The sequence below is a fragment of the Equus caballus genome, chromosome 2, assembly GCF_041296265.1.
Source record: "Equus caballus isolate H_3958 breed thoroughbred chromosome 2, TB-T2T, whole genome shotgun sequence".
Lineage (NCBI taxonomy): Eukaryota > Metazoa > Chordata > Mammalia > Perissodactyla > Equidae > Equus > Equus caballus.
In genome coordinates, this window is record NC_091685.1 from 17,628,582 (window position 1) to 17,687,519 (window position 58,938).

At 40.9% G+C, this 58,938-nt stretch overlaps 2 protein-coding genes and 1 non-coding gene across 6 annotated transcripts; 1 reads left to right on the forward strand and 2 right to left on the reverse strand.

Annotated features, from left to right (window-relative positions):
- Positions 1-4,076: 4,076 nt before the first annotated feature.
- ZFP69 (ZFP69 zinc finger protein) lies at positions 4,077-18,958 on the reverse strand. 2 transcript variants are annotated; one of them, NM_001309186.2, is given in 6 exon segments: positions 4,077-6,906; positions 10,173-10,268; positions 10,595-10,721; positions 15,438-15,523; positions 16,876-17,360; positions 18,510-18,657. In NM_001309186.2, coding segments are annotated over 5 exon segments (1,572 nt in total). In that variant the 5' UTR covers positions 17,003-17,360; positions 18,510-18,657; the 3' UTR covers positions 4,077-5,770.
- On the forward strand, positions 14,855-14,958 carry LOC111772635 (U6 spliceosomal RNA). Its single transcript, XR_002806639.2, has one exon. It is a non-coding gene; the product is annotated as a U6 spliceosomal RNA (small nuclear RNA).
- Positions 18,959-29,326: 10,368 nt separating the features above from the next.
- Positions 29,327-40,609, reverse strand: ZFP69B (ZFP69 zinc finger protein B). Of its 3 annotated transcripts, none has more exons than XM_005607172.4 (6): positions 40,305-40,609; positions 39,358-39,636; positions 36,841-36,926; positions 34,979-35,105; positions 34,623-34,718; positions 29,327-31,436 (listed from the first exon to the last, which is right to left on the reverse strand). In XM_005607172.4, exons 2-6 carry the CDS (start codon positions 39,482-39,484, stop codon positions 30,268-30,270), a joined length of 1,605 nt encoding a protein of 534 aa, XP_005607229.2. In that variant the 5' UTR covers positions 39,485-39,636; positions 40,305-40,609; the 3' UTR covers positions 29,327-30,267. The 3 variants fall into 3 exon arrangements, with proteins under 3 accessions (XP_005607229.2, XP_005607227.2, XP_070104937.1); XM_005607170.4 differs by having other exon boundaries at positions 39,358-39,790; positions 40,305-40,433; XM_070248836.1 differs by having other exon boundaries at positions 39,358-39,790; positions 40,316-40,400.
- Positions 40,610-58,938: the final 18,329 nt, after the last annotated feature.

The window sequence follows — 58,938 nt, forward strand, 5'->3', positions numbered from 1 at the left end:
GAAAACCTTGCGATTGACAGTTAGTTTTGGGTTTCAGGAAAGTTAGGACACCATGAAACCTATTTGGATCTGGGTGTAGCCCTTGTTCTGATACCAGATGCCCTAAATATCACATCCGGAGGTGGGCAAACTGCAATTTCTCTTTGGAGACCTTATGTCTACTTAAGGCTAAAAGTTTTAGCAAGTGGATGCTGTCTTCCTGCGAGGAGACTCGGGAGGGAGAGCAAAGAAGCAAATCATCCACCTACTGCAACAAAGTAGAACCCCTAGGGACCTTTATTCCCCAGATCAGTCTTCAGGATTTGTGAGAAATAAGAAAGACTCGGTAAAACCCTGAGACATTACTGTCAGGGGAATCGTTTTCCTTCCCAGGTGAAGGCAAAGGGGCTAGCTTCATCAACTGGAATACAAAGGAATGCACTGCTCCAATCAATTATAGTAAAGAATTCACTTCCAGTAGGATGGCTGTTAGTCATGTGTGAGAGTTGGGAACAACAGGGTGTTGAAGGAGAACAGTATTGCTCAGAGGTCCTGGACCAACCTCCACCCTCAGCCCTTGTGTTTTCTCACGGGTGAAACAGTATTATAGGGACTAGTACAAGGGGTAATGAGGCCTCGAGCCTGGTGATCTTCTGTTGTGGGCTTTCCACCTTGAAGGGCTTCTTTACTTATAGGGGATTGATTAATTCTGGGGAGAGCTTTTGAGGGATATGTTTGAATCTCAATAGATGCACTGTCAATTTTACCAATACCTGTTGGAGATTTTGCCATAAAGAGGCTGGTAGCTGATTCAATAGGGACAAAGGAGCAATGTTTCAAGAATCATCTCTAGTACCATCAGAGACAGAGCAAATAAAAGATGTTTAAGGGTCATTTAGTTCATTTGGTTGGCTGTTTTGATGACCACTGTCAAATTCTAGGATTATTTTCCCCTTTTGGGAGAAAGAAATGCTGGCATGGTACTTTTCCAAGAAGTCTTGGACTAATGAATGGGGTGGAGGAACTAAGGAGAAAAGGGTGTGTATCTCTGAAAGGGCCTAAACAAAAGGGAATAGGTTCAGAGACAGGAACCTGTCGAGATTTGTTAATAATCCCCACTATGTGAGCTGTGTTTGGTGCTCTGTGGCAGTGGCTGCTTTATAGTCATGGGGTTGAGCACCAAGAGTGTGGCTCCAGTGTCAATTAGGACAGAAAAAGATTCATTCCCAATATGCAGAAAGGTTTCTCCAAGCCAATTAAGAAGGACGATTGGGAAGAGCCCCTGTGGTTCCTCAGAGTCCCATCACTGAGAATTTGGAGGACGTTGGAAAGTCTGGTTAGAGGGCTGAAGGCACCTGAAACACTTAAATTTGTAACAATCCTGTTTCCGATGTCCTGGCTCTTTGCAATAATAACTAGAAACTAGAGGAATTTTGGTTTCTTTTAGGGGCCTTCATTTTCTGGAGTTGAAGATTAATTTTGGTGGTCTTTCCTTCAGGCAACGCATCTAGGGTACAAGAGAGCTGGTTTGCCAGATTAACTAAGTCTGGAGTGGACATAGTTTCCCATTCCATCCTGGTCCTTTTCACTAGAAGGAGGAGGCCTTGGTTCAGCCCATTAATAAACACAGAATTAAAAGCTACCCAAGTGGAACCAACATCTGAAGGGAGACCAGAATTTTCTTTAAAAATAATCTGTGGTTCATTGTAATAGTCATGAACAGGCTCACCAGGTTTTTGTGCAAAAGCCTGAATTTTGCTCCAATCAACAGGCTTGGGAAAGGCCTAGGAATTGCCCAGTGAAGTCGCCTAGCAATTGCCTGAGCCTGATCATATAGCAGGTCAGTGGGTTGGACTCCCAGTTTTAATTCTAGAGACCTTTCAGGATTTTCCCAATTTGTGGTTTTCATCCAATGCTGGGCTGGCCTTTAAGTCAGAAAAACCAGGTTGATGGGTTTGAATGACTATATTAAATTCCCCAGCAAATCTGTGAGGATCTTTGGTTACTTTGGGAAAATCTTTGACAATGGCTCACAGTTCAGCTTTGGTCTGAGGAATATAAGAAATTAAGGTTTTAGCCTTTGGAACCTCAGAAGGCTTAATTTTAAAGGGACAGGTTCTGATAGGTTCAGAGGAAGAGGGAGTGGGGAGAGGTTCAGGGAAAAGGGGAAGTTCGGTGAGAGAGTTAGTTTGGAGGAACTGAGGGTATAGAGGGAGTTTAGATGGTATGGAAAGGAAGAAGGAAGATAATGCTGGAGGTGCAGCCTGAGCACAAGGAGCTGGGGGAGAGCAACACGAGGCTATGGAAGCTATCTTATCTTTATTTAATTGTTTGTTTGCCTCAATTAGTCTTAAAATTTTATTTTGTGAAGAGACAATTTTAGACTCCTGGTAAACTTTGGAAATACCAATCAAATACCAATCAAAATAGGCACTCTGTTCAGTTTTGGAAATTTCAGAGTCATGGTTGTTCAATTCAGTTTTAAGAAAAATAAGTTTGGGGAGTTCAAAAGTTCCCTGTAATGGCCATTGATGTTCTAAATGACATTTGCTTACATCATTCCACTTAGTTAGAAAGGCATATAAGGAAGGACTGTGGTTTTAAAACATAAAATCAGCCACAGTCCTGTAGTGGGGGTGCCCTTAAAATATTTAGATAACTGGGATCCCATTCCTCAGAGGTTTTTCTCTAGCATAAAAGAATAGTTTTCAAACAGCCTAAACAGCTTGTAACGCAAATGGTTCGAACAGCTCAAAGAGCCTGCAGGCTTAATATCAGCACAGTTCTAATAGAACAGCCTAATCCTGAAGGAGTCAGGTCGAAAGCTAAACAGCACAATTCCAATAGAACAGCCTGGCTGCAAAGGAATCAGGCGGAAGGCTGAATGGCACAGTTCCAATGAAACAGTCTGACCCCAGAGCAACAGAACAGAAGGCTGAGCAGAAGAGTCAGGCCAAAGAGCCAACCAAGTGCTCACAGACAAAACAAGTCCTAAACCAAAAAAGGATGAAGCCTTAAAATAGATCCTGAGTAAAGCCTGGAGAGCTTCAAAATGCAAAGAGAGTGGAAGCTTGGATGCAGGAGAAAGATTTACCAACCTTCAGGGTCAGTGAGAAAAGCAAGTGAGCTCAATGTGGGCACCAACACCTGTTTGCCCACCAGCCTCAAAGTTGTTGGGGATCTTCTCTAGATCCCCATACAGGCCACCAAATGTTGACATTAAACAAATAGCCAATTATTTCTCCAGCAGAATAGGTTTATTTGGGATCAACAAAGAATTGCAATTTGAGTCCTGCAACCATGGCAAGCCATGTCCATGTTCTGAGCAATAAGGGGAAGAGAAACTCTTTCATAGGGGGAAAGAAGTTGAGAGGGCTATTATAAACAGAGTCCATCGGAGAAACTGAGAGTTCAAAGTATAGTGACCTTTCATTAGCTGAGTTGCAGTCTCTCATTGACTGAGCTCTTGCTGGGCAAGAAGAGGAAGTCTTTCTCCTTCCTCTTGGGCTCTGCCACCATGGTAGGACATGAGAGCTCCCCCTTCTGGCCTCCAAATTCCATTTTAGAAAAGGTTTTTGTTTATTTTTCACAGGACATACTGACTTTGAGGTGACTATGTGATATCCAACTGGAGATATTCAGTGAGAAGTTGAATATAATGTTTTGGAGCTGAGGAGAGATTTCTAAGACATAGATCTAGATGTAAGGAATGTTGGGATGTTAATAAGATCAACTTCTTGTAGCTTGAGGATAGATGGTAACCATGATAGGCAATTAAATGTTAAGAAAAAAAAAAAAAGCCAGAATGAAGACGACACAAGAAGCAGAGGGGAGTGGTGGAGAGAAAACTGCCTGGATTTTCCAAAGTGCTTCAGATTCTGGTCCCAGTCCACTGTTAGAATGTATCACACCTCCTGAATTACAGGAGCTAGCCCAATATCACTCTAATAACACCCCTCTTTGAGACCTAAATAGCCCTAGTTGATTTCTGTTACTTGCAACTTTATGAATATATTGAATGTAGTCAGAGCCCATATGGGAAGGAGAAAAGTAACTGGGAGATGAAGCTATAAGGTAGGACTAGATATAATGGGGGCTCTTAAGTGCCAGGCTTTGGTTTCTAACTGGAGTAGTGGTTGTGGGGTAGAGATGAGAGGAAACCATCAACATTCCACAGAATCACTAAAACTTTAATAAAACTTTACCAGAATGAAAAATGAAGATGTACAAAATCACTGTGGTCCTGACCTTGGTGCTCAGTTTTCACAACATAATAAACAATGTTAGCTAATTAATTAATGCTCTCATTCACTAACTAATGTTTATTAATTAGAAAGTCATGTCCTACCTCTTTTCCATCTCCCGCCATGTGTTAACTATAACTCACTAACATAATCATCCCGGAAAATGCTACATATGGTCAGTTGATCATCCACAATAGATCCTGCCATCTTAAGTACCATGACTTAACTGTCAGTTTTCCTCCATTCCAAACAAAAGGGTTGCAGCCAAGATTATATTTGCTAAGGCAGGTGGATCAGTCTCTTTAAGGGAACTCTCATTCTTCAGAGGGTTCCAGCCTCAGAAATCAGGGACTGGAACAGTTGGTGGAGAGATGTCTTCTCCTTTTCCAGCTGAGGCTTTGGTGGCTTGGCTGCTATTTGGTAAAATGCAGACCTCTCTTTGGTTTCAGAGACAGCAAGTCCTGCTCTTTTTGGGACACAGCTCAGCTGGTACTTCTAGACTATGTTATTAGGATAAAAAGCTGATACTTCTTTGACGGCTGATATGGCTGTTGGTCCAGGAGATGCTTCAGCACCAGATATGGCTCCTACAGTTCTGTATCTTGCTGAGGGAAAATAAATTGGTCCAACCTCTATGAAGGTCAATTTGGCAGTATCCATCATACATATGCACATACTCTCTAACACAGAAATTCCAGTTCTAGGAATTTACCCTGCATGTATGCCTACACGTGAGAAATGAAAATGTACAAGACTATTCACTGCAACATTATATAAACAAAAAGTTGAAAATCCAAAGTCCATCCACTGTGAACGGGCTAAATAAATTACATTCAAGTCATGGAATACTACGCAGCTATAAAAAACAATAAGTAGGCACTTTATCTACAGATGTGGAATGACCTCCATGATATATGGTTAAGTAATAAAAGTAATGTGCAGATGTGTTTGTATAGGAGGCTGCCATTTATGCTTAAAAAGAAAAACTGTATATTTGTATTGTCTTGGATTTAAATAGAAAAATCTCTGGAAGAGTACACCAAAAAATCAGTTATAAAAAATGGTTGCCTCTAGGGAGAAATTTGTGGTGAGCGAAGGAACAAGGAGGCTTTTCACTTATATAGCTGTCTGTGCCTTTTGAACTTTATACCATGTGAAAGTTTTCCCCATTAAAAAAAAAATAAAATTTTAATTAAAAAAATAGGGGTGGTGATATTTTAAACAGTAGTTCCCAAATGCTGGTCTGTAAATCAGTGAACGCCCAGGAAGAATAACTTATTAATCTACCATGAAATCAGAAAAATAATAATAATGTGTGAATTTTCCATATTGCTGAATTTAATTCGAAGGACCATCCTTTATTTGTAAGCACTTTGTATGGAGGTGTTAGTAGATAGCAGCTATCAACATACTGTTTGTTTACACGATAGGCAAAATGAAAAGTTGGCATCATAATAGTAATTCTGCAAATTTAGAGTCCTGAAATTTAAAAGTGTAGAATCATTGATTTAGACTTGACTTTTGTTTTTATGTTGAATAATCTGCTTTTACACACTATTTCGGAAGGCATTCCTCCTGTGTATTTCATGGTGTCGGGTAAGTGATGAGTTATAGCTGAAGGCTTTTCCACATTCATTACATTCATAAGGTTTTTCTCCTGTGTGATGTCTCTGATGTTTCTTGAAGGATGAATCATGCCTGTAGGCTTTCCCACAGCGGCTGCATTCATATGCCTTCACTCCTGTATGAACAGTTTTATGGTTGCTGAGGTGTATCCTCTGCCTAAAGGCTTTCCCACATTCCTTACATTTGTAGGGTCTCTCCCCGGTGTGGATTCTCTGGTGATGCGTTAGATACGCTCTATGACTAAAGGTTTTACAACATGCAGTGCATGCATAGGGCTTCTCCCCAGTATGAATTCTTATATGTTCACTAAGGTGTCTAACCTGTCGAAAGGTTTTCCCACATTCATGGCACGTAAAGGGTTTCTCTCCAGAATGAGTTCTCAAATGTTGGATCAAGCTAATGTTCTGGCTGAAAGCTTTCTGACATTTATCACATACATAGGGTTTCTCCCCAGTGTGAGTTCTGTGATGCTGATTGAGAGATGAGCGATGTCTGAAGGTTTTGCCACATTCTTCACATTCAAAGGGTTTCTCACCAGTATGGATTCTCTGGTGTGTCGTAAGGGATGCACTTTGACTAAAGGCCCTTCCACATTCCTTACATCTGAAAGGTTTCTCACCAGTATGAATTCTCATGTGTTCAGTGAGGTGAATGGGTTGTTTGAAGATTTTTTCACATATAGTACATTCATAAGTTTTTGTTCTTATGTAACTTGTTGGATGATTAATCATATCTAATTTGAATCTGTTCCTCTTTCTAAGTGTGTCACATTTACGGTGCCTCTGTTTTATGACAACATTTGAACTCACAACGTTTTCCCCAAATTTGTTAGTTTCTTGGCCTCTCTTCTTGTGGATTGAGATGGCTTGACTCACGTCTCTTCTATGAGTTTCCTGGTGCCTTTCTAACTCATCATCACATTTGGAGACTTTTCTCAATGTAGAATAAATGACATCATCCCTCATGAGCCTTTCCATCATAATGCCATGACATAACTCTTCCTGTAAAATGTCATTCTTTGCAGTTGATATATTGGTTTCTGGTTTACTCTTCAAGTCTGGAGGAAATGGAAAAAATGCAAATAACTCATATTCATTATGCTTTGAAAAATCAATTATTGTAGTGGGTGTGGAATAGAGATATAGATTCTAATACATATAAAGTACAGGAGATTTTTATTATATTTAAATATGGCTAGGCAACCCAGAGAGGTAGTGGGAAATTAAGAAACAGTGAACATGGTAAAAGTGTGATTTTATATGTAGAGAAAATGTGAGCATTTTAGTCCTGCTCTTTCTCATAATACTAAATAATGAAATTTCAGAGCTATGTCTTAATAATACATCTCTTTAATCGACAACTACTTTTGGAAAACAATTTCAGAAAGATAAAAAGATGTCCTTCTCCTCACTCCAGCAGTAGAAAGAGAGACACTAGTACAAAAAATAACGTTCAAAATAAGAACATTCACAAGAACGTTAAGCTGTCTTTCATTGAAACTTGTATTACTATTTACACATTGCTGTTTCCTATGGTCATTAATCTGTCCCTGGAAGTGTTATTTATGTAAAGGAGACCAAAAAAACCCAGACTGCTATGTTGCTACTGGTGCTATGTTCTATGAAAACATCCTTTAACCTTCAAAATTCTGACTGTTTTTCTCACTTGCTAATTTGTTGTACCCATCACTAGTATTTCAACTGACAGCTCCATATTCCTGAAAGGTATAACTTCTTTAGGAGTTTTTGGTCAACACAAAAGGATCATTAGCACTTCCAAATTCCAAATGAACAGAGGCAATAATAGAGTCTGTGTTCTCCTGGCCCCTCATTCTGGTCCTGAGTAGGGGAGGAGGGAGAGAAGACAGGGAAAGAGAGAGGAAGCATCAGTGTCCCCCTCCCCAGTTCAATATCCAAGCTGAATCAGGCCCAAGTTCGAGCAGAAGAGAAGATTTGACTTTGAACAAAGTTGGCAGTTTTTACTATTGCATTGAACTAAACATTTTACTAAAATCAGACTGTCTTATTATTTAAAAGGACTAGGCCATCTATGGGATCTCATCAAGATTTCATCCAGAGACAGGCAAAGAACATTCAGGGTAGCTTTTGTTATTACTTTCATTATTATAAGTTGAAGAAGAAAAAACCCAGGAGGAGAGACAAAAAAAATTACTGGAATTAATAACAGAGTGAAACAAGGTGGCTGGCTATAAGAGCATACACAAAATCAACTGTGTTATTACATACCAGCAACAAGCAGAAAATGTAATTTAAAAAAATACACCATCTACAATAGCAACAAACTATAAGGTCTGCAAGATCAATCTAGCAAAAAAGATGTAATATGTACAAGACCTTTATGGGGAAAATCCTAAAACTTTTTTGGAAAAAAAATTAGGAAATTATCAATAAATGGAGCAATATAACCTGTTCTGGGATAGAAGGACTCAATACCATAATAGTAATTCCCCCAAAAATTGATCTATAAATTTGATTCTATTCCAATCAAAATACCACCAGAGTACTTGTGTGTGTGTGTAATTTGATGCACTCATTACACAATTTGTATGGAAAAACAAGGGGCTAGGAACAGCCAGGACAATTCTGAAGAACAAGGTAGGAGAACCACCTCTACCAGATATTGAGTTCCACTATGAAATACAGTAATTAAGATAGCCCGGCATTAGAGTGGGGATAAAAAAATAGAAAAGTGGAACAGAATAGAGAGAGCCCAGAAACAGACCCAAGCATAGAAGGAAACTTGACAGGTGACAGTGGCATTAACTATTAAACAAAGGGTTCCTGGACTGACTATCCACATGGAAAAAGTTAAATTAGATCCTCAGCTCACACTACATACAAAATAAATTCCAGGTGAATCAAACCTAATTAAACATAAATATGAAAAGCAAAATTTTAAAAATACAGGATAATATATCATATATATATATATATTTCTATAAATCAATAAGAAGAAAAGATAAGCAATAATAGAACAACTGACAAAGGATATAAACAAGTAATTTACAGAAGAGGAATCCTAGATGGATGGTCAATAAACACGAAAAATATGCTCCCCCTCATTAGTATTCAGGAAAAGAAAAGAAACAAGATACGATATTCACCTCCTGCCTTTACAAAACTTTTAAAGTTTTGCAATGCCAAGTCTCAACAACGATGCTGAGTTCTGGAAACTCCTAAAACCTGCTGTTGGGAGTTCAAACTGGTGCAACTGCTTTGAAGAGAAATTTGGTAACAGCCAGCAAAACAAAGCTGCAGAGACTCCATGAGCCAACTATCTTGCTTCTACCAAATCTCTCCAGGAAACACTTACATAGGTACACAAGAAGATATATACATGAAGATTTACTGCAGCATCTCTGTAACCCCCAAATTTGGTAACAGTACCATTGTCTATCAACAGAAAAACGGAGAAATAAATTGTGGTTTATTAATTCAATGGAAATGAATGAACTAGAACAACACGGATAAACATCAACAGTGTTGAATGAGAAAAGCAAGTGGAAGAAGTGTATATACCAAGTTTTAAAGAATAAAAACATGTAAAACCATGCTATATATTGTTTAGGGATATACACATGTAATAAAAGTAGGAAGACACATGGAATGGTGATATTTCAAATCAGAAGAGTTGGTTATTTCAAAAGGTCGGGGCGGGGCGACAGCAGGGTGAACTCTGTTTTATTTCTTAATCCAGGTGGAAACTACATAGGAATTTGTTATAATGTTCTCTATGCCTTTATGAATGTCTAAAATATTTCATAATAAAAGCAAAGTGTAAGGAGATTGTTAAAGACCACTGATTTGGTGAGAAGGAATCCTGTAATTTCTCTTGCAGGAGTTTTCGTAAAGTAGTTGTTACAAAAAATTAACATGTGTGAGTTAAAATGAGTGAAAGAATTGAAAATGGGATTGTAAAATGAAATTGGTGAGAAGTGGAAATAGAATCCAAGAAAGAAAATTAAAGCTTTGTAGAATGCGAGGACAGTCCTGAAAAGAGATCTGTCTTCTGTGGGAAAAGACCATGGACATGTGACTGCTTAGAGAAAGGAGCTTCTGAGTGGCAGACTTTAGGACACTGAAGAAAGAGGGGAAATCAAGTTTAACCTTAAAAAGATAAGACTTCTCTTCCCTCCAACTCCAGAGAGACTTTTGCAAGGGTAAGTGAGGAAAGGGGTGACAGAGGGAGGGGTGAAATTGGGTTTAGGACATGCCCTGTCCAGTCTCAGCCTTCCCCACGGCCTAGGAAGGCTTGGAGCACTCAGGCCTATATATTAAAAGGTACCATTTCCCCTGGTCTCACCTGAACTGGGATCTCCTGAGCCTTCTTTCTCTGTTATCCATGGCTCTTCTCCTTTCTCCAACAGGGAAATCACACTAGGTTTGGAAAGTTGATATCCTGCTTATGGAGTTAAAAAAGAACATGAATCCTTATGTTTCAGTCTAAGAACCATCCCCAGAATTTAGTTCCAGTCCTCTGGTATTCAGGGTCTCTGAAATGGAAAGGGCAACACAGCATGTCTCTCTATTCTAGCTCTACAAAGTAAAACTGTTCCCCAAGGAAGGAGAATCAGCTATGCCCCGGCTTGATCGTCAATGGAATGAGACATCTCTAATATAGAACCCAAAGCCAAGCTCCAGGGAATCCACAACACTTAATGATGTAGAAATAATGACTCTTCTGTAATGGGCAGGTTTCTGGATGTATGTTTCACCCATCCTTACCCACTGAGACCAGATTCCCATAGTTCTCCAGCATCACCTCCCGGTACAGATTCCGGTGACCAGGGGCCAGCTGCCCCCACTCCTCTTGGGTGAAGTCCACAGATATGTCCTTGAAGGTCAACAATTCCTAGAACATCAAATATGATCCTTTTCAGCTGGAGACCACCTCCATCAAGGTCCAAGGAGTTCTGACGGTATTCTAAGTTCTGGGAGATGCTAAACCAGTTTTACTGGGAGCCTCCTCTGGATCTGTTTGGAGATTACTATCAATAATTAAATAAGTAGAAGGACAGATGGTCATAAGCGCCTTAGAAAAAAATTAAGCAGGATAAGGGGAAGGGAGAGTCATAGTGAGGGGAAGGATGATCTTTTATGTAGGGTAGCTGGGAAGACCTCTCTAAAAGGGGTCCAGAGATATGAATTCAGTGAGGGAGAGTCATATGGAAATGTGAGGGGAGAGTGTTCCAGGCAGGTACAAAGGACCTAAGGTGAGAGCATCCTTGGCTTGTCTGGGGAACAGGAAGGCCTGAGGCAGGTTAATGAAGCGGAGAGTGGAAGAAAATGAGATCAGAGAGGTTGGGGCAGGAGAGAGAGAGAGATTTTTAACATTTATTGTATGTATTATAGAATTACAAGACCATTGCATCCTTGCTGAGCTTAAATTCTGGGGCCCTGCTGGAGTTTAATGCAAAGATGAACAAAACTGCCTGGAACTAACCCCTTCCTGGCTCAGATACTGAAAAGATAAAAAAGGTCAGCTCCTCGGCAGTGGTGGCATGGGGCACTGTTACCTGGGTTAATCCCAGAAGTAAAGGGAATCATATTAAAGCTGTATTTTACCCAGAGCTCAGCCCCAGCTCTAGGAAGAATACGAGTAATCAGACTTTCACCTGAACCACCAAACAGAGGAAAGGGCTTAGAGTGTCTAGGAAATAAACAGAACAAAACAATGTATATATATATCTATATATATATACACACTTCATCCTCCACTGTTCTTTTATACACAATATTGGAACTATGCTAAAAAAATATTACACATGTGAAGAAGGAAGAAAATCTGACCTGTAATCAAGAAAATAAAAATCCACAGAAGCCGATCTACAGGTGACCAAATCTTTGGAATTAGCAGACAAGAAATTTAAAGTAACTATTAAAATAGGTTAAATAATTTACAATGAAATATGGAGAGAATAGGTGAAGACATGGGGAATTGAGGAGAGAAAGAACTAAATAAAAATTCTACAATTGAAAAACACAATATCTGAAAGATCCATTGGATGGGCTTCACGGTAGATTGGACTCCGATGAAGACAAAATCAGTGGAACTTGAGGCCAGTCCATAGATATTATTCAAACTGAAGCAGAAAGAGAAAAAAAACCTGAGATAATATCAAATAGTCTAATATACATGTAATTAGAATCTTAGAAGGAGATGAGAGAATGGCCAGAAAAAATTTTCGAAGAAATAAAGGCTGAAAAACTTCCAAATTTGATGGAAAAAAACTCAACCCACAGATCCAAGAAGCTCAGAAAACCCCAAAAAGAATAAATTCAAAGAAAACCACACAACGCACATCATAGTAAAAATGCTGAAGAGCAAAGATAAAAGGGAAGATCGTAAAAGTAGTCAAAAGAAGATAGGAAAGGACAAACAAAAAAACCAAGAAAGAATAGTTGGTAGTAAAAAAAAAAAAACCAAGCAGACACATCACACGTAAGGAAAGAGTAAGAACAGCAGCTGACTTATCCAAAATAACATGAGTTAAAAGATAATGGACCATCTTTAAAGTGCTTAAAAGAACAAGTGGGGTCAACCTAGAATTCCATATGCGGTAAAAGATTCTCCGTTAGGAATAGAATCTAGAGACATCTGTAGATCCACAAAAGCTGTGAGAATCTAACATCAGAACACTGACACTACAAGAAATGCTAAACGACCTTGTTAAGCTGAAGGGAAATGATACCAGATAGAACGTGGAACTAAAGGAAAAGTGCCTGAATTGGCAAATAGTTGGGCAAATATGAAACACTCATTTTTTTCCTTCTCTTAATTTTTTTTTTTTGAGGAAGATTAGCCCTGAGCTAACATCTGCTGCCAATCCTCCTCTTTTTGCTGAGGAAGACTGGCCCTGAGCTAACATCCGTGCCCATTTTCCTCTGCTTTATATGTGGGACGCCTACCACAGTGTGGCTTTTGCCAAGGGCACCATGTCCACACCCGGGATCCGAACCGGCGAACCCCAGGCCACCGAAGCGGAACGTGTGCACTTAACCACTGCACCACCGGGCCAGCCCCTCCTTCTCTTAATTTTTTTATGAAACAATTTACTGTTAAAAGCAAAAATAAAAACAATGTATTGTGGGGTTTATAACATGCAAAGTGAAATGTATGATCGCAATACACAAGGACAGGAAAGAGTGAATGGAAATATAAGGAATTCATATATATGTGAAACAGTATGATAATTCAACTGTGATATGTCAAAAATGCCTATGTTAATGGCTAGGGAAACCACTAAAAACAAATCAAGGAAGTATAGCTAAAAAGTCCTTAGAGGACATAAAACGGAATACTAAAAAACTACGCAATCCAAAAGAAGGCAGAGGAGGAGGAATGAAGAATAGATGGGACAAACAGCAAACGAGAACAAGAATATACGCTTAAATCCCACCCTATCAACGATCATGTTAACTGTTACTGTTTGTTGTATCCCCTTACACGGACAAAACATGTTAGGACTAAACATGTTTGTTTAGTCCATTTACCTGGGCTAAACAAGCAAGACCCAGCTATGTTTAAGAAGGTCACACTTTAAATCTAAAGATGCAGATAGGTAAAAGCAAAAGAATGAAAAAGGCTATATCATACAAGCAATAACGAAGAGAACACTGGAGGAGCAATATTAAATCAGACAAAGAAGACTTAGGAAAAGCAGCATTACTAGGCATAAAGAGAGACATTTCATTACGATAAAGGTCAGTTCATCAAGAAGACAACAACCCTATGCATTTATGCATCTGATAACAGAGCTTTACAACAAATAAAACAGAACTGACAGAACTACCGAGAGATACAGACAAAACCACAATGATTTAGACATTTTAACATTCCTCTCTCAGTAACTGATACAACATGTAGACAAAAACTCATCAAGGATATAGATCTGAACAACCTATCGACCAACCTGACCTAATTGACATTTAAAGAACAATATACCTTACAACTGCAGAATATACATTTTTTTAACTAAACATTTTATTTTGCGATAATTGTAGATTTACATGAAGTTGTAAGAAATAACAGAGCTCCTAGGTACTCTCTACTGGGGGTGAAGCAGAGTTTTAATTGGAAAGGGGCCTGAGGGAACTTTCCGAGATGGTGGAAATATTCCATGACTTGATTTGGGTACCTGGGGTAAACAGATGTCAAAATAGAACTGCATACATTCTTAAGTGTATTTTCCTATATGCAAATTATACCTTAATTTAAAAAAATTTAATCTTTTCCCAGTGCTAAGAATCCCATTAGTTTTTGATAAATGCCAGGAAAGTGAGAAATTCCAGGTAAGTGGAATGCAGAAACAAGGTAACTCTTTAAATAATGAGACCATTATTATTTCTTCCATATTACTATAAATAACTCTGGAATGCATTTCAATCCTAGAAGGCATTAGCATCTGAATTAGCTGAGGAAACCAAGATTGTAAATGGCTAAAAAAATTGCCCCAGATCACCAAGCAAGTAAACAAAAGAGAGAATTGAAATCGTGTACTGTCTAATTTCAGAACCCAAGTTCTTTTGATTTAAAACTCTTCTGTCCTCGAATAACGTCTCCTCTTTAATAAGAGTCTTTCTTTCTCATTTACTCTACAATTTTCCTTCTATTTCACTTCTGCTTCCACCAGGCAGTGAGGACACCATTTTCAAAAGTGTGTTGTACCCGCCTCGCCTGTCTAACGCGTGCGCCATGTGGCCTGCCCAATTCTTCTCCACTCACTTCTCTGTTGGTTGCAGTATGACTTCTGCTCCCAATACCACACTAAGGGGCACCTCAAGAAGTTCACCAGTGATCTGTGTACATCACTAAGAATGTCAGAACTTCCTTCTCATTTACAAAGTTTGCTTTTGAGTAAAAAATACTCCCCCAAATTGAAGTTTATCTTTGATCCCCAATGTATCTGTTGGTTTTGAGGGGTTAGAATTCTATCACTCAGTTTATTTTCTCTACAGAAATTGGCACAATGTTAGATGCAGATGTTGGTCAGAAACAAGAGTTACAACAACTGGAATGATACAGAGAAGGTTAGCACGGCACCTGGCCTAAGGATGACATGCAAATCTGTGAAGCATTCCATATTTTTGATAATGTTATATGTCACTTTTATCTCAATTAAAAAAAAAGAAAGAAACAAGAGTTACACAGAGGGAGGCCACGTGAGTAGGGAAATTGCCACCACTGTGGCTCGCTTTTCTGTATGAGAACATCTTGCACTGAGCTCCCTAGGTTGAATTTGTTAGGCTCAACACCCTCTTCTTCTTCAAAAAAGGCAAGTTATAGCCTTAAAAACCAAGAAGCGGGGCCTGGCCCCGTGGCCAAGTGGTTAGGTTTGTGCACTCTGCTTCAGTGGTCCAGGGTTTCACTGGTTCGGATCCTGGTCACAGACCTAGCACCACTCGTCAAGCCATGGCGTCCCACATGCCACAACTACAAGGACCCACAACTAAAAGAATCACACAACTATGTACCAGGGGCCTTTGGGGAGAAGAAGGAAAAATAAAAATCTTTTAAAAAACAAAACCAAGAAGCATGTCAAGAAAATGAGAGGGAACTCCAACCCACCTGGGATTTTGCTGTCAGGGGCCCAGAGGTCACTTCATCCTTTAAACTTTCTCCCTGGGTCTCATCAGCATCTGGAGACAGCAGAGCTGGGGAAGGAGAAGAGCCATGAGGTTTGCATCTCGCCAAAACCCCCAAACAGAAAAAGTGTCCTGCTTTTCTATTTCTATGCAGGTCTGTTCAAGAGACTTGCTGAACGTGGCTCCTCTCTCAACACATTCACAAAGAGGGACATTTGGAGCAACACAAGATCAGCCCAAAGCCTCCTTAATGAGCACCTGCCGTGCACTGCTTCAGGCATCAACGTCTCCCAGCGGTCAGTGCTGGTCCAAAAGCACACATCTACCAGGCCTCTCCTTTGACTAAAGGTTTGAGACAAGAAGGAGAAATCCAAACACTCTCCTGTGGACTAAAAGACATTGGTTTCCTCTAACCACTGTCCCCTTCATATGTGGGACACATACACCCATCACATTCTTAACTCTGTTAGACTAGTGTGCTGTGAACGACTCTTCAAGGTACCCACTTTTGTATCCATTCCCCAAATCTTCTATAAAAAACTTAGCCATCCTTCAAGGCCCAATTCAGTGCCATCTGCTTTGTGACAATTTCTCAGATAAGTACAGTCAGAAGAACGTTTCTTGTCTCGTGTATTCCCAAAGAACGTCACCATAGCGTTGTCTTAGGCTACCTTCCATTATTGTGATCTGGGTACATGCCTATCTCCATCAATTAGGAATTAGCATTAGAGATCATCATCCATTTTTCCAGCTCTCAAGATGCTTAGCAAAGTCCCTGCCTGACACAGCTAGAACACAATAAATGTGGCTGAATTTGAAGTGTTAAAGGTATTTACCAAGAGACCACACGAGACACATGAATTCCTGTCCATCCATCCTCACCAGACCACTAAATAACATGTAATCTTCAACATGTTTCCCCAGTGAACCCATATATTTCAAGGTAAAATGAGAGTAATCAAGTGTCATTTCTTCCTCTCAGCAAAAGATGAAAAGAAAGAACTGATACTTGTGAAAAAGACTGGTTTAGGGCTAAAATGACTGCAACTTGTGAAGAAAAACCACTGGAGGGCGTAAGAGGGAAGAAACCTTTGACCCCACTGTTGGTGAATCCCATTCACACACCAGGAGCCGCTGGTGGGGAACACACCAGCATGCTGTCTTCCTGCTGTGTGTTGTAATTGAGGACAGGAGATGGGAACAGCACGGTACACATGTCGCAAGGAGCTTGTGCTGAGAGCCCAACAACATTTCCCTCACAGCTATCCTCTTCCCAAAAGCCACAAGCATGCACCCCAAAGACCCGCTTTCCCCCAATTTTCTCCCCAAGAGACCACCTCAAGGAAGTGTGTACTGACCTTTTCACACACAAATGAGACCTCCCTCCACCCTCTCCGTTCCCTCCATCAGTCTATTCTCACCTTCTCCTTCAAACATCTTAGTCACGTCCTCCCACAGGGGCGCCCCCTCCTTGGCCATCTTTGGATGGTGCAACTTCACCCAGGTGCTGGCCTCGGCGGGCAGGGTGATCAGGAGCCGCTGCAGCATGATGACACCCAAGCGATTGGGCTGGTCCACTTCCGGTGAGGAAACTGCTAGAACCTCTCCTGAGAGGCTTCACAGCTGTGTGGTCCTCCTCTGATCACAATCCCCTGCCCTCAGGACTTTGGTGTGTCCCTGTAGCACCAGAACCCGGGGGCTCCTACAGGCTGATGTGACTTCAACAACTCTGAAAAACTGACTCCCCTCTTAAACTAAGTACCGCCTCCGTGGGAGGCAGCCAGCCAAGCAGGTTTGAGGGCATGCCTCTATATTCTTCTGGAGGAGCAAAAGGCAGGAGAGGAGGGATCCAGAAGGGTCGGTCAGACAGCGGGAACTCCAGAACTTGCAGAGATAATATTTAAAACTGCAAAAGATCCAAAAACAAAGATTTGGCATCAATGTGGGAATAAACATAATCAATGCTCTTGGATGTGGCTCATTCTCCCAGTCCCACACATCCATACACAAATAGCCAAAGATACACAAACATGCACAGACCGTGCCTTGACTCCCCTCTTTGTATGCTGCAGGCAACTTCTGCCTAGATACAGACTTGGGATTTAAGAGCGCAGGCTTTGAAATCAGACAGCCTGGGTTAGAATCCTGACCCTTGCACTTAAAAGCTCTAAGCCATTTCATCTTTCTGAGCTTCAGTTTCTTCATCTATAAAATGGGGATAATAATTGCACTTCATGGGGTTGCAACGTTGACTAATTGAGACAATGTCGAGCATACAGTAAACCCCTAATAGACATTATAAACTTTTTGCTTTAACACTGTATCATAGTGCTATCTTTTTAAGTTATTTTTAAAAGCAATTAGAGATCTAAATTTAAAGTTCATTTCAAGTATCTCAACTGACAGAATAATCACACAGCTGCATTTTCACATGGGCGAGCGGTGACAGACACGTCACCAGCCACGCAGATGCCCAGCAGCTGGTGAGTCCTTCTGACCCCTCTGTTAAGATGCATCCTGGTTTCAGAAATGTTAAAATAGGGGGAGAGAGGTATGTCTTCAAATGGAGGAAACATAGGACTTCCAATCCAACGAGGACTACACAGAACGGTTTGAACAGGCAAATCTGGAAACAGCCCAAATCCATCCTCTCGTCCAAGCCTCCGGCATCTGAGCAGCTGCCTCCCAGTGACCAGGTCCAGTGTAGGCGGGGCCCGAAGCACAGTCCTAGCTCCGTGGAAAGGGAGCCGGCCCAACTTTTTTAAGTTTGTGAGGAAAGGCTTATGGGCTCCTTTTTTTTTTTTTTCTTCCCAGCTGTGACTGATCCAGAGAAAGGAGCTGCATCCTACACTGGATTGGAGCAGTGGAAAATACCCTGCCCCTGAATATATAAAAAGTCAATGTCCTGTTACAAAGTGAAGAAACTTTCGCATCTTGCTTATGGAACGGCTAATGCCCCAGAAGCTTCCTTTCGCAGATGCCCCTTCTCACTGCTCCCAGCCGCGCCTCCCTCGGACATGGAGACTGCAGACACACAGCGTGGCCTCCTACTCACCGGATCGGCCTCGAACGCTGCTAGGACCAGAGATGGGGGCGTGAGAGCGCCCTTTCTTGAAGCTTTCAGCTCCAGACGGTGTCTCTTTAGAGAAGAACTGGGTGGTAACTGATTTTGCTCTCTCCCAGCCTTTCAGAGACAGACCACATCCCCGACTCAACACAATGATGCTTCAAAAAACGCCCACCGTTCACGTAGGCTTGCTTCGGGAGCCCAGAGGACCCTCAGCCTGAGAAGTGGACGTGGGTGTTTTCCAAATTCCCAACGAGAGGCGGCCTCGGGCGGGGGCTGCGGCACCAGATCCACGCACCCCCCCCCCAGGTGGCCTTTCCCAGCAGCACCCCCGGGAGTGGAGCTCGGGGGGCCGCCCCGGGAGGGATGCCCTGACCCCGCTCCCCGCAGACCCAGGCGAGGATGCAGCCGGCCGGCGGCGGCCAGGCCCCCCGGGCGCCCCGCCTCCTGGGCCGCAGCCCGGCGTCTCCGGGCGCCTCAGTCCTCCCGACGCGCGTGGCCGCTGCCGCGCTGCCGGTCGTCCTCGCGCCGGCCCCCGTGGGCCTCGGGGTGCGGCCCACCCCCGCGGCCCCGCGGCTCCCGGCCCAGCGGCCGCGCGTCTTCCGGCGGGCTCGGCGCCCCGCGGCCCGCTCCGCCCCCGGCGGCCGCCCCAGCCCGCCCTCGCCGGGATGCAGGGCGCTGCCGAAAACCCGGCACCGGACGCGGCGGAACGCGCCCCTGGGCACGCGCACCCCCGGGGCTGCCCAGACCCAGGGGCCGCGGCCACCGGGGCGGACCGCCCTGTTTGCTGACTGGGGTCCCGGGGGACCACGTGGCCGGCCAGCGCTTCCGGTGGGGAAGCCCTTTCTCTGTCATTCATTCATTCATTCATTCACTGACAACTATCTTCCCAGTGCCTACCTCTGCACTCATTGTTACAGGCTCTGAGGATACAGCAGTGTTCAAAACGCAGGCCCGGCTTTCTGGGATCGTAATTCTGGCAAAATTAAATACTCGATAATTATAAACAGAAAATTAGATAGGTGATACCCCAGGTGACGGTAAGAGCTATGAGGAAAAAGGAAGCAGCCTGTGGAGATGGGGATAGAGGATGACTGGAGTTCCTCTTTCTGATCATAGTAGGCTGGGATATTTATATGAACCCATTTCAAAAAACAACAATAAAATTTAAAAATAAAAGTCTGGAATATCTATTTTTAATGTTCTCAAAGGAGTGTATTAGTTTGCTAGGGCTGCCATAACAAAACACCACCGACTCGGGGACTTAAACAAGAGAAATTTATTTTCTCACAGTTCTGGAGGCTAGAAGGCCAGGATCCGGGTCTCAGCAGGGTTAGTTTCTCCTGAGGCCTCTCTCCTTGCCTTGCAAATGACTACCTTTTCCTTGTGTCCTCACGTGGTTTTTCCCCTGTGTATTTGCATGACCCTGGTGTCTCTGTGTCCAAACTTCCTCTTCTTGGAAGGTCAGATTGGATTAGAGCATACCCTAATGCCTCGTTCTAACTTAATCAGCTCTTCAAAGTGATTTAAGTTTGTGAAAATTAATAAACAGAAACCTCATTTAAAATGGAGTCCGGAGGCCAGAAGAGGGAGCTTTCATGCCCTACGACAGGGCAGAGCTCAAGAGAAAGAAGAAAGACTTCGTTTTCTTGCCTGGCGAGAGCTTAGCCAATGAGACAGTCACACTCGGCCAGTGAAAGCTACTACACTTCAAACTTCCAGTCTCCTCCAATGGACTCTTCCTTTACTGTAGCCCTCCTGACTTCCTCTTCCCCTTAATAGAAGTTTCCCCTCCCCTCGTGTCTCAGAACTTGAGGTGGCTGGTCAAGTTGCAGATCTTGAGTTGCAATTCTTTATTGATCCCAAACAAACCCATTTTTGCTGGGGAAATAACTGGCTGCATATTTGTTTAAGGTCAACAAGTTTAATCACTTAAATACAGTCACATTCTGAGATACTAGGGGTTAGGGTTTTGACATATGAATTTGGGGGTAAGGGGACTGGACACAATTCAGCCATAACAATCGAGAGATGGCAGGATAGTAGGGAACTAACAGGCCAAACACTGGAAAGCCGAGATCCAAGATAGTAATCCAACTTGGAAAGAACTTTTGCCCTGAGGTCATTTACCTCGCTGAAAAATTATAATCTTCCTTTTGCACTTCAAAAAGAAAAAATAAATAAAACACAATGTGTGGGAATGAAATAGAAAGCCCTCTGTACAATAATTGGGACTCAAAAGGGCTACACCCTTAGGATGAGGATGAATTAGTGGAACGGCAGAGGAATTTACAGGCTGGGGTCAAAATACCTGTCTCAAGGGGCTGGCCCTGTGGCCGAGTGGTTAAGTTCACGCGCTCCGCTGCAGGCGGCCCAGTGTTTCGTTAGTTCGAATCCTGGGCGTGGACATGGCACTGCTCATCAGACCACGCTGAGGCAGTGTCCCACATGCCACAACTAGAAGAACCCACAACGAAGAATACACAACTATGTACCGGGGGGGCTTTGGGGAGAAAAAGGAAAAAAATAAAATCTTTAAAAAAAAAAATACCTGTCTCAAGTCTCAATCTTGGTTTAAGGTGGTCTCTGACTGTGATGCCATCAGATGCCTGGCAAAAGCAAATACAAATCCTCTCTGGAGAAAAGCACTATAACCGTAGGCCTTAAGTTGTTCCTACACATAAGTTTTCATAGAAATATTAAGTACAGAATTAAAGATAACCATGTACACAAGGAAATTAGACTCTTTTAGTGAGTTTTTCAGCAGAAACACAAACAACAGAAATAGACCTGTGAAGATAATTGCTTTTGGAATTATCAGATGTAAACTATAAAACAATTTATGTTTTCTTTGGTCAAAGAAATGAAAAATAACTCAGTTTTGGCAGGTACCTGGAAACTATAAAAAGTAACAGAAAAGATATAATAAACTAAATAGAAATTCTATGACTGAGAAATATAGTAACAAAATGAAGAATTCAGTGGATGCATGTAACAGCAGATTAGATATAGTTGAATAGAGAATAAATGAAATGGAAGGTAGGTCAGAAGAGATTATCTAGAATGAAGCATTGAGAAACAAAAGGATGGAATATACAGAAGAGAGAATAAGAGACATCGATGATACTGTGGGAAGATCTAGCATAAGTTTAAGAGGAGAGAAGGTAGGGGCAACAACAGTATTTGAAGAAATAATGGCTGAACATTTTTCAGTACCTATGAAAGCCACCAAAAGACAGATTTAAGAAGCCAAATAACTCTCTAACAGGATAAATAAAAAGAAATCCACACCTAGACGAGTCATAGTGAAACTTCAAAAAACTAAAGACAAAAAAAGAAAATCTTAAGGGTTGTTGTGGTGGCCTTAAAACACGCCCACACCTTCCTCCAATAGGTGGAGACTAATTCCTCTCCCCTTGAATGTGAGGCAGACTCAGTTCTGAAGAAAAGAATGCGGTGGAAGTGATAATGTGTGATTTCAGAAGCTAAGTCTTAAAGGAGGTTGCCACTTCTGCCTTGAACACTCTTTAATTGCTTGCTCTGAGGAAAGCCAGCTGGATAACCAGCATCAGTTTGCCAGCCACATGAGTGAGCCATCTTGGAATTGTACCCTCTAGCTCCAGTCAAGCCTTCAGATAACTCCAACCTTGGCCAACGTCTTGACTCCAACCTCATATTGACTGCATCTTGAGCCAGAACCTTCCATCTAAGCAGCTTCTGAATTATTGACTCGTGAAAAATGTAAGATTAAAAATGTCTATTTTTAGGCCATTAAGTTGCAGTGTTATTTGTTACGCACCAATCACTAACTAATAACAGTGGCAAAATTTGATAACTAACACAAGTGGCATTGTGACAGCTAACTTACTATCAGCAATAATGGAAGTCAGTAGACAGTGCAATGAAATCTTCAATGTGTCGTGAGGAAATAGTTGACAGCCGAGAATTCAATGCAGAGTTAAAAAAAAAAATACTTCGGCCGGCCCAGTGGCACAGCAGTTAAGTTCACATGTTCTGCTTCAGCAGCCCAGGGTTCACCGGTTCGGATCCCAGCTGCAGACCTACGCACTGCTTGTCAGGCCATGCTGTGGCAGGCATCCCACATATAACATAGAGGAAGATGGGCACGGATGTTAGCTCAGGGCCAGTCTTCTTCAGCAAAAAGAGGAGGATTGGCAGCAGATGTTAGCTCAGGGCTAATCTTCCTCAAAAAAAAAAAAAAAAGAAAGAAAGAAAAGAAACAGACTATAACTACAGACAATGATATCGATGAATCTCACATAGTGTTGAGCAAAAGAAACCAGACACAAAAGAAATACACACCGTGTGATTCCATTTATATAAAGTTCAAAAACAAGTGAAATTAATCTATAGTGCTAGAAGTTACCCTTTGGAAGATAGTGACTGGAAGGGGAGCACAGGAGTGCTTCTGGAACGCTATAATTTCTAATTGTAATCTATGAGCTCGTTACATAGATGTGTTTAATTTTGAAGATTCATCAAAATATTTGTCTACATGAATGTACTTTTCTGTTATAACTTTCAGGGCAACCATGAAAAGAACAGAAGTATAATATCTAACTTCAAACTAGGAAAGAGGAAGAAAGGAAGATAAAATATAATCAACCCCGAAGAGAATAGCAATAAGAAGTGTGGAGTTGTTTTATAGAGGATAATCAAGGGATGTCCCTCTGATGAGATGCTATTTTAATAGAGACCTGAAAGAGCTCAGGAAGTGAGCCACTTTGATAACTGGAGAAAGAGCATCTTCGCAGAAGGTAAAGGCCCTGAGGTGGGAGCATGTGTGGGCATATCACAAACCAGCAAGGAACATTGGATCTATTCTGAGAGAAATGGGAAACCCTTGAGGGTTTTGAACTTAGAAACAGGATGGTCTGACTTACATTTTAACAGAATGATTTGGGTGCTAGCTGGAGAATGAACTGTGGGGGATACAAGTGCGCAATAATCCAAGTGAGGGAAAATAGTGAACTGGACCAGGTAGTAGCAGTGGAGGTGATGAAAAAGGTACCTTTTGAAGATAGAACCACAGAATTTTCTGATGTATTGAATATAGTTTAGAGAAAGAGGAGTCAAGAATGATTCTGATTGCTAACATTGGTAATACCTGTATTCTCTCGTTTGTTTTCTTTATACCTTGCTGTTTCTCCATAAATGAGCATTTACTTTTTTGTAGCAAGTTAAAAAACCATAAATTGCAATATTGATAGTTTCTATTTTTGAGTGGTTACGGGTACCTAGCATAACAAACCTGTTGTTTAGTGCCTATAAAAATGCCTCTTTACAGGTGGAAAAATAAGATTAAGAAAAATGAAGTAATTTGACTAATATCACACAATTAGGGAGCTGTTGAGCTGGAATCTGAATATAGACTTTTATGACTCCCGAGTGCAAGCTCTTTACCACTCTGCTATGAAGGCTTAGGACCTGAGCACCATCTAATATTCAGTGAAAAACAATTGCAATTCCAAAAGCATCTACAACATGAGCCTAATGATGTAAAAGCACAAACAGACAAGAGGACTCGAGAGAACAAAAATGATCTTCTATGTTATTGTTATCCCTGTAATAAAGGATACCAAAGCATTATTTTAGCCCTAGTGGACTGTGTACTGAATTGTCCAGGTTGGCTTTCCCCATGAAACAACACCTATGAATAAGTATTGCATTTTTGGAAAATTAAAATGAGAGAGGAAGAGAGAAAGTGGAGTGAAAGGGGAGAGGACACACATCCCATAGAGTTGGGAGAAGTAGTGTAGAATATTAAAGTTCATCCAGAAATTTAAGTAGGTATGATATTGTATTAGTCTGCTCAGGCTCCCATAACAAAATAACATAGCCTGGGTGGCTTAAACAATACAAATTTATTTTCCACAGTTCTAGAGGCTGAGAAGTCCAATGTCAAGGTGCCAGCAAGGTAGGTTTCATTCTGAGGGCTCTTCTTTTGGCTTATAGGCAGCGGCCATCTCACTGTGTGCTCATGTGACCTCTTCTTTGAGCTCCACAGGGGAGAAAGAGAGAGAGAGAGCCCTCTGGTGTCTCTTCTTATAAGGGCACTAATCCCATCACAAGGGTCCCACTCTCATGACTCATCTAACTCTATTTATGTCCCAGAGGCCCCATCTCCAAATACCACCACATTGGGGCATTAGGGCTTCAACCTACAAATTTGGGGAAGAAACTTATAGAAAAATAAAAGTAAATAGAGGAGATTTACCTGTTTTGAAATCTATTACATATGTTTCTGTCATCAAAACCATGTTTCATTGGAGAATGTAAAGACACAGATGGATGTCACACACAGCCCAGCCTCCCATCTCAGCAGTTTAACCCAGTAGCTGAGGTATAGTTCCTATCCAGCTCTGGGACTGCTTAGCTGTGCAACCTTGGGCATACCACTTATCCTCTCAAATCTTTAGGTCTTCATTTATAAAATGGGGGTAAATAATAGTACCCACTTCACAGGGATGATGTAGTTCTAAATAAGGTCATCTATGTAGCTGTCCATAGTTTATTTGGCACATACAATCAGTTGAGAAAGGATAACATAGAATGAGGGGCATCTGGATAGTTGACTAGAAATTTGGAAAGCACAAATGTTTGGATCCTCAACTGCGTCGGATGTAAAAACACAAACTCAAAATATAGGAAATAACCTTCTCAGTGATAAGATTCTCAAAAGTCACAAAAATAAATTCTATATAGAGTGATGAGCTACGTATAAAAAATGTAAAAATGGAATACATACACGCACAAAGAAAACTGGAAGATAATTTGGATGTTTGTGTATCTGAGGGAAATTTTTCTATATGGATCCCAGACACCATTTATTAATTATCTCAATTTACAAATGGAAAAATTGAGTTTCTTTTCTGCCCTCTCTGTGGGGGACCCCTGTTCCCTGGATCCTTTGCCTCTTTTTTGTTTACTTACTTGTTTTGGTGAAGCCCATCCTCCTATACCTTTCTAAGAAAGGGTGCATGGAAGGTAAATTTTGACACTTGGCATATCTAAAAATGTCTTTATTTTGCCCTCACTCTTGTTTGTAGTTGGCTGGGCAAAGAACTCTAGACTGAAGGTCATTTTTCTGAAAAATTAGAAGACATTATTTGATTGTAACTGTGAGAAGTCTAAAGCTGACACCGAACCTGAAGTGAGTTCTCTCACCTGTTGTGCAGCAAGCCAATCTCTGACACGGGCTGTAGTGGAAGAAAGTAGGAATTTTATTATTGCACAGCGCTGAGCAAGGAGAGAGGGCAGCTAATTCTGAAATTCCACACTCCCCAAAAAGCTAAAAGGGTTTTTATTTGGGGTTTTAGGTAGGGGAGGGGGAGCGTATGGCCTTGCTGGTCGGAGCTTTCCCACCAGCCTGTCTTTGGCCTTGAGACACTTGCAGAGAGGAGGGAGCCCATGAGCTTGCTGCTCAGCAGCTTTCCCACCAACCTGTATCTCTTTGCAGAGAGGAGATCACGAATCCAGGTGCTTGTCCTTGGCTGTGTCTGTCTCCATGGAGGATAGTGGATTCTGGAGCCAGGAAGCCAGAGAGTAAGCAGGGAATGAGTGTTTTGGTTTCAATCCCATATATGCTGGGTTTAATGTAGGGAAACTTATATCAGGGTTGGTATCAAAGCTTTTCTGATTTCCATATAGGTGAATAACCTATTATCTTGCTCCAGAAACTTTTAGGACATTCTCCTTTCCTTTGGAATTGTGATATTTCATAATGACGTTCCTTGGTACGGGTTCTTTTTGGAAGCAGATTGCCTGGGTTCAAACCCAAGCTCTGCCATTTACTCTCTGGGTACCCTTACTGAGCCTCTCTGTGTCTCTATTTCCTCACCTGTAAAATGAGAATAACAGTATTACCCACTTCAGATGATTTTTCTGAGAATTAAATGAGTTAATATCATAAAGTACTTAGAAGAGTACCTCATACATTGCAAGTGTGTGATAAATGGTAGCTATTGGTATTTACTGTGCTGAGTACATGGATCCTTTTAATCTGAAGATTCATGTCGTTCAATTCTGAAAAATTGTGTATATGCACGTATTTCCTATCATTCAGTTTCTCTTTGCTTTCTGGAGTTTGGGAGCTCAGTCTACATGTGCAGGGGGTTTGGGTCATTGACCTTGATTTTTCACTGCGGTATCCATAATTGTCAGTGCTTTTGGGGAGGGAGGGGCAAATAGTTTCTCCAGAGAAGACTCCTCCAACCTCCTGCCAGGGTGAAGGTGTGGACTGTTGAAGTGGGGGATCCTGGCTTTCACTGACACAGGGGGCTGAGGGTCTCACAGTTCAGTACGGTGACTTACATTAGTCTCCATTAGCCCTGCTTCTTACGCCTCATCTCTACCGTGTCTGCTGTCCCCAATTCCAGATCAACTCCAGTCCTTCTCCAGAGAACAAACTTCTAGTCTCCTTTGGGATGAGGGAAGGTGGTAATGGAATGGAGAAAGGCATGAGAGGGAGGGATGTGCGTTCAGCAGCCCACAGTGTAGGGTAGATGAGAGGACCTCAGGATCTAACCACAGAATTTCAACCAATCCTGATTTTCAGCCCCTTGTCTTCCATGATGCCCGGTGTCTCCAAGGCCTCAGCCTTCCTGGGGACCTCCTCTGGCCTGTATACTTTTCAGTAGGCACTGATGAATCAGTAACTTCTCTTCTGTTTTCTCACTACCAAAAATGTCTTGACATTTGTCTACTGCTGTATTCTCCCCCTGCTCCTGTATTGTCTTTTATCTTCCCCCAATTTTTTTCTTTCAAATTGATTTTTCTTTCTTTCTTTCTTTTTTTTTTTTTGAGGAAGATTAGCCCTGAGCCAACATCTGCCACCAATCCTCCTCTTTTTGCTGAGGAAGACTGGCCCTGAGCTAACATCCATGCCCATATTCCTCTACTTTATATGTGGGATGCCTCCCACAGCACGGCCTGACAAGTGGTGCACAGGTCCACACCCGGGATTCAAACCCGTGAATCCTGGGCCACCAAAGCAGAATGTGTGAACTCTGGGCCAACCCCTTCCCCCAATTTTTTATAAACTCACATTTACAAGACAAAGATAAACTCATGTGGTTAATCAGCCATATTTAGCTGCATTTTTAGCAAATTAATTTAAAAATACTCTTCGATCTTAAAAGTGTGTCATTTATGACTTGCAGTTCTTACAGGCCTATCAATTCTGATCTATTTGCGAAGAAAAAAATAAAAAAGATTTCCTCACCTACACAATCTAGGTATGCAAGTATAGAGATCGCCTTTCTCTATCGTCATCATGGATACATAATTCAACTCAGTTCAAATCAAAACAACCCAACAAATATTTATTGAGTCCCTACTGTGTGCCAGGCACTTTTCTAGGCACTTGTGATCCATCAGTGAACAAAACAGATCCCTGCCCTCATGAAGCTTACATACCAGCAAGGGAAGACAACAGTAAACAATAAGCATAAGAGGTCTGTAAAGTATCTAGAATGTTAGGCGATGCGTGATGGAATAAGAAACAATAGGGCAAGTTAAGGGGGCTTGGGAATGTTGGAGTAGGGCATAAGGGACAGGGTGCGGTATTAAGTAGCATGATCAGGATAGGCTTCAGTGAAAAGGCAACAGCTGAGCAAAGATGAGAAGGTGAGGCTGCAGGATATCTGAAGAACAGCTAGTGCAAAGGCCGATGGCAGGAAGAAGACTGGGGTTCAGGAGGGAGGTCTGGGTGGACATGTGAATTTGGCAGTTAAATAGAGATGGTATTTTAAGCCATAAGACTATATGAGGTCATTGAGGCAGGGACTGTAAAGAAAAGTGATAGTCAGGACTTCCACTTAAAGAAGCAATCAGAGAAACCCAAATTCTTGGGAAATCTAAAACCATAGAAACATGGTAGAACATACAGAAGGAACAGTGTGTATCCCCTCTGTCCTTTGACCCATCAAAGTCACACAAGGACTTAAGAGTTAGAGGCCAGTAAAAAAAAAAAAAAGTAAATGTAGTAATGGGAAAAAAATCTAGAAATAATGGCATATATTATAAATTCTGGATTTACAGCTTTACTTTTGATAGTTTATACTGACAATGTTCAGTCAACTGAATTGTTCTGCCACATAAGAGTAAGAAGTTGAGACTGACCTACCTCCAATTATGTTGGGACGGATGCAGTATCTATTAAGTGTAGTGAAGTACTATGAGTCAATTCCTCCACTTTCTCCCTCATACTTCCCTGCCTCAACATGGCCCCTGCAGTCACCTGCTCCCTGGTCCTCTTTGGTGGGCCCCTAGATGTCTTGTTCTGGGGGCTATCTCAAAACACCCTCTCAATCAACAGAAAGCACATTTTCAAATCTGCTTGTCAAAGGGCAAGTTAAAAACAATTAAAATGCAAGCCACCAATCTCAGTATAGCTATCTTCAAAAGGCATCACTATGTACTACGGAATTATGGCCCAATATTTTTAGGTGTAGGTTGTTTTTAAAGAGTGCTTATCTTTTAGAGATACATCCAGAAGTACTTATGGATAAATTAAAAAAGCACCATTATGGACTGAAGTCTGCATAAACATTGCCATAAATAATTCCTAGGCTTCTTCAACAGCATTACAAATGCGACTTTTAAAAAATTCTTGCAACAAAATACCAAAGGCATTGACAAGGAGATGAGACTTATGGCATAGATATGCACAAACATACTAATTTGACATTACATAAGAGTCTCTTGCCATTATTAATCATTTGCATTCTCTACAGCAGGAGAGGCAAACTACGGCCCTTGCGTTAAGTGCAACCCGACACCTGTTTTTAAAATAAAATTTAATGGAACACAGCTACATCCATTCATTTATGCCAGTGTTTCTCGAGTAGGGACAATCTTGAACCCCAGGGGACATCTAGAAATGTCTGGAGGCATTTTTGGCTGTCACAAGGGATGTGGGGACTACTGGCATCAAGTACTGGCATCTTGTGGCCAGAGATATTACTAAACCTACCAGAGCTGCCCATAACAAAGCATCCGGCCCAAAATATCAGCAGTGCCAAGGTCGAGATACCCTGGCTTACAAACTGTCTCTGGATGCTTCTGCACTAAAACAGCAGAGTTGAGCAGTTCTGACAGAGATCCTAAGGCCACAACACCTAACATATTTACTATCTGGTCCTTACAGAAAAAGTTTGCAAATTCTTCTCTATACAAAAATCATAAAACATACATAAGTATCTCATGTATAGTAGGTTATCTATCAATTCTAGAAAGCTTCATTTAACATTATTTCTTTGAGAAATGAGCCAACCAACATTTTTATTTATACCTTTTCTAGCCATACAAAGGCCAGTAAAAGGTTATACTATATTTTATTCTGATTCATTAAACGGATATGTAACACAGTGATTCTCAGAAGCCAGTCCACAGATCACCGATCTGCCTTGATGAAGTTTTCACTGGCCCATACTGAAATGAGAAAAATAATTTGGGAGATTTTCATAAAGCTGACTTAACTCAATGTAAAGCTCATTCTTTATGATTATATCCTTCTTGCCCACATTTTTAAATATTAAAATGCCCTTTCTTTTCTTAAACAATGCTGATAATAGGTGGGTTTTTAATATGGCAAAACTAATAGTTATAACATTGGGTCAAACCATTTTAAAAAACGTATTGGTTCTTGAAATCCAAAAGTCAAAAACCCATTAACTTAGAGGCTTTTGCTCCAATATGAGGGTGCTTTGATGTTGAACATATTTCACATATCATTGCTAAAAGTATTTCTTAAATGTGTTTTGCAATGTCTAATAAGTGACGAACTGCAGCTGAAGGCTTTTCCACATTCATTACAGTCATAAGGTTTTTCTCCAGTATGAATTCTCTGATGTTTAGCAAAGGATGAATCATGCCTAAAGGCTTTCCCACAATGACTGCATTCATAAGGTTTCACTCCAGTGTGGACTCTCTGATGGATAGAAAGATGTATTCTCTGGCTGAAGGCTTTCCCACATTCCTTACATTTATATGGTCTTTCCCCAGTATGAGTTCTCTGGTGTTGAGTTAGGTACGTGCTATGGCTGAAGGTTTTACTGCATACCTTACAAATATAAGGTTTCACACCAGTGTGAATAATTTCATGTTGCCTAAGGTGTCTAATCTGGAAAAATGCTTTTCCACAGTTTTTGCATGTAAAAGGTTTCTCTCTAACGTGAGTTCTCAAATGCTGGATCAGCCCAATGCTCTGGCTGAATGCTTTCTCACATACACCACATTCATAGGGCTTCTCCCCAGTATGAATTCTAACATGTTGAGTAAGAGATGACGGATGTCTGAAGGTTTTCCCACATTCCTTACATTCATAGGGTTTCTCGCCAGTGTGGATTCTCTGATGTGGAATAAGGGATGAACTTTGGCTAAAGGCTTTTCCACATTCTTTACATCTGAACGGTTTCTCTCCAGTATGAATTCTCATGTGTTCTGTAAGGTGAATGAGCTGTTTGAAGATTTTTTCACAAATATTACATTCAAAGGTTTTCATTCTTGTATGACTCTTTGAATGATTAATTAAATCTAAACTGTATCTAGTTCTCTTTCCAGATATGTCATATTCATGGTTTCTTTTTCTTGGAGGACCTACTGGTCCTGGAATAACTTCTGAGCTCACATTAATACTTCTCTCAAATCTGTTAGATTCTCGGTCTCTCTCCTGAGTGGGTGTGTTCTTGTGGGTCAAGGGGATCTGCCCTTCACCCATTCCTTGATTTTCCTGGTGGCTTTTTAACTTATCACATTTTGAGACTCTTCCCAATGGAGAATACAACATGCTTCCTCTTGTGGACCTTTCCATCATCAGGCCATGGTGTAATTCTTCCCATGACACGTCATTCTTTAAGGGTGACTCTTTGGTTTCTGTTTTACTCTCCAAGTCTGAAAGAATTCCAAAATTACAAATGACCCATATTATTCACTGCACTTTAAGAAATAAATGGCCATAGTGAGAACAGGAAGGAAAAAATATAACATATACGAGGTAAAGGAAGCTTGGACTGTCTTCAAATGCGATCTTGCCACTAGACAGCTAATACGAAAGGAAGTGAAGAAGTGGTCAAAGAAGCTGTTAGAAGTATGTGACGTGACTTTAAGAAACTGGAAGGAGTTCATTTATGTGAATTGCAAGAGGAAATGGAATAAGAAGAGAGCATTATTGTAAGGGCAAATATCAAGAGTCAAGATTAAAGAAGACAGGATTCAAATACCATATCATCTCCAGCCCATATTTCTATGACAAAAATTTCTTTATTAAAAAAAAATTTAAGTATTTATCTCATACTTTTTACACATTAAAATAAAACATTAAATAATATACAGATACATTCACCAAAAAAGAATAGCCTCTCTCAATCTCATCCTCATTTCCTCTGGTCTCTTAGGATTTTGGAATACATGCATTCAGACATTTCCCAACAATCTGTATATGTGAATGTGTGCATTTATATATATATGGCCATAAATGTACATATGCACTAAAAAAAGGGATCACGGTGTTCATATAGTTCTGTAACTGTTTTGTTTTGCTTTTTAACTCAACTATACCTTATGGGCCCCCTTCCATGTCTGTACATTTAGATTTATCTCATTCTTTTTAACAACTGCATTGCATTCTACTTTGTGGACATATCGTAATTTGACTTTTCCCTCCTGAAAAATATTTAGGTGGTCTCCAAATTTTCACTTTATCATTATACATACATTTGTATACACTCCTGTCAGTATTTCATAAGATTTACTAAAGAGGAATTCTTGGGTTGTGCTCTCAGTATATGTGGGCGCCTTTCCCTGCAAACTCACTGGATTTTTATCAACCTTCATGATTTTTGCCTATATATTAATTAATGGTTTCTAAATTTGTGACAAAATATTAACTATGCTGTAAAATCTTAAAGGATAGAGAATAGATATTCTATTCATAGTATACATGGCACAATATTTTTGGATGAGGGCATTTCCCTGATTTTTACTCTTCCTATTCCTATCCATCCATTCTAGACCCTGCCATCCTAAAGCACCAATATTTCCTGTTCAGAGCAAAATCTTACTCCTCAGGATTTCTAATCTCACTTCAGTAACAGCACATACAAAGCGCTCAGTGATAGCTAGACACATTTTGGAGTGGACTTAAAAAGCAAATAGAGATGTTTATATTACTTACTATCCATAATAGGGAGTCACTTAACTTTTCTTTTTATGGTAAGAACAAGATAAATGTTACATTTCAAGTGGTCAAATGTAGTGGTAGCATTCAAAACAATTCAGAAAAAGAAAATAAGACATCAACAAATGCAACGAGAAATGACAGTCCTAGGCATGAGGTGATGGGAACGTGGCTCAGCACATCATCAAGAGAGATGAAAAGAAGTGCATCTAGCAGTAACATCAAAGAAGAAGCCATGGGGAATGAGGGAAAAACTGACAGTAGAAAACATGATACAGTCTTGCTGGCAAATGATTTCTAGTATTTGAGACTGAAAGGAATGAGGAGTCAGGATGAGAAGTTCGTTTGGGAGAGAAGATGGCTTCTGATTTTGGACATACTGGGGTTGAAGTGACACAGTAGCTCTATGCAGAGATGCCCTAAACACCAGGGATATGTGGGAATAGAGTTCATACGGACGTGTAAGGCAAAGATGAAAATATGGAGAATACAGGTGTCAAAGGGCTAGCTGAAACCCTCACAATGCATCTGTGGGAGTTTCTACAGAAATAGAAAAGCAGAGTAAAAGGCTCCTCGGGGATTGTGGCAGAGACTGCTGGCTGTTCACTGAAATCTGCTCTCCCCATTTCTGGACACACAACTACCCTGTACTTCCCAATCTTCCTTGAATTGATTGAGTGAAGTCCCCCATTAAACAAATGAATGTAAGTGATGTGGACCACTCCAGGCTGGCCCATAAAAACCTCCCGAAGGAGCTCCTCTGTGCTCTTATTCTACTGCTGGCTGAATTTAGAAGATGCGGAGGCCCTAGGGGATGCTGGAGCCACCGTGTGGAAGGAATCTTGGTCCCAGATTCGCCAGGTGGAGAAGAACTGTCCATTGAACTAACAGTTCCCCCAGACCAGGACACGAGCAAGAAACCCCTATTGTGTTTGAGCCAAGTTTTAAAGTCTATTTGCTGCCGTAGTTTAACCTATTCTAACGAAGGCAGAAATGATACATCTGCATTAAAAAAGATGTTGATGAGAAGCACTGAAAAAACAATAAGAGAGAGAGACAAGACAGAAAGTACTAAATTAGTTGGTGGAGGAAATGATACCAAGGAGGTGGCGAGGTCTCTGGACCTGAATTCTGCATGTAGGACAGCAACATAAGAACATAAACTGGAGACAGAATGATTAGAATTCAAACACTGACTCCACCACGTAGTAGATAAGTGACCCCATACAAATTTCTTAGCCTATGAGGCCTCTTTCCCTCATTTGTGAGATGGGGCTGAGGGAGGCACAGGACTCACAGAGGCCAGCTAGGCAAACAGCTGTCATTATTCCTGATCTTACAAGTTGAAGAACACTGTTAAAAGCCATTGGATTTGGTAAGAAGGAATGCAGTGGCGATTTCTCAAAGAGTCATAAATTATCTGAAATAAAATGTTAAATTACACAGGTTAGAATCAGAGTTGAAGCTATGATCACAGAATAAAATTGAGGAAAAAATATTAAATGGAATCATGAGAGAAAGTGAAACCCCTGATAAATGACATGAGAATCTGGGGAAGGGCGGTGCGTTTAATGAGGAGAGATCCATGAATAGCTGAATGGACAGGAGAAGGAAATTATGATCAGGGTAAGGTGTGGAATGCTGGAAAAAGCAAGAAAATCATGAAAGTCAGGTCAGGAGAAATGGTGCAGAAGGCTAACGCTGATGAGAAAGGCATCTCTTTTCCTCTGACTCCAAAGAAACTAAAGAGAAGAGGCAAGTGCAGGAAAGGGTAACAGAGTGGCAACCAGGTTTCTCGTGGGTCCCATGCAGATGGCTTTTGCCTTCCCCACAGCCTGGAGAAGCCATTGAGTGGAACTCTCTCGCGAAGCTGACCAAGGCCCCATCTGTCTTGCTCTTACCTGAAGTTGGACCGTCTGAAATCTCTCTCTCGATCAGCCATGGTTCTTCTCCTTTCTCCAGCTGGGAAATCACACCAGGTTTGGAAAGCTGATATCCTGCTCACGAAGAAATAAAAACTACATGTGCTGAGGTCAAAGAGTCATCCCAAGAATTTAAAAATAGTTCTTTGGGATTCAGGCCTTCTGAAGGGTATAGGGGAAAGACCAGCGCAGAAAAGACCAAAGCAATCCTGAATTGCTGTTCGGAATGAACTAGAAACCTCTGATACAGAACTCAAAACCCAAGCATAGCACTCAACTTAGAAATAAAGACTTTCTTCCAATAGGTAGGTTCTAGTCACAGAACCCATCCTTACCCACTGAGACCAGGTTCCCATAGTTCTCCAGCATCACCTCCCGGTACAGAGTCCGGTGACCAGGGGCCAGCTGCCCCCACTCCTCCTGGGTGAAGTCCACAGATATGTCCTTGAAGGTCAACAGTTCCTAGAATAACAAGTATGTTCCTTTTCAGCCAGAGTTCAGGAAAGTTGTTCTGACCTTGTCCGGATGCTAAGAGATTCTAGCCAAGTTTTCCTGGAGACTCTCTTGAAAACTGATTGCCTGACACTCTGCTGGAGGTTACAAAACAAGGCAGAGAGCGTGTAAGTTGTCTTTTGCAACTTATGACTTGGCTGAAGGCAAAATGCTCATGCAATACTAAAGAACGCCACAGAAAAGCATATAGTATTTTAGATTAAAAACAATAAATACCAGGAATATTTGAGAAAGGGGAGAGTTCAAAAGGGGCTAAGGCCACAGGAGAAGACGGACCTTTGTTGGGCTGAAAGAATTGGTTAAAATGAGAACATTTCAGCATAGGTAAATACCCTTAGCTGGGCATTTCTTTTAGTAAGGAAAATATGCAAGAACAACACGTTTGTGGAGGGAGCATGAATTCTGCCTAGTAAGGAAGATCCCTTGACCAAAGCAGACACTGTGTTGTGCAGTACCAAAGCCTGTTAGGTATCATCTACGTAAATTAAACCATCATTTGATAGTTTTTCTTTTGTGAGGAAGATTGGCCCTGAGTGAACATCTGTTGCCAGTCTTCCTCTTTTTGCTTGAGGAAGATTGCCGCTGAGCTAACATCTGTGCCAATCTTCCTTTGTTTTATCTGGGATGCCACCATAGCACGGCTTGACACGTGGTGCCAGGTCTGTGCCTGGGATCCGAACCTGCAAACCCCGGGCCGCCAAAGTGGAATGCTCAAACTTAGCCAGTATGCCACCGGGCCGGCCCCTGATAGTTATTTTTTTAAAAAACTATCAAATGCAAAGAGAACCCAGAAGCCAGAAAGCTGAGATAATAAAAAATTCCTTAAGTATGGATTTAATGCTTTTTATGTATTGTAAATAATTCTGGAATGCATTTCAGGCCTATTAGGCTGACATTAGCATCCACCTTTAACCAATGAGAAAACTGAACTTGAAGGTTAAAGACGTGGGATTGAACCCTGTACCATGCGACTCTGGAAGCTGAGATCCACTTTAAAACTCTTCTGTTCTCTAATAATATCTCCTTCTATATCGGTTTTCTCTTGAGTACTCCAGAATTTTCTGAGTTTCCCTATGCTTCCAGGGCTTGGCAACATAGAGCTTTGCCAGTTGCCAGTGGGCTTTCTGAATAGCTCATTTATGATACACAGACAGTGCTGAACTGCTCTTGGAAGTCTGCTTTCCTTTTCCGCTCAGCTTATTTAGTTTGTGCCCTTTGTGACCTGCCAGTAGGTTCCCTACTCACTTCTGTTTTCATCTACACTTCTGCCCCAGGACGTGACCAAAAATCCCCTCTTACTGGTCATTAATAAAGCGTATACATCTGCAAGAACATCAGAACCTAAAATTAACCTCCTGTTAATTTTTAACTGTTGCTAAAAAGGTTTTACAGTGTTTGCCTTTCCCCCAGATGACATCAATGAGGTTTAAGGACAAGAACTACATGACACCCTGGCACGATTTTTAAATTTGTTGGATAAAGGACTAGAGGTTTGCTAGAAACAAGAGGGTTCCTGAGGAAGGTTACTACTCGTGGGGAATTATCTGTGAAATCAGTTGATGCAGCCTGGTTTCAAAGAGGCTAAGAAAATCCAATCCAGGAAGTTGAGGCAAAGAAAATCAAAGTCCAAGGCTCTTAAATTCTGAGAAACAATTTCAAAGAGTGACAGGAAACTCCAACCCACCTGGAATTCTGCTGTTGAGGGCCCAGAGGCCACGTCATCCTCGAAACGTTCTCCCTGAGTCTCATCAGCATCCTGAGACAGCAGAGCTGGGGAAGGAAAAGAGCCAGGAGGTCTGCATCTCCCCAAATCCCCCAAACAGAAACAATGCCTGCAGGCCAGCCGAATGTGGCTCCTCTCTCAATACCTTCACAAACAGGGACATTCAGAGCGACTCAAGAACAGCCTGAGGGCTCCTTAATGAGGAGGACCTGCAGTGTGTTGTTTGGGGATTAACGTCTCCCAATGTTCCACGCTGGTCCAAAAGCACACATCTACCAGGCCTCTCCTCTGTTCAAAGATCCCCAAAGCTTCCCCACCGACAGGAGGAAAACTCCAAACACTTTACCAGGGTCTTCAAGATCCTCCGCAACCAGGCCAAAGCAGCTTCTCCAAACACCATCCTTCATCCCCTGGACACACCCACCCACATAATCCTACTCACCCTTCTTTGAACGTACCCGGATAGCACCCACCTCAGTCCTTTTACCAGGGGCCTACTCAGTGAAAAACTGAGTTAAGCTTCTGGACCAGTTCAAGTGAAGTTTTCTCAGACACCCTTAATGAGAAGAAAAGTTTCCTCTCCCCTCTTCTCCCCAAAACCTTGGTTTTGGTCCCTACTCTAGCATCTATCTCAGGCCGTCTCCTATTATATTTATTTGTATAAATAAATATACAAATTTATTTATATAGCATATAAATGTATACATAAATATATAAATATATAAATTTATACATATATAAAATATAAAATGTATTTATATAATAAATTATCGAGGGGATAATTATCTCCCTTGATTGAATATTAGTATGAGTATATGGGTAGAAACTGTATCTGATTCATTCTTCTTCCATCTGCTCAAGTGTTAAGCACAACATCCTGCCAGGTGGCTAGAATTCAAGAAATCCTGGCTGAATTTAAGGTATTAAAAATATAAACCAGGAATTAAGGCACACAAATTATTGTCCTCGTGTTTTTTCCCAGCTTTTTATCATGAATATTGAACATTCTTATATCCGCCACCAACATGCAACAATAGTTCGCATTTGCCATATTCGCTTCATCTACCTAGATTTTTTTCCTGAACCATTTCAAAGCTGCAGAATCATGATACTTCATCCCTACATACCTCAAACACGGATCTTCTCCTACACAACCACAGCACCGTTCACCACCCCCAAGAAAGTTAACAGTAATTCCATAGTATCTAAACATTCAGTCAATATTCATGTTTTCTCAACTGTTCCCAAACTGTCTTTTATTCTGGATTTTTTCCAAACCAGGAGGCAATCAGGGTTCACACATTCAAAGTGGTTGTCACCTCCAGGCTCTTACTCTAGAATAAAACTTTCCCTTTTTTCATGACATTGGCTTTTTAAGAGACCAGAGCAATGTGACTATCCTCACAGTGGGGTTTACCCTATTTCTCCATCCCATCTTTTCTCTAAACCAGAAGTTCAGCCTTTAAGCTTAATCTAGGATCCGGTAAAACATTTTTGGCAGGAATACTCCATGGGTGACACCACATGTTTTATATTACATTACCCAGAAGGCACAAAATGTCAAGTTATCCCATCTTTGGGACACTTGGTTAAGATAGTGACCACCAGATGTCACCATTGGAAAAGTATGTTCTCTCCTTGGCATTTAGCAAGTAACCTGTGGGGGTGATACTTTGTCACCATGTGAATATCCTGTTCCCCATCAGCCTTATTTCATTTACAGTAAAATCTTCTATCATTCCTTCTACATTTATTACTGGCAGGTATTGTCTATAAAGAGCTTTCCCTCAACAACCTAAATGATTGTTGATCTAAATGATCTAAAATGATCTAAATGATCTGAAATGATCTAAAAAGCAACTCCATTCCCATAATAGTCTATTTTCAACATAAGAAATCAGTGTATTAATCACCTCCAATGTAGACAAATGAGTCCCCCCACTTCTTTCTCTATTTTAAGTGTCATCATGAACTTGTGGAATTTTATTTATTCAAGGTGTTACAACTGTCTCAAATTTGTCCAGTGGAAGCCCCTCACACCTGGCTGTTCCATCCTTCCGAAACACATCCATTAGTCTTTGTGCTCTTTCTTGCTTTCTAACCCAAGTTGCCCAGGTTCACCAGGACATCCCCTGCTGCCTCTGCTCTTGACCCAGCCACCGAGCACCCGGACAGGGCCCACATTTGATTCACATTTCCTCACCACAAAATAAGGAAAGTCGGGCAAGTCTTCCCTGCCCCATGCGCCCATGGGTGAAAAGAAAGACTATATATACAGCCATGACACTGAAATATTGGTTTTAGGTTGAACTGACCACTCCTGCTCAGGAAAACCCCAGGCCAGGAGCCATAATCAAGAACTCCAGAGACCTTTTACCCATTGTCTCCCCAAGAGATGCTTCTGTTCAGGTGTCTCCCTTCCTTCTCACACTAGAGGATGCTGCTTTTCCTCCATCCCACCCATCAGTCTATTCTCACCTTCTCCTTCAAACATCTTAGTCACCCCCTCCCACAGGGGCACCGCCTCCTTGGCCTTCTTCGGATGGTGCAACTTCACCCAGGTGCTGGCCTCGGTGGGCAGGGTGATCAGAAGCCGCTGCAGCATGATGACTCCGGCACTCCTTTCCGGGGGCCTCTCGAGCCTCAGGCCACAAGGCAGAGTGTCCAGGTTGGGCTTGTCCACTTTTGATGAGGAAACTGCCCGAGACTCTGACGGGGAGCTTCACAGTTGTACAGGTGTCCGCCACTCTCAGGCACCTGGGGAACACAGGGTAGCAAAATCCAGAGTCTGGACCTTTTAATGTCTAGGCTTTCAAGGAACACCTCCCATCTCGAGCTCCATCTCTCAGCAGGTAGCTGAAGGCTCCAGGTATGGATTCTAAGCAGCCACCTCTGCAGTCTCCTGGCAATGCTGGGCAGAAAAGATCAGAGTCAACAAAAGGATCTAGAAGGCTCAGCTACAGGGTTAGAATTCCACAACTTGCCCCAATCACTGAAAGATTTTTACAAAAGATACACGGAGACCGCGGATATACACAGCCCACACGGTCCAAAACACTGTGCTGGTGTCAGGAAGCAGAGAGATGACTAAAATCCAATTCTTTGTTTTAGGCAGTAGTACTATGTTTAAAATAGTCTGAGATTTAGAATCAAAAAGGATCTGGGTTTGAATCCTAGCTCCTTCCGTTGTCGGCTGCATCAAATCACGTAAGCACTTTAACCTCGGTTCCCCCTTCCTAACCGGAGAGGACAAGCCCTCCTCCAGGACTGCACCCGCCGGGCCCTGCCCTCGCAGCCTTTGTCCGACTCCGGGGGCGCTGGGTGCACCGCGCGCCACGGGCGACCGCGGACGGGGCGGAGCGGAGCCGGCTCTTCCTCGCTGGTCCCCTCCCCAGACCCCGGCGAGCCCCGCTCACCCCACTCACCCCACTCTCACCGGCTCCGACCGCACGCCCACGCCCTCGCCCTCGCCCTCGCCCTCCGGCAGCCACCGAGATGCTCCCACGGAGTGCAGCCCCGGCCGCTGCGCCTGCGCGGCAGCAGCCTCCGCGCGTGGTTCCCAGCGTCCTCCGGGGCAGCCTGCCGGCTCGCTGCCTCCCCCGCGGGATGCTCGCCCGGCGGTCCCGTCCCTCTCGGCTTGCCAGCATCCCCGGACCCGAAGCCGGGTGAAGCAGCCCTGCTCCTGCGGAAGGAAACGGGGCTGTGTTCTCGTCCACCCTAGAGACTACTCAACGGTACCAGCTCTCCTCTGCGGAGAATAGTTTGTGAATCTTTCTGTGGGGAGACGTGAAAGCCTTGACAAACGGGAAACATCTGTATCATTTTTTTTGTCGAAACAACGTTGGTATAAAAGAATCGATACCTCTTTCACTTAATATGTACGTGGAAAAGACTAAAAATGGAACGGAATCCAATGTTTCATTAAAAGAATACCACGATCAGGTAGTTTTTTGTTCTAGTATTCAGTAAGTTCTTAGGTGAATTGCTTTACCAGAAAATAGACAATAGCAAAATAATTGTTATATATAATCTCACGAAACAGAGGTAACATTGCTAACATTTGGTGTACAGACTACCTACACACACCCACGGTTTATGGTTTTTCATGTATTTTATGTATTTTCTGCAAAAAATGACTATAATGTAATGCTGTTTCATTGCTGGGTTTTGTCTCCTCGATAAAATAGGAGTACATCATTCCCAAGTATACTTCTACATCAATAGCTTACAAAAATAACAATTTACAAAATAGAATAAAATTATGTACTTGCTGGCTGTTACTAAATGTTTGTGTTTCCCCCTCTCCCACCCCCAAAAAATTTCCTATGGTGAAGCCCTAACCTCTAGTGCAGCTGTATTTGAAGTAAAGAAGTAATTAAGATTAAATGAGGTCATAAGGGTGGGGCCCTGATCCCTTAGGGTTAGTGTCTTTCTAAGAAGAGACAGGAGAGGGCTTACTCTCTCTCTCAAAGTGCAGGCACGGAGGAAAGGTGATGTGAGGGTTTAGCAAGCAAGAAGACACCATCTACAAGCAGGAAGAGAGCCCTCACCAGAAACTGACCCTGCCAGACCTTGGTCTGGGACTTCTAGCCTTCAGAACTGTGCAAAAATAAATCCCGTTGTTTAAGCCACCCAGTCTGTGATTGTTATAGCTGCCCACGCAGACTAATGCATTAGCATATAGTATTTACATAGTATGAAGCTTTGTTCTCAGTACATTACAGATTTTAACCGATTTAGTCCTCATAACAATCCCTTGAGGTAAGTACCATTATTTATTCCCACTTTGCAGATAAGAAAACTGAGGTTTGGAGAAGTTGCCTCATACAGCTTGCAAGTGGTGAATCCAGGCAGTCTACACTCCTATCTGCTGCTCAACAAAAACACAGCATAAACTATAGTAAGATGTGAATGGTAGAGTCTGGTAGTGGTGCATGGATGCTCACTGTAAATTCTTTCAACTTTTCTGTATGTTTGAGTATTTTCATAATAAAATATTGGAAAAATATACCTAAGAATAAACAAGAAGAATCATGCGGGACATCATAAATAAAACTACAAAAGTTACTGATTTAAATGGAGAGAATAGTGACATATGCCATATCCATGGATTGGAATGGAACATTCTAAATATGTCACTTTTCCTCTGTTTTAATGCTCCTTAATGAAAATCTCAACTTTTCTTTTTACTAAATTAAGTGATTCTAAAATTTACCTAGAATGGTCAGTATTCCAGAATGTCCAATAAAATTTTCGAACCATGATGAAGTCAGACTTCCCTAACCAATGTAAGTGGTATAAATTGCCCTACAAATATAATACAAGATAAAATCTTGTATTAGAGAGGCAAATAATCGAAATAAGAAAAAACTAATGCCAAAATAGACTCATAAATTAGTGAAATGAAATTGGAAGCCCAGAAACAGGCTTGATAATTTAATTAAATTTAGTATATTATAAAAGTGGCATTTCAAATTAGTGGAGTAATGAAAGATTATTCGATGGGTCATTAGGACAACTAGTCAGCCATTTTGGGAACTGTATTAGTCTGTAGTCTGTTTGGGCTGCTACAACAAAATACCGTAGACTGGATGGCTTGAATAGAAGAAATCAACTTTCTTACAGTTTTGGAGGCTGGGAAGTCCAAGATCAAGGTGCTGACAAGGTAGGTTGCATTGTGAAGCCTCTTCTCTTGGCTTGTAGGTGGCTGCCTTCTCGCTGTGTGCTCACATGACCTCTTCTTGTGTGTGTATAGGATGAGAGAGAGATTTCTTTGGTGTTTCTTCTTATAAAGACACTAATCCTATCCTTATGATCTCATTTAACCTTAATCACTTCCGTAATGGCCCTATATCCAAATATAGTCACATTCGGGCTTCAACCTGAATTTGAATTTGGGAGAGACACAAACATTCAGTCCATAACAAGAACAAATCAAGTAGGGTTTCTACTACGTGTGTTACACATCATAGAATTTCAGGAAAGCTAAGTTTTGTTTTAAAGGGAAAGTAAAACTATCAAAATGTTCTGAGAAAGGTGATTTTATACATGGTTTTGTGATTGTCTCTTTTATTTGCAAGTAACAAGTTCACCAGAATTGCTTTCTAAGTTAAAAAGATGATGATGATGATGATGATGGTGATGGGGTGATTATTGGAAGGAATCTGGAGTGTCTTTGGCAATCCAGAGAAGTGATTAGCACAGTCTGTGGAAGGTAGGAACTAGTGTGTCTCTGGGCACGGCGAAATAAGGTGCCCAGAAGGATGACCTCTAAACCACCGCCCTTAATATGGTTCAGTTTTAGCAACTCCCCGTCTGTGTTGCTCAATTCAAAATTCTCGATATTGGCAAGATCATTTGATCAGTGAGCTGTGACCAGGGGGCAGGCAGTGTCCCAGTAGAGACCTGGTTTCTGAGCACTCACTCCCATGAGTAGGCCAAAGTCCCCAACAAAGGGGAAATGTTCCAGACTAAGGAAAAAAGATGAATGCTCCTTAATTCATTTAATGACACAAATAGAACTTTAATGCTAAAATTTACTTTTTTAAGTACAAAAAAGTATAAATTTAACTTATGACTACATTTCAAATATTCTAAATAAAATATAAGCAATAGAACTAGCAATGCATTAAAGAAATAACATATATGATCAAGCAAGGTTTTCCCCATGGTGTTTCAATCTGAGGAAATGTACTGACATAATCCATAACATCAAATTCAAAAGGAAAAACCATGTGATCGTGTCAATAGCTACTGAAAAGGATGTTAATAAACTTCAGCAGTCATTACTAATGTATCTTTATTTGTTTAAAAAGTAGTTTTAGAGCACTTACTGTTTATCAATCATTGTTCTAATTAATATACTAAAAACTCTCAGTAAAATAGGAATAGAAGGAAATTACTTAAATATAACAAAGACAATTGACAAAAGACAATAGAAAATAGCATCCTAAGTGGTACAACACTAAAACCATTTCAATTAAAATCAGAAACTTGCCAGCACGTTATTTTTAACATTGTCTTGGAGAATTTATCAAATACAATAATACAAGAAAGCTAGCACAAATATTGGAAGAGAGAGAGCTATATCTTTTTGCTGATGACATGATGGAATATCTAGAAAAACCCAAGTCTCTAATAAAAAATACTAGCATTCATAGGAGACTTTCATGTGAGGGACTTGCCTCATAACAAATATACAGAAATACGTATCTTTCTTGCTCTAAAAATGAGCACCTAGAATGAAATGGGGGAAATATTCCATCCTTAATAGCAGTGAGAAATTAAAATATTTAGAATAAATTTAATAATAAGAAAATGTAGAGGAAGAAAATGAAAATAAAAGTTATTAAAAGCCATAAGACAAGTTTTGAATAAATGTAAAAGCATATTAAATTTGAGAAAGATTTGATATCATAACTGTCAAATAAGATAAAACTTTATTGCAATTTCTATTAAAATCCAAACAGGGTTTCATTTTGATTTTGGAACTAGATATAAAGATCTTAAAATTTACACGCAAGAATAAGGGTTCAAGAAAAGACAAGAAAACTAAGAAAAAGAACAGTGATGGGACACTCGCCTCACCAGATATCACAACATACTGAAAAGTCATTATAGCCAAGAGTTATGATACTGGTGTGAGAAATGCCAAATAAACCAATGGAACAGACTTGGGATGCAAGAATAGATTCTAGTAGATGTGAGAATTTTTTAAATGACGAAGATGGTAGCTCAAGTCCATAGGAAATGGATGAATTGTTTAATAAGTGAAGCCTATAGAATTTATCAATCTGGAAGAAAATAAAAATAGATCCCTATCTTGAATCATATTAGAAATAATTCCAGTTGTATTAAACTCTTGTTACCGAACTAGGTCCGTTTTGCCTGCCGCACAGTATGCCAATCACTGAGATAACGAGTTTTGCATCAGAGGAAAGGTCTATTCACAAGGCAGCCACACAAGGAGATGGGAGAACAAGTCTCAAATCTGCCTTCCCGAAAATGAGGATTAAGGATATTTATGGGATAAACGGGCAAGGTGGTCTGAAGTGTGGGGATAGATGATCAGAGGTAAGGAAAAGTGACGTGACTGATGATCTGAACAAGTGTAATCAAGCGTCACGGCTCTTCATAGGATGCATGTTCACAAAGTGGTGGTGGTAGCATGATCTGAGGGTGGAGTTTTGCCCCCCTAACCTCAAAGGCTCACCTATCAGACATTCTCACAGGCTCAGTTGATGCGTTGGTGGTCTCAACTGGCCTAAACTGGACAAGGGGTTGACTCTCAGCTCCTAAAAAACCACTTAAGCACCTGTTACCATGGTGACCCAAGCATCAGAGATGTTATCCATAAGGAACCTTGTGAGAGTCTGATAATATGTTGTTTATCTACATGACTTTTAAGAATAATCATTAATGGCTATCTGGCCACCGGTTTCACTCTCAACGCGTTGTCTCTTAAAAAACAAAACTAAAATCTTGCAAGAAAATCCGAAAGAGTACATATACAGTCTAACAATGGGAGAAATGCTTTTAACCAAGTCTGGAAACCCAGTCAACATATTTAGCTATATAAAAATTAAAAACTTTTGTAGGCAAAAGATGCCTTAAATAAAGTCAATATACAGATGACATATATGAAACAAATGTTTGTAATGCAGATGACAAAATATGTATTTGATTGACTCTAAAATATAATTTCTTTTAAAATACACCATTATTTATGTACCACTAATAAAGAAAAATGCTACAATTAAATTAATGCACAATGCTTTCTTATAGCTTAAATTTTATTTTATACTTTGTTAAAGCATTCTTTCAGACTATTTTTAGGCATAGATTTTTATCATACCGCATACTATTCTGTTTCTGCACCTTTTTATGTACATTATAACTTTTTCATTGTAATGCCAAACCTCTTTGTAACTTTTAAGACATTTAAAATCGTAATTAAACTCAACACATTCAGTACCAACAATGTACCTAACTTAACTGATGCTTGGGCACTCACAGTCAATGACAACAATACCTAAACTACTGACTTCAGGTCAGCTTCAGCCATGTAAAAAAGGGTGGGGGTGGGGAGAGAAAAAATAACCCTATGGGGAAATGGGCAAAGGATATGATGCCATAATTCACATAAGAGAAATCCAAATAGTCAACAAGCACATGAAAAGATAGCCAAATATGCAAATTAAAAGTAATAATGAGACACCACTTTACACCCAAACTGGGCAAAAATAAGAACTATAACAGCTATTGCAAGTGGGAATGCAGAGAGAGAATATTCCCATACATTGCTGAGAGAAGTGGGCACCAGCCTTTTTGGAAAGCAATTGGGCAACATCTCTCAAAATAAAAAATATATACGTCTTTTGGAAGATATACAGATCGCCAATAAACACATGAAAAGATGTTCAACATCACCAATTCTCGGGTAAATGCAAGTCAAAACTACACTAAGATGCCACCTTACACCTGTTAAAATGGCTATAATCACTAAGACTAAAAATAACAAATGTTGGAGAGTGTGTGGAGAGAAGGGAACTCTTATACACTGCTGGTAGGAATGCAAACTGGTACAGCCACTATGGAAAATAGTATGGAGATTCCTCAAAAGACCAAAAATAGAAATACCAGGGGCCGGCCCGGAGGCGCAGCGGTTGAGTGCGCACATTCTGCTTTGGTGGCTCAGGGTTTACCAGTTGGGATCCTGGGTGCAGACATGGCACCGCTTGGCAAGCCATGCTGTGGTAGGCGTCCCGCATGTAAAGTAGAGGAAGATGGGCACTGATGTTAGCTCAGGGCCAGTCTTCCTCAGCAAAAAGAGGAGGATTGGCAGCAGATGTTAGCTCAGGGCTAATCTTCCTCAAAAAAAAAAAAAAAGGAAAAAGAAATACCATATGGCTCAGCTATCCCACTACTGGGTATCTACCCAAACAACTTGAAATCAACAATCCAAAGTAACATATGCACCCCTATGTTCATCACAGCACTATACACAACAGCCAAGACACGGAAACTACCCCAGTGCCCATCGACTGATGATTGGATAAAGAAGATGTGGTGTATATATACAATAGAATACTACTCAGCCAGGAAAAAAGACAAATTCATTCCATCTGCAACAACATGGAAGGACCTAGGGGAAATGATGTTAAGTGAAATAAGCCAGACTGAGAAGGACAAACACCAGATGTGAAATACAAACAAGCACATGGACAAAGAAAACAGTTCAGTGGTTACCAGGGAAGGGGGGTGGGGGGTGGGCACAGGGGGTGAAGGGGAGCACCCATGTGGTGACAGACAAGAAATAATGTACAACTGAAATTTCACAATGATATAAACTATTATGAACTCAAATAAAAAAATACATATATATATACATACTTCTTTTGGTAAAGGGACTCCCAAGAATGTATCCCTGGTAAGAAAAGCTCTCTTACAAAGGACGACCGTACGAGGATGGCTGTTGCAGCTCCGCTTCGACTGGCAGAAGACAGGAAAGTCAAAGCCCACCAGTATGCAAACCGCTGAATAAGTGATGATATACCCACACCCAGGACACAGTAAAGGCCTGATAAAAGAATGAATTAGCGCTCTGCCGTCATTTGGCAGGATTTCCATGAGATATTTTTAAGTGAGAAAGTATTACAGTAAACCATATGAACTTCTTGATATTTGATCAGTTTTAACATACGAAAAGGCAGTTTCATATGATTTAGCTTAATAATTATCCCCAAAATATGTGTATTTATGTATATATGCATATCTATGTATGCATATATACTAATATATACAAACATATGTTGGTAGGGATTGTCTGAATATAGAGAAAAATACTTACCGGGTTGTTAACATGCACAAATTAAAACGAATATAACATGATCTGAAAATAACATGATCTGAATATAACATGATCTGAATATAACATGATCTGAAAGCCACTGAGCTCGATCTGGGGTTTTATGCCAGATGATGTTGGCTGCATCATACTGAAGCTCTCAACTTCCTTTTTTATTTCAATACATTCAAAAAGAGAACAAATTTGTCTACTGTAAATAGGAAAGTATTACATGCCACAAAAGTACAATAATAATATTAAATCCAAGAAGTTAAACATTTAAATAAAACAATGAACAGAAGTAATAAAAAATCCAGTCAATTTACAAAAGTGCATATCTGAAAATAAGTTTCTCAATGCAAAGAATGAAATTGTTTATCCATTTAAAAGTGGGGAGAGATATTTATATTGATGTCACTTACTAAAAAAAAGATAGGCTTCTGTATTAATCAGAAATTTCCATCTTTCAGTTTTGATATGAGCCAGCACTGGAAATCCCAATTCACATGCGTGCATAGTGGATAAGGGCAAGATAATTGCATTCTTGATGGAGTTAGAAACTCACCAAAATTAACGGAATTTTTAAATAAACTCTTATTTCGATAAGACATCTAATGTCATATCTAGAATCTGTTCTTCAGAATGTGCCAAGTTATTTGGTTATATCTACAAAGATACTGGGGAAAGGGCCCCTTGTCTATTCATCTCTGCCATCAGATTCGGAAAATCCCTATGAAGGCATTTTATCAAGTCTTTTCAATGTCTCTTCATAATCTTCAAAATATAGTCTCAGGAGGTAGTTCAGATGGGTTAATCACCATATCGTTGGAACAAAAGGAATCCAACTCACCATTTTAAAGAGCTACACCCCACAACTCCAGTCACACAACATTGTAATTTAAGGCACTTGATCTCTCAAGTGGAAAACTGGTTTAAACCTTGCCTCGAAGGACTGAATTTAGATTGCTCAAGTGATAAATACATCTTGAGGCAGTTCCAGTTAGTCACATGCTCTCACAAAGGGTATGTGATCCAGAAAGATGAAGTCATTTTAGCATCTTCAAGAGATGCTGCGGGAAAACCAATGAGCTTCTGAATGAAACAGAAGCTGTTTGAAATCATTGCCCATCTCTTCATGGATCTGAGAAAAAGGGAGAATTCAGTGACCCACTCTTATACGACTAACAATCTTAACAGCTTTGTTAGGCACTTGTCTTAAACCTTCATGCCCAGGTTCTCCCTGTGCATAATTAGTAAATTGTATTCAAATCATCTCTACTGTTCACATTTCCATTATAATTTTCAGCCTTATCCTTTAGAAATACCATTTTCACCACTGATTCATGATAGGGTCAAAAGGAAATTAACATTATCAATAATGACAGAGAGAGGTCCAATTCCAATTTACAATTATATAACCTTCTACATACTTTCTGTAACAAATGATTGTCAACTTCTAGCAGAAGAATGCTGAAAGGAATGCAGAATGAGTATGTTCTAGCACTGAGAATCATCTATACTCTCCATGCTTCCAAGCATTTATGGTCGAAAGTTTAGTTACAGTAGCTGGTGCTGTTTGTCTCTGGTGCATATGCTGCAGACCCGCCAGTGGATGCGGTGGCTCCAGTGGGTGCCAGTTGCCAGTATCTGCATTTCTGCATCTGAAGCTGGGCTGCCTCAGATGTCAAGAAATTAACACTGACTAGCACCTCCCCCTCCCTGCCCCCATCACCCCCACCACCAGCCCTCGACCAATGACTCTTGGCAGTTGGTATGACATTGCCCAGTTTGCTCTCCACTAGGTGGCATAATTCTGAGGTTTTGTATTTTGCAGTTTCCCGGAGTTTCAGTGAGATTAAGTTCCAGTCTTCTACAGTGATAACTAGCTTAACGGTATGTCCTTCCTGGCTATCTTCCTTTATCTGTCTCACTTCCCGCAGTCCCTATTGGTATTTCCTGTGTTTCGCAAATAGACTATTTGCAGTCCAATCCTTGTCTCAGGGTCTATTTCTGAGAGAACCCAAATCAGACAGTCACTGAATATGGGAACAATGATCCTGTAAGTCATGCAGTCCTTGTAAAGTGAGCGCCTTACCAGCCTACGCTACCCTCAGCCCAAGCAATAATATCCTTGAAATTCTATATTTAATGTATCAGTTGGTTTCCTTGTAGTACACATTAAAAATAAAAACATAGACATCCAGCTTTACATTTATAATTTGTGTACTTCCCTATATGTAGGATACGCTTCAATTAAGCAGTTTAAAAGATAAATATGTAACAACTGAAACCGTCTTTCAGACTCACAGTCACCCCTGGCTCTGAGCTTCTGCTTCCAGTGAATTCATTCAGTTTATAAGCCATCTTGCCACTCCACTTAAATAATTCGGAATTTTGCTGGAGTCCTTCTTTCTCTTCAAAGGAACAACCTTCACTAACACATGAGAGTAAACAGAAGGTTATTCTCTCTTCTCTTGTCCTCTCTGGGACAATCCTCCAGCATCTGGGGTCTCTTTGCAGCTACCGGTTTCACTAGGGGTGGGTACTCAGAGCTAATGCCCCTTCTCCATCCTGGGATACAACAGGAAGAACAAAGCCATCTTCATCTTGTTTTCCTTAAGTCCTCACAAAATTAGTAAACCAGACTGTACATTTTTATGATAATTTTTGTGGGAGAGCCAGGGAAATTCAGAATTGAAATTGTAATTAACTTGAACCCTCTAAAAGAGAAAGTACTTGACAGCATGGGACTTCCCATGGGCTGTACTCACAACCCACATCCCACAGGTGCCCTTTTCTTTGAGACTTTCAGTCTAAAACTCCCTTCCCTAGGAAAACTACACCCCTTCACAAAAGAAGGCTCTCGTCCCTGGCCTGTCTGCCTTCCCAGTCCCTGTCTTGTGGTCTTATATTCTGGTTACAGGGGACACATGGAACACACGTATTTAGCTCCACTCCCTCACAAAATCCCATCATAACTGCAGAAGAGGGGATTTAAAACCAAAGGTATAAACCCACAGGGACAAATGGAATGCAGAGGAGAAAAACAACAGAATTCTGAAAACTAGAAACAGATTGGGTGAGCGGTGACAGCCTTATGAGTCCTGAAAAGGCTGAATCCTAAGCGAGCAGTGTGTAAAGCCAAGAAGCAACCCAATTTACATTGCAGAATCCCAAAAAGCAAAGAAATTGATTGCCTGGGGGTACCTCTGAAAATGGGAAGTGAAAGTGATGTTAAAAAAAGAATACTGGTTGCAAATCTGTTGGAGAAGCTGTTAGATTCCCAGCATCCCTACGCTCCTCTACAGTCAGGTGACTGTCTTTTACCTCTCTGCAGGAGACTGGAGGAGTAGTCTGAGCAGAGGATATAACAGAGGGGTCTCTGAACTGAAGGACAACAGGCACAGTGGAGGGCAGGGTACCAAGCTGAAAATGAAGGAGGGAATGGGGCGAGGATATAAGAAAACTTACACACCTAACTTGAGATGCCCAACCTTTTTCCCAGAATGTTCCCACCCACTTCTGGACTCCATGGGCAGCACATTTGAAAAACTTCTCCGGTGACTCCAGTCAACCTAAGAGAAGAAGATCTAAGGATACTGATATTGAGGATTCCCCAAGGATATGGCCCAGGCAGACCACCACCCAGTTCATGATGGGCAGCTCTGGTTCATGGCCCTAGGGTGTCAAGATCTGGGATTCCATCCCCACCAGGGCCAGGTGGGGAAATAGTTACTTGCAAAAGAGGGCAGAGCTTTGAAAACCATAGTGGCCTCCTTGGTGGTTCTTTAATCGGGGCTTGTAAGAGTTTCCATACCGTATCCTGATCTGATACTGGTCATAAGGGCTGAGGGCAGAGTTGCTTATAGCCTGAACAAGAAGAAACTTCTGTTATTCTGGGCTCCACTTGCAGTAGGCAGCTTTTCAGGCCACCCCAAAAATTGGTTGGGCCATCACACCCAACTGTAATATATATGCTTCACAAATCCAAAGAGATTCATCAAGTACTATATCTCTTTTTTAATACAGAGGGTAGAAATTTCAGTAACTTGTTCTTCACTTTAAAAGAGTTATCCCAATGGGGCTGGCCCCATGGTGTAGTGGTTAGGTTTGGCACAATCTGCTTCTGTGGCCTGGGGTTGCAGGTTTGGATCCTGGGTGTGGACCTACACCACTTGTCAGCCATGTTGTGGTGGTGACTCACATACAAAGTGGAGGAAGATTGGCACAGATATTACCTCAGGGCTAACTTCCTCAGCAAAATAATAATAATAATGATAATAGTAATAATAATCATATACAAATAGGGATATATCCCCCCTCCCAAATTATCATGGTAATAGATGTATATTAGGTGTCAGGCACTGTCCTGATTTGATTCAATAAGAAAGTGAATTCTGGAATAGCAGCTGCAATGGGTATCTCACAGTTTGAAGCTATTAGCCTGATGAAGTTAATGATAATCTACTGTCCTTCTCCCGAACCCACCCATCTTCTGCACCAGCTACACTGACCAGTTAAGTGGACATGTGACAGGAATCATCACTGCCGCATCTAAGTCTCTGTGGTAACACTAATCTCTACAGCTCCCCCAGAGATGGAATACTGCTGTCAATTTATTATTTTGGTAGGGAAGAGCTCCAGGAGCTGCTGCTTCTCCATTTCTTTCTTAACAGTCCTTACTTCACAGGTCAGCAAGGCAATGTGGGAATTCTATCAGTTTCTAAGGACATCTTTTCTAACTAGACATTTGAGAACTTGGGGAAACAATTATAGGAGGGACTTAAGGCTCCACTGGGCCAGTGGTGAGGCTGACTTAGGTCAAAACTCCATTGTTACTTGATCCTCATATGCTCCCACAATGACAAGTGGCCAACGACATTATGGGTATTCAGGAATCAGCGATAGCTAACAGCTAGCGTCCAATTGTTGCCAAAGTGTTTGTGTGGTTTCTCCAGTGTAGTTACCCAGATAAAATGGTATGAGTCCCTTTGGGGAAGGCCAGGAGTAAGACACACATTATGCACTTATAGGACTTTTATAAGCTCCCCCGCTCCTGGGTTCCCCATTATTCAACAGGCTTTAGATCTGTGAACTAGCCCAGGTCTAGCAATAGAATGCAGGGTTGCATTTCTGTCTTGATGGTATCTGTCTCCAAACCTGGAGAAATTTTGGCTCTCCAGATCAAGTAGGACTTTAGTGAGCTGCCATTTATCAGAGACCCTATCCACAAGTAAGCACCTCCTAAAATCTTGGTATGCATTGTGATTACTATAAATTGCAAGTGGGCCACTGTTAAAGGCTACTACTGGAAACACATCAACTCCCCTGGAAACAGGAAGTACACATCACTAGCATTCTTGACTTATGGGGAACACCTACTAAGTCACGTTTTAATGTTCTAGTACTTCTGTAACAAAGCATGTCTCAAGTCTTTGGTAAAGGGACCGTCTTCAGGGTTCTGCCCGGGACAGGTTGGGAAAAGGGACGACATATTTAGTAATTCATTCCAGAATTCTCGGAGTCTTGAATTCCCTTCTCCACATTATACAAAGGAATTTCTGTCATCTCAGCTTTTAGGATTGGCCAGTGTTATGTTCAGCTTTGTCTATTAAAACATGACCAGATGCCGGATCCAGAACATTAAATCTAAAAATCTGTGGTAGGTGCATCCATATCAATAAATACCACCAGACCTTCAATTACATCTTCTCTTCTTGACTGAACACCCTCAATATTTTCACATGAATTCCTCATACTTTTGCCAATAACTGTATAAGCCTATTTCTCTGGGTATTATTTGCTCCCTGGTATGATATGATGTACCCAAAATAAATCATGTGGTATTCTTTCCAAAAATACCTGAATCTAATCAAGCCTCTAGACCTAATTTCCAGTTTCCAGGTAGGTCAAAAGTGTGGAACTTTCTACCAAACAATTGGCTTAAGCCCCTCAAAAGTCAATGTTGTGGAAAACAGAAGTTAGGGGCATTGTTCCAAACTAAAAGAAACCAAATAGACATAATAACCAAATGCAATGCATAAACCTAGATTGGATTTTTTAAAAAGCAACAAGAAATTTTTGTGATAACTGGGAAAAAATTGAAAATAGACTGACTTGTAATATGAAATTATTGTTTTCATTGGTATGAAAATGGTGTTAGGATTATATAGGAGCGTATCATTCTTAGGGGGCACATGCTCACATATTTAGGGATGAAGCATTACTATGTCTGCAAAATACTTTCAAATGATATAGTGAAAAATGTGTTCAACAATAAGTTTGTGAGATTCCTCTATGTGGTTGTATATAACCATAGTTTGATAATTTCTATTACTGTTTAGCATTCTATCATATGAATACACCACCACTTATTTATCCATTTTTCTGCAGATGGACATTTGGATTTCTGGTTTGAAGCTATTATGAGTAATGCTTCCTTCCATGAACATTCTTGTCTCTTAATGCTTACATACATGCATTTCTATTTGGTATATACCTAGGAGCAGAATTGCTGGGCCACAGGTATATCTATCTAGCAACCTTAATAGATAATACTAAACCATTCTCCAAAGTAGTCGTATCAATTTGCACTCCCACCAGTTGTATATAAGAGCTCCCACTGGGGCCGGCCCAGTGGCACAGAGGTTAAGTTCGCACGTTCTGCTTCAGCAGCCCGAGGTTCACCAGTTCAGATCCCAGGTGTGGACATGGCACCGCTTGGCAAGCCATGCTGTGGCAGGCATCCAACATATAAAGTAGAGGATGATGGGCATGGATGTGAGCTCAGGGCCAGTATTCCTCAGCAAAAAGAGGAAGATTGGCAGCCGATGTTAGCTCAGGGCTAATCTTCCTAAAAAAAACAAAAAAGAGCCCCCATTTCTCCACATTCTTGTCAACACTTGGATTATCTTTTTCCATTTTGGCCATTCTGGTAGGTGTTTAGTGATGTCTCATTGTGGTTTTTATCTGTATTTCCCCCATTACTAACGAGATTGGTCATCTCTTCATATAATTGTTAGTCATTTGGGCATCCTCTTGAAGTGCCTGGTCAGGTCTCCATTGACTATTTTTCTATTAGGTTGTCTTTTCTTATTTTGCAGTTCTTCATATTCTGGACACAGCCCTTTATCATATGTGTTTTGAGTATTTTCTCTTATTCAGTGACGTCTTTCCACTCTCTTGACAGAATCACTTGATAAACAGTTCTTACTTTTAATCTAGTCAACTTTATCAATCTTTTCCTTTATGATTAGTACTTTTTAACTCCTGTTTCAGCCTTCCCTCCCACCATGGTCATGAAGATATTCTCTCATATTCTCTTTTAGGAGCTTTATCATTTTGCATTTCACATTTAGACCTGCAATCCATCTAGCATTCACTTTTGTTATGGTATGAGGTAGGGGGTCAACTTTTACTTTTTTCTGTACGTATATCTAGTGTCCCAACATGCTTTATTAGAAAGACTTCCTTTAATCCACTGCTCTGCATTGCCACTTTCATAAATCAATATGTGTTGGGGGATGTTTCTGGGTTCTGTATTCTGTTGGTCTCTATGTTTATCCTGCACCAATTCCACACTCTTAATTATTCTAGTTTCATAATAAATCTTAAAATCTGGTAGTGTAATCTCTCCAACTTTGTTCATCCTATTTCCAAAATTGTCATGGCTTTTCTAGATCCTTTGCATCTCTGTATAAATTTTAGAGTCAGCTTGTCAGTTTCTACAAAAAAGCCTGGTGGAAATTTCTTATGCACTGATGGTGAATTGTCTCTTTCTTCCTGAAGTTCTATCAATTTTTGCTTTATTTATTTTGAGGCTTTAAAAAATGCCTACTGGTTTAGAATTATAATATTTTCCTTGTGAATTGAACCTTTATTACACAGAAATCCTGTTTCTAATAATGCTTTCTGCCTTAAAGTCTATTTTGTGAATATAGTGATCACTGCTTACTTTTGATTAGTATTTGCCTAATCTTTGTCTTTCCATTCTTTTAAACTTTTTGCCGTCCTTATGCTTCAGGCAAGACTCAGAGAGACTTTCAGTCAAGGACATTCCAAAGGATTTACTTCAGGTGAAGGAAAGTGATCTTAGAAGAACAGTCTGAGATGCAAGGAGTGGATTTTAAAATTCCAATCTGACAATCTCAATAGTTTAACTGTATTTATTCCATTTATACTTATTGTATTTTAGAGTACTTAGACTTGTTTCAAACATATTACTTTTAAATTCTATTGTTTTCCACTTTTCAATGCTTATTTTTAAAATTCTTACCTTGCCTTTTTCTTGAGGGAGATGACTAATATTTTTGCTTATTTGCATTTTCTTATTCCAAAGTTTTCCTCTTCATCAGTTTGTAATTTACACACTATTTTTATTCTCAAGAATAGAATATTCTTAAAATCTTATCATGTATATTTAATGTAATAGAGCCTGTTTCTCTACTTTTTCAGCTCCTTCCATCCACTCCTCAACCCACCATAATCTGGCCTCTGGCCCCACCACTCCACTAAAACTGCTTTTTGAAGAAGTTTCCAAATGCTGAATTCAACAGTTCTTTTATCAGTTTATATGTCACTGGATTTCCCTGCTAATTTGACATTTGTGATCATCCCTCCTTCTTGATATTCTAGTCCGTGGGGTTCCCTGACATTGCACTTCCCCAGAGTTTCCTTGTTTGTTCTGCTTTCCATCTCTTTGACTATTACTCCTCATCCCCACTCCACCCCTCTCCTGCTTAGGCCTTTCGCCCTTAACTCCTATTAAAGATGAATATTTCCCCCAAAGTTCTGTCCCCAGCCTGCTACTCTTATTTTAAAATTCACCCCTTGTCATCCCATCCATTCCCATGGAATCAATTACCACCTCCAAGGGGCTGACTCTCAAGTTCATTTCTCCATCCCGGCCTCTTCCTTGAACCTCAGACTCCTAAATCCCTTTCCAGCTGATCAACCAGACCTGGCTACATCACAGGGACCACACATTCAACATGCCTAAAACCAAACTCCTAATTTTACACAGATTCTCCCCTCCTAGAGAGAAAAGCCAGTTTCTCCTCTTCCTATAAATTCTCTCTCACACAAGCTAGAAATACATGAGATTTCTTTAACACCTGCCTCTCCCCGCCTCGATCCCACATCTCATCCATTACTGAGACCGCCCAACTCTACCTCCTAAAATATTTTTTCTGGTTGTTTTTCCCAAATAGTATTCTATAGTTAATAGGTATTCCATAAAAATGAATTCCATGGAAAAATAAGTCTTGGTAAATCCTAGAAAACCACGAAAAAAGTCTTTCCTCAAGAGAATGAGAAGACAAGCCGCAGACTGGAAAAAAATATTTGCAAAAGACACATCAGATAAAGGACTATTATCCAAAATATACAAAGAACTCTTGAAACTCAACAGTAAGAAAACAAACAATCTGATTTAAAAAATGGGCAAAGACCTGAACAGGCTCCTCCCCAAAGAAGGTACACAGAGGGCACGGAACCACATGAGAAGGTGTTCAACATCATGTAATTAGGGAATTGCAAATTAAAACAATAAGATACCACAACACACCTATTAGAATGGCCAAAATCCAAAACACTGAAAACACGAAATGCTAGTGAGGATGTGGAGCAACAGGGACACTCATTCATTGCTGGTGGGAATGCAAAATGGCACAGCCACTTTGGAAGACAGTTTGGCAGGTTCTTACAAAACTAAATACACTCTTATCATATGATCCAGCAACCACATTCCTTGGTATTTACCCAAATGAATTGGAAACTTATGTCCATACAAAAATCTGCACACGGATGTTTACAGCAACTTTATTTATAATTGCCAAAACTTGGAAGCAGGCAACATGTCCTTCAGTAAGTGAATGATGGAACTGTGGCACATCCAGACAACGGAATAGTATTTGGTGCTAAAAAACAAATGAGCTCCCAAACCGTGAAAAGACATGAATGAATATTAAACGCATACTGATAAGTGAAAGAAGCCAATCTGAAAAGGCTACATACTGTATGATCCCAACTATACAACATTCTGAAAAAGGCAAAACTGTGGACACAGTAAAAAAAAAATAAGTCGTTGGCAGGGGCTAGAGGAGAGGGAAGGATGAAAAGGCAGAGCACAGGGGGTTTTTTAAGGGAGTGAAACTATTCTGTATGGTGGCTACATGTCATTATACATTTGTCAAAATCCCAGAGAACATACACCACCAAGAGTGAACCCTAGTGTAAATTATGGATTTGGGGTAATGATGTGTCAGTGCAGGTTCATCAGCTGTAACAAACGTGGCACTGTGGTGCAGAATGTCAACAGTAGTGGAGGTTGTGTGTGGAGGGGGAGGGATGATGGGGGAATACGGGAACTCTCTGTACTTTCCCCTCCATTTTGCCCTGAACCTAAAACTACTCTAAAAAATAGTCTATTAATCAAAAAAAACAAAAAAGCCTTTACCATAGAACTTTTCAGAGCCCTTACTATGTGAATATTATATTCTAGATGTACAAGAGGTGACACAATGTGCAGTCTTTCCAAACTTATTTTAGCATTTTTGTGTTCCATACAAAATGTTCCAAACTTATTTTAGCATCTCCCGAGCCTCATAAGCAGTTCATGAATTGCTGCTCTCAGCCACTCCATTCTCCTCTGCCCCTCCTATCATGGCCCTTGCTCAGCTCTTGCTGCCTCTCTGGTATCCTAATTCTGGTCTTGCTCCCTCATACACGTTGTTCTCAGCAATGCAAGAGTGAGCTGCCTAAAACTCAAATCTGACCACGTCACGCCACTGTTTACAAAGATTGAGGCTAAACTCCTTCCTAGGGTAGAGGAAGCCCCCATGATCTGGCCTGACCCCGCCTCAGCCTCACCTCTCACCACACCCTGACTTATATCATCCCTTAGAAACACTGAACTGCGTGTGCTTCCCCAAACATTCTGTGCTCTTGCAGGTCTCTCTCTCTCAGTTCACATGGTACTGTCTGGAATACTCTTCTCCCCACCCCCACCCCACCTACTGGTTAACTCCTACCTCTCCTCCAAGACTCAGTTCAAGTGCCACTGTCCTTAGGAAGGCTCGCTGCCAGGGTCAGGTGCCCCCAGCTCCCATAATACCCTGCATAAGATTCTAAGTCTGTTGCCCCACAAGACTGTGAGCTTCTCAGGAGCAGGGAGGATGTCAGATTCATCTTTTCTTATCTGTTCTTCCCAAATT

Excerpts from the sequence above, each read along its gene's own strand:
- ZFP69 (XM_001498012.7), bottom strand. The coding sequence starts at position 17,002 with ATGCTGCAGCGGCTCCTGATCACCCTGCCCGCCGAGGCCAGCACCTGG. Across the intron at positions 15,524-16,875 it reads TAAGATGTTTGAAGGAGAAG|CTCTGCTGTCTCCAGATGCT; the intron begins GTGAGAATAGAC and ends CTCCTTCCCCAG. Across the intron at positions 10,722-15,437 it reads CCCTGACAGCAAAATCCCAG|GAATTGTTGACCTTCAAGGA; the intron begins GTGGGTTGGAGT and ends TTGATGTTCTAG.
- ZFP69B (XM_005607172.4), bottom strand. The coding sequence starts at position 39,484 with ATGCTGCAGCGGCTTCTGATCACCCTGCCCACCGAGGCCAGCACCTGG. Across the intron at positions 36,927-39,357 it reads TAAGATGTTTGAAGGAGAAG|CTCTGCTGTCTCAGGATGCT; the intron begins GTGAGAATAGAC and ends TTCCTTCCCCAG. Across the intron at positions 34,719-34,978 it reads TGGGAACCTGGTCTCAGTGG|GATATCAGCTTTCCAAACCT; the intron begins GTAAGGATGGGT and ends CTTCGTGAGCAG.